Below are 69,004 nucleotides of genomic sequence, written 5' to 3'. Positions count from 1 at the left end.
AGCACTGGGCTCTGTCAATCTCACACTGAGAGCTTGTGGCAGCAAGCTTGTGGGGTGCTGTGGGGACACCTGTCTTTGGGCTGGCTCTCATTCGAGGCTGGCCTGCCCAAGTTACTCTGGGGACTCGGACATGGTCTGAGCTGGAGGTTTGGGTATTAATGGTCAGGGGCTTTTCAGGGTCCTTTCCATGGACTCCTGGGGAAAGCAGGAATCTCAGGTCTGAGGATCAGGTTCATTGGATTGGGTTGATGAGGGAATGGTGGGAGTGAAAGGAGAAAATTCAAAATGGAAGGCTGGAATTTCCTGAAGCTTGGGATGGGATGGAAAGCTAAGGGAGGGATGGTTTTCACAAGGTGCTACTACTTTAGCCACAACATGGAGGAGGTGTATGGCCAACAAAGGCATCGCAATTCACAGAACCATGGGATCTGAGGGTAAAGTGGGAACATTGATGGTTATATAAAGCGGAAGGATAGAAACGGTGGAGGCTGACAGGTCACTGAAGGTGCAAGGACAGCAACAGGAAAGGGAGCATGGAGCACAAGGGAAGATCATCATTCATCTCGATAAAGACTGCTCATCACTCACAAGGACACTCAACTGAAATCGTCAGATATGAGTATTGCATCATTAACATCACGGTGAAGCAGTTTGGGAAGGGTGTCCCACAGTCAGCATCATGGTGAAGCAGTCTGGGAAGGGTGTCCCACAGTCAGCATCATAGTGAAGCAGTCTGGGAAGGGTGTCCCACAGTCAGCATCATGGTGAGGCACTCTGGGAAGGGTGTCCCACAGTCAGCATCATAGTGAGGCACTCTGGGAAGGGTGTCACACAGTCAGCATCATAGTGAGGCACTCTGGGAAGGGTGTCCCACAGTCAGCATCATAGTGAGGCACTCTGGGAAGAATCAAATAGTCATGTGGGGCAAGAAGAAGCAGTTGATTTACTGAGTACGGTTGGGTGAGCGTTTAATTTATTTTTATCACTTAATGTCTTTATTTTGGGTTTTTCGTTTACAAATGCAATAGTGCTGTGGCCCAGAGAAGAAGAACCTGGAAAAAATCACCGTTATTGATTTTACAGACAATCTGAGGGTCTAATTGAGCAGAAAGTCATGGGAGTAGATCTCAATGCTGTGGTGTGCTCCTCCTGCTCTGTGGGGAAAGTGGGACCAGAACATGTGCAGGAAGTGGCTCCAGCTGCAGCTACTGGAAGGGAGCCTGGGTTTCAGAGCTGGAGCAGAGACTGGGGACACTGTGGAGCATCTGGGAGGCTGAGGGTATCGAGGGTAACATAAACAGAGAGATGGTCACATCACAGGCTTAGACTCCAAAGTGAGAAAGTGAATAGTTGATCACCGGGCCGAGTCACAGAACGATGCAGCAAGTGCAGGAATCCCCTGTGGCTATCCCCCTGCAAAACAGATAGACCCACAATGGATCCTGCTGGGGGTAATGGCCTCTCAGAGGAATGTAGTGACTCTAAAATCTGTTGCACCGTGGTTGGTTCTGCTGTATTGGAGAGGAGGAACAGTTTGGAGTGGAAGGGTGAACAGCCAATGGTTGTAGACTGCACAGGTATCAACATCATGGGTTAAAAAAAGGAATGGGGTCATATGAGCAGAATATTGGGATTCATTTTCAGACGTTTCGTCACCGTACTGGGTAACATCATCAGTGAGCCTTCAGGTGAAGCTTCATCCAGAGGTTCACTGATGATGTTACCTAGTACGGCGATGAAACATCTGAAAATGAACCTTCCAGCTCAGCGAGCAATCCTTCATCCAGAACCTCAATCTGAGTTACAAATCTTCTCAAAACTCACTAGAATGTGGGGAGTTAGGAAACAAGTTACAAAGGACATTATCAAAGGCCGTGATCTCAGGATTGATCCCAATACCATGTGCAAGTCAGAGTAGAAATAGCAGGACACATCAGTTGAATATGTGGCTGGAGAGATGGTGTGAGGGGGAGGGTGTCAGATTACTGGGGCATTGGAGAATTCTGGGGCGGTGGGACTAGTACAGTCTGGATGGTGTACACTTGTGCTGGACTGGTACTGATGTCCTGCTGGGAGTATTTCCCAGTCTGGTTGGAGAGGATTCAAACTGAAATAGCAGGGGGATGGGAACCTATCCAGGGAGACAGAGGGGGAAACCAGGACAAAAACAAATGATATAACAGACAAAAAGGGAAAAGGAGGGAGAGGAACACTTGCTGGTTAAAGAGCAATTTACACAATAGTAATGAAGGATAATGGCTCCAATGAAATGGAATCTGTATGGGTGGAGCTTACAAACACCGAGGGACATAGAACAATAGTGGGAGTTGTATATACCACAACAATGTTATGGTAAAGTCGGCATTAAACAGGAAATCATGGAAACAGGAAATAAAGGTACATGGTAAATAAGGGTAACTTTAATCTGCAGATGGATTGGACAAATCAAGTCAGTACCAATGCTGTAGGAAGAGGAATTCCAGTGTGTTTACGAGATGATTTTCTGGATCAATGTGTTGATGAACGAAATAGAGAATAGGGCATCCTAGACTGAGTATTGTGTAATGAGGAAGGAATAATTGGAAGTGATAATGTCAGAGGCTCCTTGGGAAAGAGTGATCATAACAAGATAGAATTCCTCACTCAGATGGAGAGTAACGGAGCTGATTCTGAGACTCAGGTCCTGAATCTAAATAAAGGAAACAGTGATAGTATGAAGCATGTGCTGTCTATGATCAAATTGGGGAATGTTACCTAAAGTAATGATGGTGTACAGGCAATGGCAAACATTTACAGAACACTGAGGAACTGCAACAATTTCCATTCCTGCCTGGAAATGCAATAAAATGGTGGCCTGAATGGTGACCTGACCATGGCTCCCAAAGGAAATTATAGATATCATTCGATCCAAAGAACAGACATAAAGTAAACAGCCGACCTGAGGATTGGGAGCCCAGTTTAGAATTTAACAAAGGAGGACAAAGGGATTGATAAAGAGAGGGAACATAGAATATGAGAGTCAGCTAGTGGGAAAGATACAAACTGAATGTAGAAGCTTGTGGAGATATTGCCGAGAAAAAGATGATTGAATACAAAAGTATATCAGTTACAATCAGAAAGAGGGAAGTTATAATGGGGCACAAAGAGATGGCAGACCATTTAAATACAGAGTTTGGTCTGATTTTCATAAATAACATTTGAAATATGTTGAGGGAATCAGGATCTAGTGAGAGGGAGGAACTGAAGGAAAACAATTGGAGAAACTGATGGGACTGAAGATAAATAACTGCCCAGGGCCTGACAATCTCCATCCGAGAGTAATTAAGGAAGTGGCCTGAGAAATAGTGGATGCATTGGTGGGCATCTTTCAGAATTCTCTCGACTCTGGAACAGTTCCAATGGATTGGAGGGTTATTAATTTAACCCAGTATATTACAAAGAGAGCAAACAGGGATTTATAGAGGAGGGAGCCTATCAGCAGGATTTAGCAAAATGCAAGAGTCCATTTGGAAAGATTTAATAACAGTGCATTAGAAAGCAGTGAGATGACTGGACTGAGTCATTGTAGACTAAGGAAAGGGAAGCCGTGCTTGGCAAATCCAGTGGAAGGTTTTGAGAATCTTACTAGAAAAGTTATTAAGGGGGTATCCAGTGGATGAGGTCTACTTGGATTTCCAGAAGGCTTTTGGTACGGTCTCTCAGAAGAGATTAATGTAAAATTAAAGTGTGTGGGTTTGGTGGTAGTGCACTGTCATCGATAGAGAGCTGGTTGGCAGACAGGAAACAAAGAGCAGGAATCAATCGGTCTTTTTCTAAGTGACAGACGGTAAGTAGTGGGGTACCACATGGAGTGGTGCTTGGGTCCCAGTTATTCACAATATATATTCATGATGTAGATGAGGGGACAAACAGTCATGATCATACTGAATGGTAGATCAAGCTCAAAGGGCCGAATGGCCTACTCTGCTCCTATTCTTCATGTTTCTATGAAACCTTGCCATTTTCAATTCAAATTACATTGCACAAGAAAACAAAATGACTGCCACCAAATGGTTTTCACTTTGGGGATGAAGTTTAATTCTTTGATTGTGTTGCCCTCCCAGGGGCAATTGTGTTCATCGTGAATGCACTGATTCAGTTAGGGCACCCATCTGGAATCCAATTACAATTCAGCTCAATCTTCTTGCAAGAACGAGCATGAAATATTCCTGAAAAGTCACCCAACACCAAGTTATAGCCAAACAGATTTATTTGGAAGTACGAGCTTTCAGAGCACTGCTCCTTCATCAGATATAACCTGGTGTTGTGTGATTTTTAACTTTGTCCACCCCAGTCCAACACTAACACCCCCCACTTCATGATCATAGCAGGAATAGGCCCTTCGGCCCACAATGTTTTGCCAAACATGAAGCCAAATTAAACTAATCCCTTCCTGCCTGTCCTTGTGCTATTTCCCTCCATTCCTTGCCTATTCATGTGCTTATCTAAAAGTCTCTGAAAGGCCCCATGGATCTGCCTCCACCCCCACCCCTGGCAGCATGTTCCAGACTCCTCCCACTCTCTGTGAAAAATACATGACTCTCACATCTCCTTTCAACTTTCCCCTTCTCACCTTATAACCATGCCCATGAGTATTAGACATTTCAACTCTGAGGAAAAAGATTCTGAATGATCCTGTATCTATGCATCTCACCATTTTATAGACTTCCATCGAGTCTCCCCTCAGCCTCTGCTGCTCCAGAGAAAACAACCTGAGTATGTCTACTCTCTCCCTCTCGGTCATACCCTCTACCCCAGGCAGCATCCTGATAAACCTCTTCTGCACCCTGTCCAAAGCCTCCATTATTGCCATCCTGCAATGTGCTGACCAGAATTGAATGCAGCATTCTAAATGTGGCTGAGCCAAAGTCTTGTAAAGCTGCAACTTGACATCCTGAATCTTGTATTCACTCCGTGAGCAATAAAGACAAGCATGGCCATATGCTTTCTTTCCCACCCGAGCTACTTGCTTGGTCACTTTGAGGGAGCTATGGACTTCAACCCCAAGATCCTTCTCTGCATCAATGCTGTTTAGGGTCTTGCTGTTAACCATATACTTTTCCTTAACATCTGATCACCCAAAGTACATCACCTCACACTTACCCAGATTCAACTCCATTGACCATTGCTCCGCTCATATCTGTGACCGATCGATCTCCCACTGTATCCTGTGACAACCCTCTCCCACACCTGCACCGATCTTTGCGACATAACAAAAACCATTTGAATAACTGCTGGGTAACTGGCTGCCTTCTGCCCCAAGGCCAAATGATTGCCCTGCAGAAGAACTGAAAGAGTTAATTGCAAGAAAGTTGTGTCTTCAAACAGACAGCCAAATGTAAATGTAACAGGAACAGGGAAGCTACTTTTGATAAGAATTCAGTCTGCACAGTAGTCAGTATTGTGGATGGAAGAATCTAAAGGATCATCAATGATGGAAACTTGAAGGACTGGAAAAGCTTTAAGATTTCATCTTCAGGATTCTTCAGTAACAGAAGAGCAATATTGCACAGACATGGAATCCTGAACCTTCAGAGAGAGACATTGTTGGTTGGAGTTGGTGCTAAATTCCATCATTAATCGGGTCATCGTGAAGTTGGGTTGTGAGGCTGAACTTGCTTACTTGAGGGGACTTATTTTGGTCGCTACATGCAGTAAAGTTTAAGGAATTATTTATTTATTTGATTGTGATATTTCTGAATCAGTTGCTGAATTAAAGGGAGCTTGTGGTAATTTACCCACAACATCATGGTGTTAACTTCAAGCCCAGCCTGCTTTGTACTCTGGTTCTCCTGTACAAGGGCAGCCCTTGCTCTGACTGCGGGAACTGAGAGATTATACCATTCAGAGTTCAAACAAAACTATCTCTCAATGCTGCATCTTCGCATGAATTAGTGACACTAAATAAATCTTTGGGAGAGACAAGGTGGCTGTTTGCTGGGACATCTGGCCGGACCAATCACACACAACAATGACATTCTCAGGACTGCAATAAACATCAAAGGCTGCTGGCACTGACTGGAACTGGCTGAAGCTTCATCAATACCTTGCTTCATGAGGATCTCTTTAGCAATGGGGCCCACTGCAGAAAAGGAATTACTGACCTGGATCAGCTTCTGTTTCAAATGGAGAGCTTGGTGACTCTGTACCTGTGGGTCTGTCGGGTCCACACCTCCCATCGAACTTCTCACGTTGGTCCTTCAACAACACTGGACGGTGGGGCAGATACTAATATATTGGAACTTGAAAATAAGCCGTAATTCCCCCCATTTCAGCTCCGTCTTTGAAATAACTCCACCAAGGCTGGTATCCCATCATCAAGTCACCCTTTATCAACACAAACATAATCCATGACACTGACCGAGCAAGCTCAGAGCTGGCTCCTCGAGGGAGTGGAACCCCTGACACTCTGTTTGTATCTGTCAGCCAGGGCCCCCTGATTGGACCAGATTAACAGCCCCATTCAGGGAACTCATATTCCAGGATATCCACCTGACTGACCTTGTTCCAATCACTACATCCTTTCCCTCTGAGACCTGGGACAGAGGCCTGTTCTTTTTCCTGTCCCTTCTCCTGGGATATTTTTGCTTCAGATACAGTTCCCCTGACAATGCCTCGGATATTGGCAGCATGTACATTCTGTGGGCCACCTACTGTACCCGGAGTGTCTCAGCCAGGATTCATATTCTACATCTTCATCAGACGATAAGTGCATCAAGGCTGTAACATCTGTCATGGCCATCTCATCCTCAGAGGTTTCTTCAATGCTCGGTGAAGGGGGTGAACCCCATGGATTCTGACAGCCTTGCTGGACGTTCTGAGGGGCTGGGTACAGTTTGTTCCTGCCCCAGTTACATGGTTGCAGCTGTCATGTGATCCACATGCTTGTTCAGGACCACCTCACCTTCCTGAACTTTATGGGACCTGACCTTACATTGACCAAGCCTCTTACCCACGCAGGTTCATTCCTGTGGTTTTGACAACTCAACCTCATCCCCTTTGGTAAACTGTCTCTCTCACTGAGTGGACTCTTGTGTCCAGCATTGATGTTCCTGATGTTGTTTTACCCTCCTCCCTGCCCAGGTCCAGGAAGATCAGGTTTAACCTGGTGCAGCATCTTGTCCCCATTAGCAACTCTGCTGGAGCTGTCCCTGGAGCTGGGTGAGGGGTGGTCTGATATCAAACAGTTTGGTATCACGTGAAGCTGTATGGCTGTTTCTTTGAGCCTACCTTCAAAGGTTGCCCTGCACTTTCCACCAGACCATTGGACAGTGGATGGTATGGGGCTGTCCCTTCCTGCCTAATGCCACTCCATTGGAACTGGGTGACCATTTAACCCGACCTTTATTTTGATTGGTTCTGATTTGGAGATGATGGAGCATTTTAACTGTCCCTAACCAGCTGTCGGTGAACTTTCCAGTGTGTGCACTCTCCTGGAAAACGGCCTGTGAGTTCTTATTCAATTCAGGCCAAGTGGGACCCCATTGCTGTCTCGGGTCCACATACTGGCTGTGACTACAATGGTCTACCAGGCCGGATCAAGGAGAAAACGTCAACTGGTTGTCCGAGGCCTGGCTTTGTTTTGGGGTATTGCTGTGGGCTGTCCAAGGGTCCCTCTGTTCAGGATATGTCCTGAGTGAGGCTGTGCAATGGCCTTCCCTCATGTGGTGTTCCCAAGCTCAGTCGGCCTGGTGAGACTGTCCACTTCCACCAACATACCCTGTAACTCAAGCTCCACTTGCTGTATTTTCTAACCACAAAGCCAGTTGTAGTGCCTGTTTGAAGTCCTGTTGGGCTTCAGCGAGTCAGTGCTTTTGCATGGTCACCTCATAAAGCCCACACACCAAACGGTGTCTCAGCATCTCACTGAGGGTTAAACCAAAATCATATTCCTCTGTCAGTTGTCTGAACCAAATCTCTGATACGGATTTCCCTGAAAGGTTCTCAAACTGTCGAGTAATACCGATGGTGTCTCAGAATGAGAGCAGGCTTGGGTCTGTAACAAACTTTCATTAAATCCATCAACTCTTGAAATGTTTTAGTGTCTGGTGCTGCAAGAAAACTCAGGCTCCTAATAACCAAAAAGATTGTGAGGCCACACGCTGTCAGTAGAATTACTCATTGCTTGTTATCTGCTTGAATGTAATTTGCCGGAAAAAATACTGCATTTTTCCACATTCTGGGCCCAGTCTTTGACGGCGGGATTGAATGAGTCAAGCTTCCCAAATAGCAGCACAATGTCAGAAATGTTGACCCCAACTCAAAGACACCTGAAGCAAGTGGATCTCTTCAGGAACGTGCTTTTTTCTCATCATTACAGAAATAACTCACTGAAAGCTGGTATCCCATCACCAAGTCACCCTTTATTGACACCAACGGAGTCAATAACACCAACCCAGCTTGCTCAGAGCTGGCTCCTGGAGGGAGCAGAACCCCTGGACACTCCAGTTTGTATCTGTCAGCCAGGGCTCCCTGATTGGACCAGGTTAACAGCCCCAATCAGGGAACTCATATTCTCTGAGATCCACCTGACTGACCTTGTCTCAGTCACGACAGTGTTCAGTAACTGCACCTCACGCTGAGTAAGCAATTGAGCCACTGCCTTCAGGAAGTCTGACAATACTCTTGTCTCCCAGTTTAATCTTACCTCATGGTTCTTCAGATTCATCTGAGAAGAAACTGAGAAGAGACTGATGCCCCCATTGAAGCTGCTATGTTTGATGTGGTGGTGATGTGGTTTCTTTGGGGATTAACAGAAACTCAGATCAGACACCTTAGTAATTATTACAGTATGTTTATGATCACACTGAGCACGGCAGTAAGGTATCAGAGCAGCATCACTCTCGACATCTTCATCAAACTCACTGCATGGAAAGGTTTGGCCTCATCCTAAACATTTTCTCACACGGATCCCTGCCATTGTCCCTCTGAAATCTGTAAATGTCCCGGGACAGAAAATGGTGGTGAATTTGGACAGAAACGTACAGAGGAAATAGAAACATTTTGTGGAAGGATTTGATTCAAACTGTGAGCCATTTCATTTTAAATTAAAGCAAGATTTTTTATTGAAGGTCAACTTACAGCATGGTTGTGTCAAACTGATTTACATATTTCCATTTAAAACAAATGTAAATGATTGGTCCCTCAGCACACACAGTGATGACATCATGATAAAGGCTGATGGGTTCTGATGAAGAGTCACTGGACTCGGAACATTCATTCTGCTTTCTCCCCACAGATACCAGACCTGCTGAGTTTCACCAGCAATTACTGTTTTGTTTCATGACATAGACTGAAGTGTAATGAATAAGTTAATATTGACCCTAATGTGTGAATCCCTGTTTCTTATCCAGTCCAATGCTCACTGTCTTTGCATTTTCCAGCCTGGAGTCTGATCTACGTAAGGTCCTGATGGATATGGATTTTCCAATGGACAGTGAAACATTTGTACTTCCAAATGTTAAGGCTGCTGTGATCAAACTGGATATGAATGTTTCTGAGTTTAAGGTTACTGCCAATTTCTCATGGGTAAGTGTTTTCACAATGCAGTAATTAATTAGGGTGCAGTAATGAAATGTGACATTGTCTGACTTGATAATATTTGAGTATTAAATACTCCCCCAGAGTAAGGATCACACAAATATTTAACTGCAACAGTTCAATAGAATCAGATCATTTCTAACTGGATAACCTGAACAATGAACAAGGGGGGAAAGTCCCAGCTTTGTAGTGTTGTTTGTGATGAGACTACATGGGCCCTGTGCCCCCCTGGAGATGGGTGCTGTGGTGCCAGCTGTTTCCAGTATACCCCACATGGTACAGCCTCTTGAGAAGGTGCCCCCTGACCCCTGTGTGTTACTGGAACCAGGTGATGAGCTGCTAACCTGGTTTTACACAGCAGCCTCCCTGCCTGATGTAATACTGAATTCCCCAACTTGGACCACCCAGGGCCATGCACCAAACATGTGCATCACAGAATCTGTATTCAGGAACATAGCCAGTGACGTGGACAAATGGGAACTGACCATCCTTGTGCAGTGCCCGAGTGCCTGTCCTGGTGTTCCTGTGCAGCTTTACCCCGTTGGTTACTGCATGGTTAGTGGAAGGCAGCTGACCTCCAATGGGGGAGACTGCAGGTGGCTTTTGCAGGATTTCCTGGGGAAACCCTGGGCCTGGCTTCAGACTGAACCATCTCACAACAGACAGCAGCTGTCTGGACTGACAGGGTAAGGGACAGCAGCAAGGGGACTGGTGGAGTGGCCACAGTGAGAGGACAAATGCTGTCGCCCTGAGAGAGGGCAGCAGGTTGATGCTCCATGGTGCCTCTGCCAGTCCCCCAGGCAGCATCCCCAGATCCCTAGTGATCTGTTGGAGGATGAGCTGCTGGCCTGCTCCAAGAGCCTGCAAACCCCTTTGCCCACTGGGATCCACAGTCATGTTCACAGCAGGTCTGAGCCTGCATGGGACCAAGCACAACCTCAGTCTGAACTCACACTGCAGCATTGAGGGGTTTCTTGGCTTCTGTCTGAGCTTCAGCAGAGGCTGAGACAGTGAGTACAGATACTGGATCACTGCCCTGTCAGCTGCTGCACTCAAGGAGCTGGTTCCCACTGCCCCAGGGGGGGAATGATGGGATCCAAGCTCTGTACAGTGCCCTCTGTCACATTGGGACTGAGCTTCACCATGCCCTTTGATAGGCTGTCTGACATGGCCTGCTAATGTCCCAAGCATCTCAGTGTGTATTCCCATCAACCTCCTTCTGTAGGTCTCCCATTAATGTCCCCATCTGTGTTCCCTGCAGCAGAACCTGCCCTCCATGGAGTTGGCACACGAGGTACCCATTTCCCCTGGCAGCTCACCTGTGAGATCAAGTTACAATGCCCCCTCACCAGTGACCTGGGTTTGAACTTCCACCTCCTCACGGCTGTGAGCAGGTCCCCAGCCGGCAGTTCCTGGGAATCTGAAAGCAGCAAATCAGAACGGGAGGGTTGGGATGTTGGAGGGAGAGGCAGAGGAAAGCACCAGATCCATGGTCCCACAGTCTGCAGCTTTCATTTGATTCCCCATCTCAGGGTGAGAGTGAGGAGGGGATTGAGAGCAGCAGAGGCAGTTACTCACCGTCATCCTTAATGTCCCTCATGAAGCCATGGGCTCTGTTCCAGCTGTCCCCATGATTCTCAGCATATTCCCAGAGGTCCCCCTGTGAATGAAATGGTCCTGTCCCCACTGATTCTGTCGGCCCTGTAGCTATTATGGAGAACCTTCTGCTGTAAAATGTGATTGAGTCTGTTGCAGTGTGTTGGGGTGATGACCCACAGCTGAATAGCTGGATGGAAGTGGAATCAGCAAGAGTTGGTGTTGGGATGTGTCTGTGTCTGTGTGTGTGTGTGTGTGTATGTGCGTGTCTGTGTCTGTGTGTCTGTGTGTATGCGTGTGTCTGTGCGTGCGTGTCTGTGTGTGTGTGTCTGTGTGAAAATGTGTATGTGTCTTTGTGTGTCTGTGTGTATGCGTGTGCCTGTGCGTGCGTGTGTGTCTGTGTGTGTGTCTGTATGTGTGTGCGTGTCTGTGTGTGTGTCTGTTTGTGCGTGTATGTGCATGTGTGTGTCTGTGTATGTGCGTGAGTGTGCGGTGTCTGTGTGTGTGTGCATCTGTGTGTGCATGTCTGTGTGTGTGTCTGTGTGTGTGTGCGTGTGTGTTTGTGTGTGTGTCTGTGTGTGTGTGCATGTGTGTTTGTGTGTGTGTCTGTGTGTGCGCGTGTGTGTGTCTGTGTGTGTGTGTGTGTGTCTGTGTGTGTGTGTGTGTGCCTGTGTGTGTGTCTGTGTGTGTGGGTCTGTGCATGTGTGTCTGTGTGTTTGTGTGTGTGTGTGTATGTGTCCGTGTGTGTGTGTGCGTGTGTGTCTGTGTGAGTGCGTGTGTCTGTGTGTGTGTGCGTGGAAAAACAATTCGAAAGCTCAGGATGAAAGTGAAAAAGATCTATGTGCTAGCAGAGTCAGCAGTTAATTTGTTCATCTGTAGAGCAGTGATCTCTCTGATTCGTGATCCTGAAGGTATTAACAATCAACCATGCAGAACAGGGCTGAAGTCACATCTTAGTTTGAATGAATTGCGAGGTGCTGCCTTTTGGGAAAACAAATCTGAGCATGACTTATACAATTAATAGTAAGGTCCTAGGGAGTGTTGCCAAGCAAAGAGATCTTGGAGTGCAGGTTCATAGCTCCTTGAAAGTAGACTCACCGGTAGACAGGATAGTGAAGAAGGCGTTTGGTATGCTTTCCTTTATTGGCCAGAGTATTGAGTAAAGGAGTTGGGAGGTCATGTTACAGCTGTACATGACATTGGTTAGGCCACTGTTGGAATATTGCCGACCATTGATCCTCATGTGAGGTAAACCTAATGTATGAATCCTCAAATTTCTGTGACCAGATGCATGTCCAGCAGTCTCTTAAATATCCGCAATGACCTCGTTTCCACAACTGCTGCTGGCAACGCATTCCATGCTCTCACAACTCTCTGCATAAAGAACCCACCTCTGACATCCCCTCTATACTTTCTGCCAAACAGCTTAAAACTATGACCCCTCTTGTAAACAATTTCGGCCCTGGGAAAAAGTTTCTGGCTGTCATCTATGCCTCTCATTATCTTGTACAACTCAATTAGGTCCCCTCTCTGCCTTCTTTTTTACCAGGGAATAAAATCCGAGCTCAGTCAACCTCTCTTCGTAAGATAAGCCCTCCATTCCAGGCAGCATCCTGGAAAACCTCCTCTGAACTCTCTCCAAAGCATCCATATCTTTCCTATAATAGGGCGACCAGAACTGGACAGAGTATTCCTAGTGTGGTCTAACCAAAGTTTTATAGAGCTGCTACAAGATCCCATGGCTCTTAAACTCAATCCCTCTGTTAATGAAAGCCAAACACCATATGCTTTCTAAACAACCCTGTCCAACTGGGTGGCAATTTTAAGGGATCTATGTACCTGCACACCAAGATCCCTCTGTTCCTCCACACTGCCAAGAATCCTGTCTTTAATCCTGTATTCAACTTTCAAGTTCAACCTTCCAAAATGCATTACTTTGCATTTCTCCAGGTTGAACTCCATCTGCAACCTCTCAGCGCATCTCTGCATCCTGTCAATGTCCCGCTGCAGCCTACAACAGCCCTCTACACTGTCAATGACAACTCCAACCTTTGTGTCATCTGCAAACTTGCTAACCCATCCTTTAATCGCCTCATCCAAGTCATTAATAAACATTACAAAGAATAGAGGCCCAAGAACACAGCTCTGTGGAACACCACTCACCACTGACTTCCAGGCAGAATATTTTCCTTCCACTGCCACTCGCTGTCTTCTGTCAACCAGCCAATTCTATATCCAGACCGCTAAATTTCCCTGTATCCCCTGACCTTCTGAACAAGCCTACCATGGGGAACCTTATCAAATGCCTTACTAAAGTCCATATACACAACATCCACCACTCGCCCCTCATCAACTTGTCTGGTAACATCCTCAAAGAACTCAATAATATTTGTGAGGTATGACCTTCCCCTCACAAAGCCATGCTGACTGCCTTTAATCAAGCCATGCTCTTCCACATGGTCATGAATCCTATCCCTCAGAATCCTTTCTAACACCTTGCAGACGACAGACGTGAGACTGACTGGTCTGTAATTTGCAGGGATTTCCCTATTTCCTTTCTTGAAGAGAGGAATTACATTTGCCGCTCTCCAGTCCTCAGGTATGACTCTGGTGGAGAGCGAGGATGCAAAGATCTTCGCAAGTGGCAAAGCAATCACATTTTTCGCTTCCCAAAGCAGCCGAGGACAATGCTGGTGACTTTTCAATCTTAATGTTTGTCAAAATTTTCAGCACATTAGCTTCCTCAATCTCTATCTGTTCCAGCATGCTTACCTCCTCTTCTATGGTTTCATTCACGCCAAGGTCCTTTTACTTCGTAAAGACAGAAGCAACAAACTCATTTAGGGCTTCCCCAACCTCCTCAGACTCTGGACACAAGTTCCCAATGCTATCCCTGATCGGTCCTACTCTTTCTTTGATCATTCTCTTATTCCTCACATATGTGTAAAATGTCTTTGGATTCACCCTAAACCTTCCTGCCAAACCTTTCTCGTATCCCCTCCTGGCTCTCCTCAGACCATTTTTGAGCTCCTTCCTCACCTGCCTGTAATCCTCTAGGGCTGAGCTTGACCCTAGCTTCCTCCACCTTACGGAAGCTGCCTTCTTCCTTTTGACGAGGAGCTCCTCCGCTCTCATCATCCAAGGTTCCTTTATCTTACCCCTTCTTGCCTTTCTCATAGGAACACTTAGCCTTGTCATTGCTCCGAAACACAGTCTTTCCAAAATCACCTTTTGTCAGGTTTTAGCTCAACCGTGTCTGAGAAAACACAAACAGTCAGGGGGTAAGGGCTTCAGATCCCCTCCTCCCAGCCCTGCCCTGCCTGTTGTGAATCTCTGTGTGCCCAGTGGTGACACAGGAGCTCAATGCCCCCTCACTCTCTTTGCTGTTCCACCTCACGGGGGGAATGGACTGGAAATCAAACTCTGCTATTCCCAGAGTCATGACAAAAGCTAATGATTTTTACATCATATTCAAAACTCCCTCATTTACTTGTCTTTTTAGACCCAGGTTAACAGAAAACATGGACCAGGTTTTCATCCTAAACTATTTCCTTCAATTTATTCCTGGTACACGGGTGTCACTGGCGAGGTCCGCACTTCTTGCCCGTTGGGAATTCCCTTTGAGAAGGTGGTGGTGAGCTGCCTTCCTGACCCACTGCTGTCCAACTGAGACTTTATCGCGATTGACACAACTGAGTGGCTTGCTCGGCCATTTCAGAGGGCAGTTGGAAATCAGCCAAGTGATTCTGATGAACAAGATCGCTCTGCTCACAGGATGAAAAGTTCTTTTGAGATGGTGCCAGGCCCTGTCTTTCAGTGAGGGGACACTGGGATTGGCACCTCATTACCCACTCCCACTTATCCATTCAGCATGTCCCTCATCCCCCGGGTCCGATCACCATTGGGCCTTTTCCTTGTGTGGGAACAGCACCCGCTCCTAGTGCCAACACCAAGATGGGCACCATCATTAAAAACAGAGGGTTCAGGGAGGCTCCAAGTCCATAAACTGCATTTTCTGTCTGATTCCCATTAAACATTCCTGAAAGACAGATGAACTGTGGAATGCTGGGATAGTCCAACAGGTTTATTTGGAAGCACTAACATTCAGAGGCGCTGCTCCTTCATCAGGTGGTTGTGGAGTCTAAGATTGTAAGACACAAGATTAAGAGCAAAATTTTGCGATCTGTCTTATGATCCTACACCACAACCACCTGATGAAGGAGCAGCGCTCCGAAAGTTAGTGCTTCCAAATAAACCTGTTGGACTGTAACGAGGTGTTGTGGGATTTTTAACTTTGTCCACCACAGTCCAACACCAACTCCTCCAAATCATATCCCACATTCAGAGTGAAGGTTGGAGTGACAGATCATCAACTCCCTTCAAACCCACTCTCTGCCTCGTTCAACCTGTCACCATGGAATTATTAAACAACAAGGTTACATTGTCAGTGGCTTGTTCAGTAAAAGACGATGGAAACTATTTCAAACAATCTTATTATCATTGTGCAGGTGGGCCCTGATGGTCGGGTGGAGTTCACTGCTGTTCGGATTTCTTTGTCATTTGCATCACCCATGGCCAGGAACGGGAGGGCCGTTGTCACTCAGTTGAAGAGCGAACCCTCCATCCAGGTAATGGAAGGAACCCACTCCCTCTGAATCTGGATTGATCTGGATTCCAGACTGTCAGTGTTTCTGTTTGTTATTCCCTTTGTGGATGAATCTGGGGATTATTCTCTCTTTATCTGGAACCTGCTGTGTCTCCAGTATTTCTGACATGGCTCCTCCTCACTTCAGCTAAAGGCAGGCTTTAATTCCTGGGCTTCACGTGAACAAGATCTTACATTTACAATCATCATGACATCATCTGAGTATATCCGATCCACCCCATCTCCTTCGATATACCGCAAGAATAAATCTGTTTATTCACCAAACATCGAACTACAGGAGATTACGGTGACACAGTAACTCAGTGATTTGCTGCCTCACAGCGCCAGGGACCTGGGTTCGATTCCAGCTTCAGGCGACTGTCTGTGTGGGGCTTGTACATTCTCCCCGTGTCTGCGAGGATTTCCTCCGGGTGCTCCAGTTTCCTCCCACAGTTCAAAGATGTGCAGGTTAGGTGAATTGGCCAAGCTAAATTGCCCATAGTCTTCACGAATATCAAGGTTAGGTACAGTATTCAGGGAAAATGTAGAGTAATAGGGTAGGGGAATGGGTCTGGGTGGGATATTCTTCGGAGGGTCGGTGTGGACTGGTTAGTAAATGGGCTGTTTCTACACTGTCGGGATTCTATGATATTATTGATCCAGACCTGTGGATAGCAGTATGTCCACAATCAGGATGTTATTCAGTGTAAATGGCTGGGACAGGGGCCTCGATATTAATGGGGAAATGGGGAGGGTGCAGGGAGCCCAGCAGGGGGTGAAGGACCTGACCAAGTAGACAAACAGGAGGCTGGAAGAACACAGCAATCCCGGTAGCATCAGGAGGTGGAGAAGTCAATGCTTCAGGTCTAACCCTTCATCAGGACTGGATGTGGGGATGGGGGGGAGGGTGAGCTGCAGATAGAGAGAGGGGAGGGGAGAGATGGGGAGAGTAGCAGGATGGTGAGGCAGTGATTGGTGAACACAGGTAGTGGGTTCGACCTGATTGGTCAATGGAAGGGATGGATCCAGTTGGGAGCTGGAAGGAAGGGTCAGTGGGTGGAATGGAAGGAAGGAGGTGGGGCTGGAAAGGGAGCAGGGGGATGGGTGGGAAGGTTATTGGAGATTCAGGAACTCAATGTTAAGTCCTTTGGGTTGTCGGATGGCTGCCCAGGCCGACCTGACAAGGCTGGGGAGGTGGAACTCCTCATGATCTTCCCTGGAGAGAGACATTTCCATCATTCTGTCCAGCCTCCCGAGGGACAGTCGCCCAGACTGACTGCCTGGTTTACAGCAAGAACAGAAATGTCAAGGGGATCTCATGAAACCTGCAAGAGCAGGAAATGGAATGAAATCAGAATGTGCTGGAGAAACTCAGCAGGTCTGGCAGCATCTGTGGAGAGAGAAACAGAGTTAATGTTATCCGTCCAATCTGGCGTTTCTGATGAACTGAGGAGACGTGCTGGGAGTGTGGCTGAATTAGGCCGGGTATGAATTGTTGTATTTCCCAATGACAGGTTGTGGTGTTGAGATAAAGCCGTGTGTTTACAGTTTGTCAGGTATTACACCAGACTGTGGTGCTTCGTACTTGGTTTATATTTGGATCCCATGAATATTCATTAACATAAAAGCCCAGTCCCTCCTTGAAGACCCAGTCAGCAGTGTGTGAGAATCTGGTGAGCCCGGTTCATGTTTGTTTCCCGGTGATGTACAGCGGCAGGTTTCTGCAGTTTGGTCTGAGGGCAGCACTTTCTCTTGGTTATGGCACAAGGGAGAGGGACAGAAAGCTGGCAGCTGGCATGGAGCATTGTGAATGGCCAGGTTGTGGCAGTGAGGGGAGCTGGGGGAATGGGGTCAATGGGGTGGAGGGATACACAAGGAATTCAGGGGAGGGCAGAGGTGGGATAGGGAATGGAGATAGACTGGGAACAGTCAGACAGGGTAAGGACATGAGGGGCCTTGAAGGTGGTGTCAGTCCTGTCCACATTTGGCTCCACCTCAGGCTGTTAGCTGATAAAGTCATTCCCGGGAGATGAGTTTATCTGTTCCCACTGAGGCACATCCCACAAGGAGCTGGCGTTGGTCTATTCCTCACCTGAACCACGGTGAGAGCAACATGCAGAGGCAGTGAGACTCTGGGTGGACAGGGTGGATCTGACAGGGAGTACCATCTCTCCTCCAGCTGGGATCAGAACAAGATCAACTACAGTGAAAACAAATGGGAACATTCTGGATATACAGAACGCCCAAGGTCCAGGTAACTTTAATTGTGTTCCAATCCCAGCTGATGGTGATACTGGACACATCAGATCTCAGAGTGAAACCTGACCTGATAAACCACAGTCATCTGGAACAAAGAACTCTGGGTTCTGGAAATCAGAAACACAACACAAAGTGCTGGAGAAACTCAGCAATTCTGAAGAAGGATCACTGGACTGGAAACATTAACTCTGTTTTTCTCTCTGTACATGTTGCCAGATCTACTGAGTTTCTCCAGCACTTGCCTGTTTTCTTTCAGATTCCCAGTATCCACAGTTCTTTGTTTTATATTGGGCTGAGGTGGGTGTTGGGTACATTCCCTACTGCTGTGTCCCCACAGACATGGCCCATTGTTGAACTCCAGACAAAGTGGAAGATGTTTTGAGTGTCCTCCACTGTCCAGGAGTGGAGTATGGGCCAAAGTTACAGCACATTGAGAAATGAAGAAGTATCTCCCAGCTGATGACCAGCTCCTTATCTCCAATGGAGAGGGAATGTCACTTCCCCAGCCCAGTTTCAGTCACATCACAGTTACCCACACCTTCCAGGTTTTAGCACACACCTCGGCTCCTCTGAATCACATTCCCAGCACCTTCAGGTAGTCTGCTCAGACAGGGCAAAGGGCAAAGGGCAAAGGATTGATTGGCCCAGTTCTGAAAAGGAACAGGAGCTCATTCTTGCTGCAGTTGATCTTGTGTCCTGAAGCCAGTTTGAACTGGTCACAGATTCTCATCAGTCTGATCACTGACGGTGGATCTGTGCAGAAAGCAGTGATGTTTTCCATGTGCAGGGATGATTTGAACTCAGTGCCTGCAGTATCTGGTATTTTCCCTTTTCCTACACCTGCCTCCTTCCTATTGTACTCAGTAAATGGTTCAATACAGCACACAAACAGGATGGGAGAGAGGACAGTCCTGCCTGGCTCCATCTCTGATCGGAAAGCTTTCCCATTCCCAACCATTATTTAAACTGTTCCACTGATGTTTGTTCAGAGCAGATGGATCCAATTGTGGAATCCCTGCATTAACCCCATTTGAAGAGCAAGTTGATTAAGTAGGTGTTGGATATTCTTCCAAAGGCCTTCTCCAGGTCCAAGCTGACAAGTCATGTCTCCAAACCCCTCTGACCTCACTGAGGTGTTTGTCCAGCCTCTCCCTCATACTGCTGTCTGAGACCTCCATGAGGGAGAACAGCAAAGACTGTGAGGTCTATCTGCCTGTGGGCTTCCCATCCTAAACTCCGATGCAGTGGGACTTGCCATCCAGCCACAGCAACAATGAAGGTGAAGCCACTGCCTAGAATGACCAGCCAGGAATTCACCAGCAGCAGTGGGAGCTGCTGGACACCAGCAGGTCACTGGCTGGTTTGAGTTGGGTGACATGTTGATTCACCACGGTCAAGTATTTTTTTACAAGATTACATCTCTTATATGAAGGTGACTGCCCACAACCTCCATAACTCTATGGGAAGGATAACCTGTTTCCCTAGAGTGGAAAACCAAAGCAAGAGAATTGGACATTATTTCCTTCTGACCAGATCGATGGTCCATGGAGCCATTGCTGTGACCACTGCCTGTATGCACTGAGCTGCAGTATTCCACATTCCTGTCAATACAGTAAACAGCACTGACCTTGGTGAAGGACACAAGGTCAAATCACTTTGCTCAGTGAACATCTGCTGGACAAAAAATGGAGGCAATCTTGATACATAATAAAACTCAGTTGGTTACCAGAGTGATGAAGGTTCAGGAAATAATATTAATATCACTTGGGAACCTGTGTTCTCAGGCAGGAGATGTGTGGATAACTTTCAAGTTGATTTGTATTTCTAAAGTATGTGTTAAGAATGAAGGAACACAGTTTTAGTTTCACTTTTGATTTTTGTTATTGGTATTGGAATATTGGACAGTTTGTTCATCATTACTTTACTGCGGGTTTACAGACTGGAATAGATCTTGAGGTGAACAGTTCAGTGCATTAGAAATTAAAGTTATTGAAAGAGAAACAGCTATTGTCTACTGACAGGGCTAATGTAACACAGAAAGGCAGAATTGTACAGAAAATCAAAGGATACTTGTAGGTTCAGTCACATCGAAGAGCTACTGTCTGTTGAGCTGTCTCCAAAATCTCCTGGAGGTCAGTAAGGTGAAAACAGCACAGCCCAATTATACCTGTGTGAGCTGAATGGGGAACTTTAATGTGGAAACACAGTGATCCTCCTGTTCATGTACCTGTCCAAATATTTTTAAAAGTTGTAACTGTACCTGCATCTGCCACTTCCTCGAACAGTTCATTCCACATATGAACCAGCCTCTGTGTGAGAACATTTCCCCTCAGCTTCCTTTTAAATCTTTCTCCACTCAGTTTAAAATTATGCGCCCTAGTTTTGAACTCCCTAACTCTTTGGGAAAAGAGTTTGTTTCTTACCTTATCCATGCCCCTCATGATTTTATAAATATCCATAATTAATTGGGGGAGGGGAAATTATATCGCTATTAGATAGGAGCTGTGGAGTATAAATTGGGAACATTGTTCTGGGGGAAATGTACAACAGAAATGTGAAGGCTGTTTAAGGAACACTGGTTGTGAGTGTTGGATAACTTTGTCCCACTGAGACAGGCAAGGAATGGGAAGGTGAAGGAGCCTTGGATGGCAAGAGAAGAGGAGCTTCTTGTCAAGAGGAAGAAGGAAGCTTACGGAAGGTTTTGGAAGCAAGGATTTGGCACAGCTTTAAAGGATTACAGTATGGCCAGGAAAGAACTCAAAAAATGGACTGAGGAGAGCTAGGAGGGGGCATGAAAAAGCCTTGGGGGAAAGGATTAGGGAAAACCAAGAGGCGGTCTACATTTACATGAGAAATAAGAGAATGATCAGCGAGAGGGTAGGGCTGATCAGGGATAATGGAGGGAACTTGTGCCTGGAGTCTGAAGAGGTAGGGGAGGCCCTAAATGAGCTTTTGTTTCTGTGATCAAGAGAGAGGGACCTCGTTGATAATGAGAACATTGTGGACCAAGTTAATAAGCTTGAACAGATTGACATTAAGGAAATGGATGTGCTGGAAATTCTGGGAAGCATCAAGTTAGATAAGTCCCCAGGGCCAGACCAGATATATCTGAGGTTACTGCAGGAATTGAGGAATGAGATTACTACACCTCTGGTGATGATCTTTGCATCCTCACTCTCCATGGGAGTAGTACAGGCTGATTGGAGGGAGGAGAATGCTGTTCCTCTGTTCAAGAAAGAGAATAGGGAAATCCCTGGGAATTACAGACCAGTCAGTCTTACGTCTGTGGTAAGCAAGGTGCTGGAAAGGATTCTGAGAGACAGGATTTATGACCATTTGGAAAGACATTATTTGATTTAACACAGTCAGCATGGCTTTGTGAGGGGCAGGTCACGCCTCACTGGCCTTATTGAGATCTCTGAGGATGTGACGAGACAAGTTGATGAAGGTTGAGCAGTGGATGTGCTGTATATGGATTTCAGTAAGGCATTTAATAAGGTTTCCCAAGGTAGGTTCATTCAGAAAGTTAGGAGGTATGGGATATCGGGAATTTTGGCTGTCTGGATACAGAATTGACTGGCCGAAATAAGACAGCGAGTGGTATTGGACAGAAAGTATTCCTCCTGGAGCTCGGTGACCATTGGTGTCCCACAAGGGTCTGCTCTTGGGCCTCTGCTCTTTGTAGTTTTTATAAGTGACTTGGATGAAGAAGTGGAAGGATGGGTTAGTAAGTTTGCCAGTGACACAAAGGTCAGTGTTGTCGTGGATCGTGGTGAGGGCTGTTGCAGACTACAACGAGACATTGACAGGATGCAGAGCTGGGCTGAGAAGTGGCAGATGAAGTTGAATCTGGTTAAATAAGAAGTGATTCATTTAGGAAGGTCAAATTTGGATGTTGAATACAGGGTTAAAGCCAAAACAAATGCTATACTGGATGCTGGAATCCAAGGTAGACAGGAGGAGGCTAGAAGTAGAAGACAGCAAGACAGGCAGCATCAGGAGGTGGAGAAGCTGTTGGAGAGGAAGAAGCAAAGGGCCTGGAGGCCATCCTTGTGAGATATTAACATGTATAAGGACTGCACATCGATAGTGAAGAGATAGCACTGGGGGCCAGGGAACTGGAAGTTGCTGAAGAGATGGAGAGCGTGGTTGGTGTCGCGGATGGAGGTGGGAAGAGCCTGAACTGAGGGACAGAGGGTGGAGTCGAGGTAAGACAAGATGAGTTCATTGGGGCAGGAGCATTCCGAGACGATGGGTCGGTCGGGGTAATTGGGCTTGTGGACCTTGATTAGATTAGATTACTTACAGTGTGGAAACAGGCCCTTCGGCCCAACAAGTCCACACCGCCCCGCCGAAGCGCAACCCACCCATACCCCTACATCTACCCCTTACCTAACACTACGGGCAATTTAGGATGGCCAATTCACCTGACCTGCACATCTTTGGACTGTGGGAGGAAACCGGAGCACCCGGAGGAAACCCACGCAGACACAGGGAGAACGTGCCAACTCCACACAGTCAGTCGCCTGAGGCGGGAATTGAACCCAGGTCTCTGGCGCTGTGAGGCAGCAGTGCTACCCACTGTGCCACCGTGCCGTCCACTTGGAGAGCAGGTCGAACCGGGCAGTGGGCTGGGGGCCTATGAGTTTGGAGGCAGTGGAGGGGAGATCACCGGATACAATGAGGACACAGACAGTGCGGGTGATATTGGTTTTTGGCTTAAAGACAGGATTGTGGGCAGAGTGGAGGAACAGCAGGATGTTGGGGCCCATGGACATAGATCCCTCAAAGTTGCTGCCAACTTGATCGGGTTGTTAAGAAGGTGGATGGTGTTTTGGTTTTCATTAACAGGGGGATTGAGGATAAGAGCCAGGGGGTTTTGCTGCAGCTCTATGGACCCTGGTTCGACCACACTTGGAATATTGTGTCCAGTTCTGGTCGCATCATTTGAGGAAGGATGTAGATGCTTTAGAGAGGGTGCAGAGGAGATTTACCAGGATGCTGCCTGGATTGGAGGGCTTGTCTTATGAAGAGAGGTTGTGTGAGCTTGGGCTTTTCACATTGAGAGAGGAAGAGAGAGAGGTGACTTGATAGAGGTGTACAAGGAAATGGGAGACATAGATAGAGTAGTTAGCCAGAGACTTTTCCCCAGGGCAGAAGTGGCTGTCACAAGGGATCATAATTTTAAGGTGATTGTAGGTAGGTATTGGGTGATATCAGAGGCAGGTTCTTTACTCAGAGAGTGGTGGGTGTGTGGAATGCACTGCCAATGGTGGTAGTAGAGTCAGAGACATTAGGGATGTTTAAGCGACTGGAGGTTGGCTAATGTGGTGCCACTATTTAAGAAGGGTGGTAAGGACAAGCCAGGGAACTATAGATCAGTGAGCCTGATGTTGGTGGTAGGTAAGTTGTTGGAGGGGATCCTGAGGAACAGGATGTACATGTATTTGGAAACACAAGGACTGATTAGGGATAGCGAACAAGGCTTTATGTGTGGGAAATCATGTCTCACAAACTTGATTGAGTTTTTTGAGGAAATAACAAAGAGGATTGATGAGGGCAGAGTAGTAGATGTGATCTATATGGATTTCAGTAAGGCGTTCAACAAGGTTCCCCATGGGAGATTGGTTGGCAAGGTTAGATCTCATGGAATACAGGGAGAACTCACCATTTGGATACAGAACTGGCTCAAAGGTAGAAGACAGAGGCTGGTGGTGGAGGGTTGTTTTTCAGATTGGAGGCCTGTGACCATTGGAGGACCATAAGGGTCAGTGTTGGGTCCAGTACTTTTCATCATTTATATCAATGATTTAGATGTGAGTGTTCGAGGTACAGTTAGTAAGTTTGTAGATGACACCAAATTGGAGGTGTGGTGGGCAGCGAAGAGGGTTACCTCAGATTACAATGGGATCTGGACCAGATGGGCCAATGGGCTGAGAAGTGGCAGATGGAGTTTAACTTAGATAAATGTGAGGTGCTGCATTTTGGGAAAGCAAATCTTAGCAGGACTTATCTACTTTATGGTAAAGTCCCAGGGAGTGTTGCTGAACAAATCGACCTTGGAGACCAGGTTCATAGCTCCTTGAAAGTGGAGTCGCAGGTAGATAGGATAGTGAAGAAGGCTTTTGGTAAGCTTTCCTTTATTGGTCAGAGTACTGAGTACAGGAGTTGGGAGGTCAAGTTGTGGCTGTACAGGGCATTGGTTAGGCCACTGTTGGAATGTTGCGTGCAATTCTGGTCTCCTTCCTCTCGGAAAGATGTTGTGAAACTTGAAATGGTTCAGAAGATATTTACAAGGATGTTGCCAGAGTTGGAGGATTTGAGCTTGAATAGGCTAGGGCTGTTTTTGGAGGGTTATGGGCCAGCTGCTGGCATGTGAGATTAGATTGGTTTGGGATTTCTGGTCAGCATGGATGGGTTGGACTGAAGGATGGGTTTCTGTGCTGTACATCTCTATGACTCTATGACTCTACTAATTGGTCTACCATGTGGAACCTGGTCAAAGGCCTCACTATAAATTCATGCAGTCGATGTCTACCCCTCTGTCAAGTTAAAAAAAATCACGCAACACCAGGTTATAGTCCAACAGGTTTATTTGGAAGCACTAGCTTATGGAGCGCTGCTCCTTCATCAGGTGGTTGTGGAGCATAAGATCGTAAGACATAGAATTTATAGCAAAAGTTTACAGTGTGATGTCACTGACATTATATATTAAAAAAGACCTGGATGGTTTGTTAAGTCTCTCATTTTAGAATGACTTGTTGGTTTCAGTTCTTTCATATGTAAATTCCAGAACTTTCTTAAAGTTATATTCTCAAGTGAACTTTAACAATAGGTGCCATGCTTGCCCAGATAATGCATTGAAGGTGTGAGGTGCCCTGTGTGAGGATGTCTGTGCCCCAATGTTCACAGTGATTCTATTTCTCAAAAAGGGATTTACAGAATCATACAGGGATTCAGGCAGTTTTTGAGCAAAATAAAATGTAACTGTGCACATTCTCACCCTCCCACCCTCCTGCACACACTCTCACAGACTTATATCCCTTTACAGTCACACTCCCACACATACACACACTCTCTCTCTCAGCCTCTCTCTCACACACACTCACACACACATACATTTAGGTTTGTGAGGTCATTTGTACTTGCAGAACAACATTTTAATAAATTACAAAGTAAAACGTAATTCTGCACATTCCCACACTCCCACCCTCACACGCAACCTCTCACAGACTTATACCCTTTTACAGTCACACTCACGCACATACAAACACACATACATTTGTGGTGTAATCTGTACCAGCAGAATTACATTTTACTGCATGAATCCATGAACCATTCTGAAACTCCCTTATACTCCACAACCACCTGAGAAGGAGCTGCACTCCAAAAGCTACTGCTTCCAAATAAACCTGTTGGGCTATAACCTGGTGTTGTATGATTTTTTAACTTGTCAGAGGAGTAGACATTATCGACACAGATGAAGCTCCATCGTCACACACCTTTCATCACAAACTGAACAATCCGGCCTGTTCCACTTTAGTAGACACGGGGGTGCCCACTGGACATCCCAATGCACTCAGTAATTTGGGTTGGGGTATGCTCCACCATTTGCAATTTCCAGTGTTTCAGAAACACGGGGTATTTTCCTCCAGCTCCTTAAAGTTTTGCCATTACTTTTTCTGGAGTCACCATTCTTTCATTCTCCAGCCAAAAAGGAGCAGCTCGTTATCATCTGTTTCCGTGTGGAGCCTCCCCTTGTCACTGGGTTGGTGATGGCTCATCTCTTATTTGACTCATGTTTTGTGGTTAAACTAAGACCATAAGATGGAGGATCGAAGGGAAGCCATTCAGCCCATCAAGTCTGTTCCACTATTCAATGTGATCATGGCTGGTCTGACAGTCCTCAACTCCACTTTCCTGCCTTTTCCCTGATACCCTTGATTCCTGACTGATTAATAATCTGTCTGTCCCAGCCTGTTTGTCTATTCCATTGCAAATGCTGGCTGATAATGACATTAACACCATGACCATCACTTTCACAGATGATTGAGAGCAGACTGATCAGATGGGAATTAGTTGGGATGGATTTGTCCAGCACTTTCTGTCCTTTGTCAGGACATATCTGTCATTGTCCAAATTGTGTGAAACTTCCTGTATTGTGTGTGATGGACTGCTCTTCCTGGTTCACCATTTCCCCTTCCTGTGCACAGTCATTACAATGGAGGGGCTGTTCGGTTCACCTTACTGGGCCATTTCACATGAGCCAATGTGGAGTCACATATCAGCCAGACTGGGGAATGATGGGAGATTTCCTTCCCTGAACAGCATTAGTGACAACCTGATAGTTCCATGGTCGCCATTACTGGGACGTGCTTTTGATTCCAAATGTATTTGTTAGTTAATTGGATTTAATTTTCACATCTGCACTGGGATTTAAACCCACACGCTGCATTGACTGAGGCCTCTGGATGACTAGTCTAGTAACCTTTCCCTGACACCATCATTCCCACAATCCTCACCACTGTTATCCAAGCAGTAGCTGAAACCACTCAGAAATATATTCCCCAACAATGAAGAAGGGAGAAAGAGAACTACAAACAGAAAACCACAAACCTGTTAGTGTTATACCAGGAGGAGCGAAAATACGAGAATCGATTTGCAAGTTTGTGATAACTGAATACTTCGAAAATAACATTTGTTTGGACAGGGTCCACATGGATTTGTGAAAGGGAAATCATGTTTGACAAATCTGTTGGAGATTTTTGAAGCTATTACTTGTAACGTAGATAATGGAAAACAGGAGGATGGGATGTATTGGATTTTCATTAGGCTTGAAGCAGGAGGTTGGGAAACACACTTCGAGCAGCAGGGACTGGGAGAAAGGTCCTGCTGTGGGGGTTGGGAATTGGTTACCAGACAGAAAACAGAGTTGGAATAAATGGGTCATTCTGAAGGTGGCAGCCTGTGCCCAGTGAGGTTCCACAAGGATCAGTGTTTGCATCACTGCTGTTCACAATCTCAACCAATGATGTGGATGTGGGGACCAAATGTAATGGGCAGCATCGTATCGGGGTCTGAGCAGCATGTATTATGGTGAGCTGTGTGACAGAATTGGGTGACACGTGCAGTGAGACCCATCTCAACATCAGGAGAAACTCACACCATCTTTTCACAAGCAGCATGGCAAGTTTCTCACTTGGCAGAGGGGAGTTACCAACTGATGCTCAGTATTGATGGTTAAACACCAGGCTCATAACCCAGACCATCTCATTAACAGTCAGACTGCCATCTCACCAAACTCACTAACAAGCCCGATGGCAGGGAAACTTGATTGGGGAACCAGAGTGAGCACAGTGTGAGGATGAGGTATTCGAGAGAAGATGGTGGGATTTATGCTGGCAGACTGGAGAAGGTCATTGTTTTCTTCCTATAGCACTGGGCATTCCCCCAAACAGTTCAGACTGCTTTACCCCAGTGACAACCTTAGAGCAGGATGGCATGGGGTGTCAGTGCCAGCCCCTGTGGGGGAGGGGTATGGGGAGTGGAGTCAGCACTGGACCCTTTGGGGGAGGGGGACGGAGTGGAGTCAGCACTGGGCCCTGTTGAGGAGGAGGAGGATGTTGTGGGGAGTCTGCACTGGGTCCTGTGGGGAAGGGGCACAGGGAGTGGAGCCATCACTGGGCCCTGTGGGGAAGGGGCACAAGGATTGGAGCCAACACTGGGCCCTGTGGGGAAGGGGCACAAGGATTGGAGCCAACACTGGGCCCTGTGGGGAAGGGGCACGGGGACTGGAGCCAACACTGGGCCCTGTGGGGGAGGGGCACAGGGAGTGGAGCCAACACTGGGCCCTGTGGGGGAGGGGCACAGGGAGTGGAGCCAACACTGGGCCCTGTGCCTTTATCCCAGTGGCCAACACTTGCACTCACTGCTCTGTCCCCCTCCCCCAAGGGGCCCAGTGCTGACTCCACTCCCAGTGTCCGTCCCCCACACAGTTCAGAGTGGCACAGTGGCTCAGTGGTTAGCACTGCTGCCTCACAGTGCCAGGGCCCCGGGTTCAATTCCAGCCTCGGGTGACTCTCTGTGTGGAGTTTGCACATTCGCCCCGTGTCTGTGTGGGTCCCCTCCAGGTGCTCTGGTTTCCTCCACAGTCCAAAGATATGCAGGTTTGGGGAATTGGCCATGCTAAAGTGTTCAGGGATGTGTTGGTTTGGTGCATTAGTGAGACCAGTAGGGTAGGGGAATGGTCTGGCTGGGTTACTCTTCGGAGGGTCAGTGTGGACTTGTTGGGCAAAATAGCCTGTTTCCACACTGTTGAGTTTCTATGATTTGAGGATTTGGAGGCCTACCCCCTGGAGGAAAATAAGCAGGGTTGTTGTCAGAGGTGATTCAGTAATAAGGGGAACAGATCGATGGGCCTGGGGCTGTAAACCAGACTCCAGGACGGTATGTTGTCTCCCGGCTGCTCGGGTGAAGGATGTCTCAGTGTGGCTACAGGACATTCTGAAGTGAGAGGGTGAACGGCCAGTGGCCGTGGTCGACATTGCTGCCAATGACATGGGTAAGACAAGGGGTGATGTCCTGTAAACAGAATATGGGGATTTAGGAAGCAAGTTATCAAGTAGAACCTCAAAACAGTGATCTCAGGATTACTGCCGATGCTCTGTGCATATCAAAGTAGAAATAGCAGGTTATATCAGACTGGAAAGTTGGTACATGGGAGAGGGTTTCAGTTTGCTGGAGCATTGGGACCTTTTCTGGGGGAGGTGTCATAATGACAACCTGGATGTGTAGTACCTGGACAGGACTGGAACTTGGGAATATATTGGTGAGTGCAGTCAGGAAGGTTTATACTAATACGCCAAGGGGATGAAACTCTATACAGGGAGATGGATGACACTGAAATACGTATTAAATCAGAAAAGAGAATGGGAGGTCAGAATGATGCTGGGCACAGATTACAAGGGCTAGAATTGAGCAGGGCCACAGCGAACAGAACTATGGAAGCCTTAAGGCCTTGTGCCTTAATGTGTAATCATTCTCAATAAAACAGATAAATTTATCACACAAATAGATCAGAGTGGATATGATATAGCGGGTATTACAGAGATGTGGCTGCAGGGTGACCAGGAATACGACCTGAATTACCACAAGTTTTCAGATTTTATAAAGGACGGACACAAAGAAAAGGGACAGTAATACGGCTGATTAAAAGGGAAATTGTGATTGTGAAGAAAGATATTAGAATAGGCATGTGACAGTGCAGGTAGCGGCCATTCAGCCCATCAAGTCTGGACCAACCTCGTGAAAAGCATCCCACCCTATCCCAGTCAATTTACATTTGCCACGGCTAACCCACCTAGCCTGCCCATCCCTGGGCACTGTACGGCAATGTTTTTAGCCTGGCCAATCCACCTAACCTGCACATCCTTGGACTGTGGGAGGAAAGCATAGCATCTGGCATAAACCCACACAGACACTGGGAGAACATCCAAACTCCACACAGACAGTCATCCAAAGGCTTGAATTGAAACCGGGTCCCTGACACTTTGAGGCAGCAGTGCTCCCCACTGTGTCACCGAGCTGCCCGAGAATAGCTCTTGTGAAGTAGAATCTGTATGGGTTTAGAAACACCAGGGGGCAGGGAATGATAGTGGGAGTTGGAATATCAACCCCCAAACTGTGGTAGTAATATTGGGCAAGGCATGAAAAAGGAAATTAGAGTCACAACTAATACAGGTAATGCTGTAATTATGGGCTATTTCAATCTGCATATAGATTGGACAAACCAACTCATTAGTAACAGCAGAGAGGAGGAATTCTTGGTGGTGTAAGGGTTAGTTTTATGAATCAATACTTTGAGGCACCAACTAGAGAAAAGGCCATCCTTGACCTGGTTTGTGTAATCAGGAAGGAATAATTGAAATTTAGTGATTCTGGGTAATCCAAGATGGAGGACGGGAAAAATATCTGGCTGTACCAGCTGCTCCTTTTTTGAGGTGTTTTAGGTATTAGAGGTGATTTCCTCGAATTCCAGGGGCAACAATTACTGTTTTAAATGCTGTTGCATTGTTTTGGAACTTTGCCGGGAAAAAAACTCAAAACAACAGCACTTTAAAAAGGGAGAAAAACAGAGAAAGGAAGCACATGGTGCAGTCAGTGCAGGAGAGAGAGAGAAAGAGAGAGAGAGAGAGAGAAAGAAACCCACATTGTTAACTGACAGAGTTAGCAGTTACTGCCTTTGCTGATGAATTTATGTATCGTGGACAGTGGAGTGTGTCTGGGAAAATTAAAAAAACAGTGAAATTCACAACTGATCTTGGAGGAACCTGTTGGGAGAGGTGATAGCACAGAAACAGAGAAGGGGATGTTTAAGAGTGGCCTTAAAAGAAGTCTGCAGTGATGAGTAGAGTGGATTCTTTCTTGATTATATGTTTTATTGAGCTATGTCTCTTGATGAAACTTAACATATAAGCCATAAGTATTAATTTAACTTGGACCAGTGTTTTGTAGAGGAATAAGACAGTGCTATTTTCTGGGTCTGTAGATTGAAAGAAGCAAAAATGGCCCTTAGTCGAGTGATATGCTCTTCTTGTCGGATGTGGGAGTTGAGGGAGAGGTTATGGGTTACTGAGGATTATAGCTGCAATAAAAGCCATTGGTTGTGAATCTTATCAGATCAAATGGATCAGTTGGAGAGGCAGTTAGAGGCAATGAAGAATTTACAAGAGCAAGAGGATGTGATTGATGGCAGTTAAAGGAAGGGGGGAAATCTCAGATACAGTCACACAGATGGGTTCAGGAAAAGTAAGAGGGTTAGGCAGGTAGTGCAGGAATCTTCTGTGGCTATCCCCATTTCAAACAAGTATGCTGTTTCGGAAAATGTAGAGTGTGATGGATTCTCAGGGGAACGTAGCACGAACAGCCAAGTTACTGGTATTGAGACTGGCTCTAATGTAATGGGATGTATGTCAGGTTCCAAGCCATCGCTTGTCTTAGGGGACTCGCTAGTCTGAGGTACAGAGAGACATTTCTGTGACCAGCAGTGAAAAATCAGAACGGTGTGTTGCTTCCCTGGTGCCAGGATTAAAGATGTCTCAGAGAGGGTGCTGAATGTTCTGCAGGGGGAGAGGGGCCAGCAGGAGGTCATTGTACACATTGGAACCAATGACATAGGAAGGAAAAAGGTTGAAATTTTGAATGGAGATTACAGTGAGTTCGGCAGGAATTTAAAAAGAAGGTCCTCGAGAGTAGTAATATCTGGATTACTCCCAGTGCTACATGCGAGTGAGGGCAGGAATAGGAGGATAGAGCAGATGAATGCATGGCTGAGGAACTGGTGTATGGGAGAAGGATTCACATTTTTGGATCATTGGAAGCACTTTTGGGGTAAAGGTGACTTGTTCAAGAAGGACCGATTGCACCAAAATTGGAAGAGGACAAATATATTAGCAGAAAGATTTGCTCGAGCTGCTCGGGAGGATTTAAACTCGTGTGGTGAAGGGGTGGGACCCAGGGAGATAGTGAGGAAAGATTTCAATCTGAGACTGGTACAGTTGAGATCAAAGGTGAATCGAACAGTCAGGGCAGGCAGGAACAGAGCAGAGAACAAGGTAGGACTGATAAATTAAACTGCATTTATTTCAATGCAAGAGGCCTAACAGGGAAAGCAGATGAACTCAGGACATGGTTAGGAACATGGGACTGGGATATCATAGTAATTACACAAACATGGCTCAGGGATGGACAGGACTGGCAGCTTAATTTTCCAGGATACAAATGTAACAGGAAGGATAAAAAGGGAGGCAAGAGAGGAGGGGGAAAGTGGCCTTTTTGATAAGGGATAGCATTACAGCTGTATGGAGGGAGGATATTCCCAGAAATAATTCAGGGAAGTTATTTGGGTGGAACTGAGAAATAAGAAAGGGATGATCACCTTATTAGGATTGTATTATAGACCCCCGAATAGTCAGAGGGAAATTGACAAACAAATTTGTAAGGAGATCTCAGTTATCTGTAAGAATAATAGGGTGGTTATGGGAGGGGATTTTAACTTTCCAAACAGAGACTGGGACTGCCATAGGGTTAAGGGATTAGATGGAGAGGAATTTGTTAAGTGTGTCCAAGAAAATTTTCTGATTCAGTATGTGGTTGTACCTACTGGAGAAGGTGCAAAACTTGACCTACTCTTAGGAAATAAGACAGGGCAGGTGACTGAGGTGTCAGTGGGGGAGCACTTTGGGGCCAGCGAACATAATTCTATTCGTTTTAAAAGATTGATGGAAAGAGATAGACCAGATCTAAAAGCTGAAGTTCCAAGTTGGAGGAAGGTGAATTTTGACGGTATTAGGCAAGGACTTTCGAACACTGATTGGGCACAGATGTTCGCAGGTAAAGTGGTGGCTGGAAAATGGGAAGCCTTCAGAAATGCGGTAATGAGAGCCCTGAGATTGTATATTCCTGTTAGTGTGAAAGGAAAGGCTGGAAAGCATAGGGAATGCTGGATGACTAAAGAAATTGAGGGTTTGGTTAAGACAGACAGGTACAGACAGGATAGATCGATTGAATCCTTAGAAGAGTATAAAGGCAGTAGGAATAAACTGAAGAGTGAAATCAGGAGCGCAAAAAGGGAACATGAGATAGCTTTGGCAAATAAAATTAAGGAGGATCCAAAAGGTTTTTACAGATACATTAAGGACAAAAGGGTAACGAGGGACAGAATAGGGACCCTCAAACCCTCAAAAGGCAAGGTAGCCTTTATGTGGAGCAGCAGGAGATGGGGTGATACTAAATAAGTATTTTGCATCAGTGTTTACTGTGGAAAAGGACATAGAAGTTATAGAACGTAGGGAAATAGGTGGTGACATTTTGTAAAATGTCCATATTACCGAGGAGGAAGGGCTGGATATCTTGAAATGCATAAAAGTGGCTAAATCCCCAGAACCTGAACAGTTGTACCCTAGAACTCTTTAGGAAGCTAGGGAAGAAATTGCTGGGCCTCTTGCTGAGATATTTTTATCATCAATAGTCACAGGTGAGGTGCTGGAAGACTGGAGGTTGATTAATGCGGTGCCACTGTTTAAGAGAGGTGGTAAGGACAAGCCTGGGGACTACAGACCAGTGAGCCTGATGTCGATGGTGGGCAAGTTGTTGGAGGGAATCCTGTGGGACAGGATGTACATGTATTTGGCAAGGCAAAGACTGATTAGGGGTAGTCAACATGGCTTTGTGCGTGGGAAATCATGGACAGTGAAGAAGGTTACCTCAGATTACAATGCACTGAAAATGTGTTGCTGGAAAAGCGCAGCAGGTCAGGCAGCACCCAAGGAGCAGGAGAATCGATGTTTCGGGCATGAGCCCTTCATCAGGAATTCTTCAGATTATAATGGGATCTTGATCAGATGGGCCAATGGGCTGAGAAGTGGCAATGGAGTTTAATTTAGATAAATGTGAGGTGCTGCATTTTGGGAAAACAAATCTTAGCAGGACCTTTACACTTAATGGTAAGGTCCTAGGGAGTGTTGCTGAACAAAAAGACCTTGGAGTGCAGGTTCATAGCTCCTTGAAAGTGGAGTTGCAGGTAGATAGGATAGTGAAGAAGGTGTTTGGTATGCTTTCCTTTATTGGTCAGCGTATTGAGTACAGGAGTTGGGAGGTCATGTTGCAGCTGTACAGTACATTGGTTTAGCCACTGTTGGAATATTGCATGCAATTCTGGTCTCCTTCCTATCGGAAAGATGTTGTGAAACTTGAAATGGTGCAGAAAAGATTTACGAGGATGTTGCAAGTTTGAATAGGTTGGGGCTGTTTTCCCTGGAGTGCCAGAGGCTGAGGGGTGACCTTACAGAGGTTTACAAACTCATGAGGGGCATGGATAGGATAAATGGACAAAGTATTTTCCCTGGGGTGGGGGGAGTCCAGAACTAGAGGGCATAGGTTTAGGGTGAGAGGGGAAAGATATAAAACAGACCTAAGGGGCAACCTTTTCACGCAGAGGGTGGTATGTGTATGGAATGAGCTGCCAGAGGATGTGGTCAAGGCTGTTACAATTGCAACATTTAAAAGGCATCTGGATGGGTATATGAATAGGAAGGGTTTGGGTTGGGATATCTGGTTGGCATGGATGGGTTGGACAGAATAGTCTGTTTCCGTGCTCTTCATCTCTGTGACTCTGTGACTCTAGTTTTATGTAGGCCGTTCAGAAAGAGTGACCACAAAAGGGTAAAATTCTTCATTAAGATGGAGAGGGCAATGGTTGTTTCTGAGACTGTGGCCCTGAATTTACATAAAAGAAATTATGATGGTGTGAGATACAAGCTGACCATGATAATTTGGGGATTGTTATTTAAAGGGATGGTAGTGGTTGGGCAATGACAAACATTTAAACAGAAAAACAGCAAAATGTATTGATTTCTGGAATGGAATTAAAACAGGAACTGAATAACGCCCTGGTTAACAAGGGAAATTAGGGTAGTATTAAATCTGAGGAAGGCACACCAAAATTGGCCAGAAAACCAAAGATCAGAGGATTGGAAAGACCTTTGGCCCTTGCAACAGGAGAAATAGAGATAGATTAAGAAGGGCAAAACAGAGTGTGTGAGTAATCTTAAAGTAAACATACAAGCTCATAGTAGAAGCTTCGATGAGTACGTTAAGAGAAAAAGGATTAATAAACATGAACATAGGTCCCCTGCAGTCAGGAACAAGAGAACGTATAATAGGAAACAATTAATGACATACTTTAGTTCAATCTTCACAAAGAAAGAAAACAAACAACTTCCCAAAAGATGGGGGACACAAGGACAAATGGAAAGCAGGAATTGAAAGGAAGAAGTCTTCTTAGGGAAATGTTACTGGGGAAGCAGATCGGAGAAAAGGCAGATCAATCCCAGGGCCTGATAACCTTCATCACAGAGAGGTTTCGAATGTGGCCCTGGAAAATACAGATGTGCTCGAGGTTATCTCCTATAATCCTCTCAACTCTGGAACAGTTCCTATGGATTGGAGAGTAGTTAATGTAACTGAGGAGAATCATCAAATGTTGTCTTTTCCTGAGATGAATTAATGTTCAGAGGTTTTACACAATGTTGTGGTCTTCTCCACTGAGGTATTGTCACCGTCAGATATTCAAGTTTCTGCTGTGTCCTCAGGGATATCCAGGTCTTTATTTGGCAAAATTATTGTGGATCTTCAAACAATGTTGTCTCTGACACATTTGTTCAGGTTGCCAAGTGTTGATCTGCATATGACATCATCTGTCGTCTGTACAGTGTAGGAAACTGGTCCAATCTGTGCTATAATGATGGCCGATATCTACTTCACACCAGTGGTATAATTCCTCACCAACACGAGTTGAGCTTTTTGTAAAACCCTGTGTTTGCCCTTGTTCTCTCATTGGAAACCCTGATTCTGCTGTTTCCCATCAACAATGTCCTGTGTAATGGGTGGTTCCAGCAAATCAAATGACCTTTGAAAGGTCTGGTGTGGTCGATATGGATTCTTTCCCATGACCTTTCCAGCCATTCCCATGGGGGTAAGGCACTAATGGAGGTCAGTTGAGGCTCTTGTAGAAGCAGCACATATTCCCACCTTCTCCTCAATTTCAGAGTCGAGCCCTGGTCCCAAAATTAGTTTCTGGTTGTCTCCTTTGTTCTGACAATGCCACAGTGGCCTTCATGTAGTTGATTTAACACACAGTTCCCTAACTGTGGTGGAATGGTGACCCACATTCCCCAGAGAAGATATTCTGCTTGTATGGATAGTTGGAGCTTCTGTGTGACATATGGCTTCAGTTCTGGTGTTGTTCGTGTGACTTTACCACGAAACACCACATCCGTCACTTTTGATAACAGTGGATCATTTCTGGTGCACTTCTTAATGTGTCCTGTCATTTCTGGTATGTTCTCTATTGGTTCAATGTAGAAGATGTCCACCTCAGGACTATTTGTATTCAACTTGTTTGGCAAAGATAATTGAAAGAGCCTTTGGGTTCCCACTTTGTGGAACATCGATGTGCTATCTGTAAAAATGACCCTGAGCTTCCAGTTGCCTGCCACTTCAACACACCACTGCATTCCCATCCTAACATTCCTATCTCAGGCCTGTTACATTGAGGCTCAACACAAACTGGAGGAACAGCATCTCATCGTCTGCTTGGGGACCTTACAGCCTTCAGGACTCAGTCTCCAGTTTAATAATTTTACAGCATGAACACCTCCTTCCCTTTCTGTTACTGAGCCCCACACACCCCAGATCCTGTCATTAAATGGGTTGCTTTCAACACACTACGAAGAAGAAAACAGCAAACCCATTCTCACCAACCTAAAGTCCCCATTGTCAACTCTCTGGCTTCTCTTATTCTTGGCTTACTGTAATCAGTCCTGTTGTTGACTGACATTTTCTCTCCCTCTCTCTCTGTCTCGGCCCTGTCTCCACCCACCCACTAACTCCAAGCTCTCCTCCCCACCCCATCCCTCCACCACCCCTGTCCCCAGCATAAATACCACCCTTTCCCACCTGCTATCAGTTCTGGAGAAGGGTCAAGGGACTTGAAAGGTTATCTCTGTTTTTGGTCCACAGATGCTGCCAGTTCTGCTGAGTTTCTCCAGCAATTTTGGTTTTGTTTGTTCCAGCAAATAGATCATTGATTAATGTATACTTTACTGCACAGCACACAGTTCTGGGTTAATAGTGACTTTAAATTAATCGCAGATGGGTACAATCCATCTTTCTTTCACACTGGCACAATGGGCATGGCCCAATCACTCACATTGATGGGTCCAAGGACTCCCATCTTGACCAGTCTCTCTCATTCTGCCTCGACCTTTGCTCTGATTGTATGAGGCTGATCCATCAATGTAACATTCTGTTTGAATCTCATCTCATTCGACAATCGACCACATCCCATTGAAAACATTTTGTGAGGATCAGTCTCAGAATCTAACAAGGATTTTGGGTAATCCAAGATGGAGGACGGGAAAAATTTCCAGCTGTAACAGGCTGCTCCTTTTTTGAGGTATTTTAGGTGTTGGAGGTGATTCCCTTGAATTCCAGGAGCAGCAATTACTGTTTATATGCTGCTGCATTGTAATGGAACCTTGGAGAAATAAAGTCAAAACAATAGCACTTTTAAAAGAGAGAAAAACAGACAACAGGCAGCACATGATCTGTGTGTGAGAGAGAGAGAGAGAGAGAGAGAGAGAAAGAAACCCACACTGCTAACTGACCCAGCAATGAACCTGCACAGTTACTGCCTTTGCTGTTTGAATTCATGTATCACTGGACATCGGAGTGCGTCTGGGAAAATTAACAGTGAAATTCACACCTGATCTTGAAGGAACCTGTTTGGGAGAGGTCACAGCACAGAAACAGATAAGTGGATAGTTTTAAGTATAGCCTTGCTGTCAATCTACAATAGTGAGTAGAGTGAGTTCTTTATTGAATTTATGTTTTATTGAGATCTGTCTCTGAAATCATAAGTGTCAAGTTAGCCTGGAGCAGTGTTTTGTAGAGGAAGAAGACGGTGCTATTTCTGGGTCCGTAGATTGAAAGAAGCAAAAATGGCCTTTAGTAGAGTGATATGGTCTTCTTGTCGGATGTAGGAGTTTAGGGCGAGTTTACATGTTACTGAGGAGTATATCTGCAGTAAATGCCATTGGTTGCAAATCCTATCAGATCAAATGGATCAGTTGGAGCAACAGTTGGAGCAATGAGAAAATTACAAGAGCAAAAGGATGTGATAGATGGCAGTTATAGGAAGGGAGAAAAGTTGCAGATAGCATCACATAAATGGGTTAACTCTTGGAAAGGTAAGGGAGGTAGGCAGATAGTTCAGGAGTTTTCTGTGGCTATCCCCATTTCAAACAGGTATGCTGTTTTGGGAAATGTAGGGGATGATGGATTCTCAGGGGAATGTAGCACGAACAGCCATGTTTCTGGTATCAAGACAGGCTCTAATGTAATTAGGGGTACACCGGTTTGCAAGCGACCAATTGTGTTAGGAGACGCTTTAGTCAGAGGCACAGGCAAATATTTCTGTGGCCAGAAGTGAAAAATCAGAATGGTGTGTTGCCTCTATGGTGCCAGGATCAAGGATGTCTCCGAGACAGTACAGAATGTTCTAGAGGGGAAGAGGGGCAAGCAGGAGGTCATTGTACACATTGGAACCAACGACAAGGATGAGATTCTGAAGGGATATTATAGAAAGTTAGGCAGGAATTTAAAAAGGAGGTCCTTGAGGCTAGTAATATCTGGATTACTCCCGGTGATATGAGCTAGTGAGGGTAGGAAGAGGAGGATAGAGCAGTTGAATGCATGGCTGAGGAGCTGGTGTATGGAAGAAGGATTCACATTTTTGGATCATTGGAATCTCTTCTGGGGTAGAGGTGACATGTAGAAGAAGGATTGACTGCACCTAAATTGGAAGGGGACTAATATACTGGCAGGGAGATTTGCTAGAGCTGCTTGGGAGGATTTAAACAATTAAGGTGGGGGGTGGGACCCAGGAAGATAGTGAGGAAAGAGATCATTTTGAGACTGGTACAGTTGAGAAAAGAAGCAAGTCTACCAGTCAGGGCAGGCAGGAACAAAGCAGAGAACAAGGTAGGACTGATAAATGTAACTGCATTTATTTCAATGCAAGGGGCCTAACAGGGAAGGCAGCTTAATGTTCCAGGATACAAATGCTACAGGAAGGACAGAAAGTGAGGCAAGAGAGGAGGGGTGTTTTTGATAAGGGATAGCATTACAGCTGTACTGAGGGAGGATATTCCTGGAAATACATCCAGGGAAGTTATTTGGGTGGAACTGAGAAATAAGAAAGGGGTGATCACCTTGTTGTGATTGTATTATAGACCCCCTAATAGTCAGCAGGAAATTGAGAAACAAATTTCTAAAGAGATTTCAATTATCTGTAAGAATAATAGGGTGGTTATGGGAGGGGATTTTAACTTTCCAAATGGAGACTGGGACTGTCACAGTGTTAAGGGTTTAGATGGAGAGGAATTTGTTAAGTGTGTACAAGATAATTTTCTGATTCAGTATGTGGTTGTACCTACGAGAGACGGTTTAAAACTTGACCTACTCTTAGGACATAAGGGAGGGCAGGTGACTGAGGTGTCAGTGGGGTAGCACTTTGGGGCCAGTGACCATAATTCTATTAGTTTTAAAATAGTGATGGAAAAGGATAGACTGTGGGCAGCACGGTGGCACAGTGGTTAGCACTGCTGTCTCACAGTGCCAGAGACCTGGGTTCAATTCCTGCCTCAGGCAACTGTCTGTGTGGAGTTTGCACATTCTCCCTGTGGGTTTACTCCCACAGTCTAAAACTGTGCAGGTTAGGTGAATTGGCCATGCCAAATTGTCCATAGTGTTAGGTGAAGGGGTACACCTAGGGGAATAAGTCTGGGTGGGTTGCTGTTTGGAGGGTCAGTGCGGACTTGTTGGGCTGAAGGGTCTCTTTCCACTCTATCCGTAATCTCATCTAAAGGAGTCTAATCTAAAAGTGAAAGTTCTAAATTAGAGGCAGGCTAGTTTTGATGGTATTTGGCAAGAATTTTCAAAATTTGATTGGGGCCAGATGTTCGCAGGTAAATGGATGGCTGGAAATTGGGAAGCCATCAGAAATGAGAAAATGAGACTCCAGAGAGAAAACGATATTCCTGTTTGGGTGAAAGGAAAGGCTGGTAGGTACAGGAGAAACTGAGGGTTTGGTTAAGAAAAAAAAGGAAGCATATATAAGGCATAGACAGGATAGATCGAGTGAATCCTTAGAAGAGTATGAAGGCAGTAGGAGTTTACTGAAGAGGGAAATCAGGAGGGCAAAAAAGGGACATGAGATAGCTTTGGCAAATAGAGTTAAGGAGAATCCAAAGTGTTTTTACAGATACATTAAGGACAAAAGGGTAACTAGGGAGAGAATAGGGCCCCTCAAAGATCAGCAAGGCAGCCTTTGTGAGGGGCCGCGGGAGATACTAAACGAGTATTTTGCATCAGTGTTTACTGTGGATAAGGACTTGGCAGAAATAGATGGTGACATCTTGAAAAATGTCCATATTATAGAGAAGGAATTGCTGGATGTCTTGAAATGTATAAAAGTGGATAAATCCCCAGGACTTGATCAGGTGTACCCCAGAACTCTGTGGGAAGCTAGAGAAGTGATTGCTGGGACCTGTGCTGAGATATTTGTATCAGCGATAGTCACAGGTGAGGTGGCAGAAAACTGGAGGTTGGCTAACGTGGTGCCACTGTTTAAGAAGGGTGGTAAGGACAAGCCAGGGAATTATAGACCAGTGAGCCTGACGTCAGTGGTGGGCAAGTTGTTGGAGGGAATCCTGAGGGACGTCATTTACATGTATTAGGAAAGGCAAGAACTGATTCGTGATAGTCAACATGGCTTTGTGTGTGGAAAATCATGTCAGATGAATTTGATTGAGGTTTTTGAAGAAGTAACAAAGAGGATTGATGAGGGCAGAGTGGTGGATGTCATCTATCTGGACATCAGTAAGGCGTTCGACAAGGTTCCCCATGGGAGACTGATTAGTAAGGTTAGACCTCAGGAATACGGGGAGAACTAGCCATTTGGATACAGAATTGGCTTGAAGGTTAAAGGCAGAGGGTGGCGGTGGTGGATTATTTTTCAGACTGGAGGCCTGTGACCAGTGGAGTGCCATAAGGATCGGTACTGTGTCCATTAGTTTTCGCCATTGGTATAAATGATTTGAACATTGAAAGTGTGGTTAGTAAGTTTGCAGATAACACCAACATTGGAGGTGGAGCGGACAGTGGTCACTACACCTCAGATTACAATGGGATCTTGATCAGATGGGCCAATCGGCTGAGGAGTGGCAGATGGAGTTAATTTAGATAAACGTGAGGTGCAGCATTATAGAACATAGAACATAGAAGAATACAGCGCAGTACAGGCCCTTTGGCCCTCGATGTTGCGCCGATCCAAGCCCACCTAACCTACACTAACCCACTATCCTCCATATACCTATCCAATGCCCACTTAAATGCCCATAAAGAGGGAGAGTCCACCACTGCTACTGGCAGGGCATTCCATGAACTCACAACTCGCTGAGTCAAGAACCTACCCCTAACATCTGTCCTCTACCTACCACCCCTTAATTTAAAGCTATGCCCCCTCGTAACAGCTGACTCCATACGTGGAAAAAGGTTCTCACGTGGAAAAATGCCTGATGGCATTTATCCTAGGATCCTCTGGGAAGCTCGGGAGGAGATAGCGGAGCCATTGGCCTTGATTTTTATGTCGTCGTTGTCTATGGGAATAGTGCCAGAAGACTGGTGGATAGCGAATGTGGTCCCCTTGTTCAAGAAGGGGAGCAGGGATAGCCCGAGTAACTATAGGCCAGTGAGTCTCACTTCTGTTGTGGGCAAAGTCTTAGAGAGAATTGTAAGGGATAGGATTTATGAACATCTGGATAGGAATAATGTGATCAAGGATAGTCAGCATGGTTTTGTGAAGGGCAGGTCGTGCCTCACAAACCTTATTGAATTCTTTGAGAAGGTGACCAAGGAAGTGGACGAGGGTAAAGCAATAGATGTGGTGTATATGGATTTTAGCAAGGCGTTCGATAAGGTACCCCATGGCAGGCTAATGCAAAAACTACGGAGGTATGGCATTGAGGGAGCATTAGAGGTTTGGATTAGGAATTGGCTGGCTGGAAGGAGACAGAGGGTAGTAGATGATGGTATAGGTTCATCTTGGAGCGCAGTTACTAGCGGTGTTCCACAAGGGTCTGTTTTGGGACCATTGCTGTTTGTCATTTTTATAAATGACCTGGAGGAGGGGCTTGAAGGCTGGGTGAGCAAGTTTGCGGATGACACGAAAGTCGGTGGAATTGTGGACAGCGAAGAAGGATGTTTCAGGTTACAGCGAGATATAGATAAGTTGCATAGCTGGGCAGTAAGGTGGCAAATGGAATTCAATGTTGCTAAGTGTGAAGTCATTCACTTTGGTAGGAGTAACAAGAAGATGGATTACTGGGCTAATGGTAGACTACTTGGTAGTGTGGATGAGCAGAGGGATCTTGGTGTCCATGGACACAGATCTTTGAAAGTTGCCACCCAGGTAAATAGTGCTGTGAAGAAGGCATATGGTGTACTAGGCTTTATTGGTAGAGGAATTGAGTTCCGGAGTCCTGAGGTCATGTTGCAGTTGTATAGGACTCTGGTGCGGCCGCATCTGGAGTATTGTGTGCAGTTTTGGTCGCCATATTATAGGAAGGATGTGGAGGCATTGGAACGAGTGCAGAGGAGGTTTACCAGGATGTTGCCTGGTATGGTAGGAAGATCGTATGAGGAAAGGCTGAGGCACTTGGGGCTGTTCTCATTGGAGAAAAGAAGGTTTAGGGGAGATTTGATAGAGGTGTACAAGATGATTAGGGGTTTAGATAGGGTTGACAGTGAGAACCTTTTTCCGTGTATGGAGTCAGCTGTTACGAGGGGACACAGCTTTAAATTAAGGGGTGGTAGGTATAGGACAGATGTTAGGGGTAGATTTTTTACTCAGCGGGTTGTGAGTTCATGGAATGCCCTGCCAGTAGCAGTGGTGGACTCTCCCTCTTTATGGTCATTTAAGTGGGCATTGGACAAGCATATGGAGGTTATTGGGCTAGTGTAGGTTAGGTAGGCTTCGGTCGGCGCAACATTGAGGGCCGAAGGGCCTGTACTGCGCTATATTTTTCTATGTTTCTATGTTTCTATGTTTACCTCCTTCCCACAACAGGTCTTATTATTAGGTTAGAGGAGGAGGGCGGGTGGGAGGCACTACCTCTGTAGTGCCTCAGATTCTTCTCCTGCGTGCTTTTGTAGGGAAAAAACCTACCCAGGTAAGCTTACGCTATACCTGCTTCCGGGTCTTGGCTGGCCCTCTGGTCTTCGTCACTTCCCCCTGCTGCTCCTGCTCTTTCTGTGAAGAGAGAAAAAAAACACCACTGCTCACTACCGGTAAGTAATTTTAAAACAAACTGTCTTACCTTAGCTGCTGCTCGCATTGTTGGAAAGCAAATCATAGCAGGACTTATACACTTAATGGTAAGGTCCTAGTGAGTGTTGCTGAACAAAGAGACCTTAGAGTGCAGGTTCATAGGTCCTTGAAAGTAGAGTTGCAGGTAGATAGGATAGTGAAGAATGCATTTGGTATACTTTCCTTTATTGGTCAGAGTATTGAGTACAGGAGTTGGGAGGTCATGTTGCGGCTGTACAGGACATAGGTTAGGCCACTTTTGGAATATTGTGTGCAATTCTGGTCTTCTTCCGATTGGAAGAATGTTGTGAAACTTGAAAGAGTTCAGAAAAGATTTACAAGGACGTTGCCAGGGTTGGAGGGTTTGAGATATAGAGAGAGGCTGAACAGGCTGGGGCTGTTTTCCCTGGAGTGTTGGAGGCTGAGGGATGACCTTATAGAGGTTTATAAAATCATGGGGGACATGGGTAGGATAAATGAACAAAGACTTTTCCCTGGGTGGGGGAGTCCAGCATAGGTTTAGGGTGGGAGGAGAAAGATATGAAAGAGACCTAAGGGGAAACGTTTTCACCCAGAGGGTGGTGCATGTATGATTTGAATTGCCAGAGGAAGTGGTGGTGACTGGTAAAATTACAGCATTTAAAAGGTATCTGGATGGGTATATATGAATAGGGAGGGTTTAAAGGGATATGAGCTGGGTACTGGCAGGTTGGACTAGATTATGTTGGGATATCTAGTTGGCTTGGATGAGCTGTTCTGAAGAGTCTGTTTCGGAGCTGTACATCTGCATGACTCTGTGACTCTAAGTGATTCACTTCTGTCCAGTTGAGTTTGACTTTCTCCAACTACATTCTTCACAATAAAGCTGGAACATTTCCTTTGACAATGTGTAAGGGCAAAATTTCAGCCTGACCCTATAAGGGAACATTCACATTGATACAATCAACTGCACCCATGAAATGTTTCTTTTTTTGCTGCAGTTTGAATGTTTAGTTTCTATATCCCAGCGAGATGCTGCTGTCTGACCTGTTTTATCACATCAATGGCAAATGTGGGAGTGGGTAATCGAAAAGGAAAAAGATATTCATGGTTTAAAATTGTTGACCTTGGGATTGAGTTCTGAAGGTGGTAATGTTTTGAGTTTGTTTTGGTGATTGTCTCTCAGCCACCATTTTGTGAACGTTCTCAACCACCATTTTACAAGCTCTCATATTTCAGCTTGAGTGGCAATGATCTAGTGGTATTATTGCTGGGCTATCAATCCAGCATTGCAAGTAAACTTTTGGGGGCCAGGATTCAAATCCTGCCATAGCAGTTCGTGGAATTTAAATTTGATTAAGAGTCAATGACTGTGCAATCATTGTAGATATTTGAGATAAACCCATCTGGTTCACTAACGTGCTTTAGGGAAGGAAACTGTCATCCTCACCTGGTCTAGCCTACATGTGACTCCAGACCCACAACAATGTGGTTAACTCTTAACTATCCTCTGGGCAATTAGGGATGGGCAATAAATGCAGGCCGAGCCAGTGACATATTCATTCTGTGAATGGATGTTCAAAAAGGCTTAGCTGTTGAGGTTTCTTATCTGCTGGTTCCATAGAAACTGCTATTTCCAGTGCTTTCTTTAAATCTCAGTTCCTTTCTGTCAGTAATGACTTCTGGATTGTATCAAATCTTAAACTACACACCAGTCTGTCTCTGATTGCATCATTTAAGTTGTCTCCTAATTCACAACATTCTGCTAATGGCTTTGAAGTTGCTACAAACTGGGAGACAGATTCGCCATCTTGCTGGTTATCTTTATGGAATCTGAACCTTTCAGCAATTCCCAATGATTTCAGTGAAATTGGTTCTGTAGGATTCCTATTATTTCTTTATAAGTTTTGGAACCCAGCTTCTCTGGTTGTGGCAGGACTATATTAACTGGAGTTCAGAACAATGAAGGGGAATCTCTTTGAAACCTTTAAGTTTCTAACAGGTGTTGATGGGGGTGTTTCAGGAAAGATGTTCCTCACCACCAGGGCATCCAGAACCAGCCGTCACTATCGAAGGAAACAGGTTAGGCCTCTTAGGGCAGAGATGAGAAGAAATTTCTTCACCCATAGAGTGGGAGGCCTATGGCATTCTCTGCCACAAGAAAGCATTGAGACCAACACATTGATAACTTTCAAGAAAGAGGGAGACATTGTTCTTCAGTACAGGGAGAGAAAGGCATTAGGGAACTGAGTTGGATGATCAGCCTTAATCATGCAGGCTCGAGGGGCCCAATGTTTGTGTGTGTCCTTAACTTACAAAGGTTAGTGATGGGAGGTGGGAGTGAGGAGGTGAGGCCACAAACAGGTCAGCCATTTTGTTTTCAAATAGTAGAGTCGGCAACAGGGGCCGAATGACCTACCCCTGTCCCTAATTCATATGTTCATGTGCCTCCACAACCTTTAGTACAGCCAACAGACCAGTTAAAGTTGAAGCAGATTGATGAAAAGATTTGCTTCAAATTTATTTTTAGCAAAGACGTTGGATTAAAGCTTTCAATAATTTATTCCACACACTTTCATTTCAATCCATTTGTGTTTAAATGCAGAATGATGGATTTGGTGATATTTGGCTTACTCGATGGGCTGAATGGCCTACTCCTGTTCCTATTTCCTGTGTTTCTAGGTCAAAAACAGCAGTTTTCAAAAGAACAAGCTGATTTTAATTCAGTGTCATTGTCTGAGTTTAATATGAGTTGTAACCTTGTCCACAGCCTCCATGTGGGAGCCTGGCAGCCTGGGATTAGGCATTGCAAGAAAACCAAATCTTAGAATGACCCTTTGGGAGTTAACATTCACATGGCACTGTCCTTGATGTGTCTACTGTCACATCCAAACAGTGACTGAATTTTAAAGAGTTTCTGATCTTTCACAGTAATGTTTGAATCTCAGACTTGAGGAAATTCATTCCCTTACATTTGAGATCATTGCAGTAGAAATGAGTCGTGAATTAAGAAAATCCTGGTGGGAAGTAGTTACCTGATTTATTTACGGTTTTAGATGGAGAATATTTATTAGCAGCGGTTGATTTTTTAAACATCACTGATCACAAGGCCCCACTGGAAATTAATTCAGTTTCAAATTCAGGAAGAACTACAATGTGAAAATTTGTCCTCAAGCCCCTGGATCATCCCACCACATCAAGAAGAATGAGGATTAGTGGAGCTGGGGGATTGGAGGCAGGAAAGAACAGAAGATCAAAGTCATGGAGTCAGGGAAGGGTCAAAATGGAGTGAGGAAAGAGCAACCCGGAGGAGTGTGGAAAGGAGAGCCAAGAGGAGACCTGATAAAGGAATTTAATACAATAAAGAGCTTTGATTGAGCAAAGAAATGAAGCCTGATTCCTATAGCCGAAGGGTGGCTCACCAGGGAGCACAGATTTAGGAAAAAAAAGTCAGAGGTGACATGAGGAGAAATATTTTTATTTGATCTCCAGTTCGACTGTGAAATTCAGTGACTGACAGTGTAGTGGGTACATATTCAACACGAAATTTTAAAATGGCATTGAATAAATAATTGAAGGAGAAAAGATTGCCAGAAGCTGAGTCTGTGCTGTTTGACTCTATGAGGACAGAGCAAAGGAGGGCATGCTCTTTAAACCATCAGTGACAGATTTGTTGGAATGAATGGCCTTATCCTGTGGTTTCATTCTGGATTCAGGAGTTTCAGTCTGAGTTTTCCTCTACAGTTGCAGTTCTCTGTCGCTGGTTCCTTATCACCTTGTATATTGTTAGCAAGTAAAGCTATTGTAAATGCAATGGGAGTGTCAGCAGGCGTGTTTTCTTCCAGATGGATGCATGATGGGGCAAGGTTCAAGTACATTGTTTCGCTGAATGAACAGTTCTTTGAAGATTGTCAGAAATACTTAGAGTCATAGAGTCATTGGGATCTACAGCACAGAAACAGACCCTTCAGTCCAAATCGACCATGTCTACCAGATATCCCAACACAATCTAGTCCCACCTGCCAGCACCTGGTCCATATCCCTCCAAACCCTTCCTATTCATACACCCATCCAATTGCCTTTTAAATGTTGAAATCATACAAGCCTCTATCACTTCCTCTGGCAGCTCGTTCCAAACACGGACCACTCTTTGTGTGAAAACGTTGCCCCTGAGGTCTCTTTTATATTTCTCCCCCTCTCAGTCTAAACCTATGCCCTCTCGTTCTGGACTCCCCTACCCAGGGAAAAAACCTGGTTTATTTATCCTAGCCATGCCCCTTATAATTTTATAAACCTCGATAAGATCACCCCTCAGCCTCCAACGCTCCAGGGAAAACAGCCCCAGCCTATTCAGCCTCTCCTTATAGCTTAAATCTTCAAATCCTGGCAATCTCCTTATAAATCTTTTCTGAACACTTCCAAGTTTCACAACATCCTTCCGGTAGGAAGGAGACCAGAATTGCATGCAATATTCCAAAAGTGGCCTAACTAATGATCTGTACAGCCGCAACATGACCTCCCAACTCCTGTACTCAGTACTCTGACCAACAAAGGAAACCATACCAAACCCCTTCTTCATTATCCTATCTAGCTGTGACTCAAGTTTCAAGGAGCTATGAACATGCACTCCAAGGTTTCTTAGTTCAGCAACACTCCCTAGGACTCTACCATTAAGTGGATAAGGAGAAAGTGAGGACTGCAGGTACTGGAGATCAGAGTTGAGAGTGTGTTGTTGGAAAAGCACAGCAGGATAGGCAGCATCTGAGGAGCAGGAAAATTGACGTCTCAGGCCAAAGGTGAATGAGGCTTGTGGGCTGGGGCTGAGAGATAAATGGGAGGGGGTGGGGTTAGGGGAAGGTCACTGAAAGCGATAGGTGGATAAAGGTGAGGGAGAAGGTGATAGGTCGGGGGGGACTGATCGACAGGTTGAGAGGGGAGTGCCGAGTTGGAGGTTTGGGACTGGGATAATGTGGGTGGAGGGTAAATGAGAAAGCTGTTCAAATCCACAGTTATTCCATGTGGTTGCAGGGTCCCAAGGCAGAATATGAGGTGGTCCTCTGGAACGATCGCTCCCAACGTACAAGGACAGAACCCCCCAGTCCTCACCTTCTACCCCACCAACTTCCATGTACATTGCATCATCCTCTGCCAATTCCGCCACCTCCAAAGATATATTTCCCTCCCTACCCCTATCAGCATTCTAGAAACACCATTCCCTCCACGACTCCCTCATCAGGTCCACACTCCCCCCCCCACCAGCCCACACCCCAGTCCTGGCACCATTCCCTGCCACCACAGGAGGTGTAAAACCTGCACCCACACCACTCCCCTCACCTCTGTCCAAGGCCCCAAAGGATCCTTCCTCATCCATCAGAAATTTACCTGTTCCTCTACCAATGTTAGCCCCGGCATCCATTGCAGCCAGTGTGGTTTCCTTTACTTCGGGGAGACAGGACACCTTCTTGCAGATCATTTCAGAGAAGATCTCGCAGACATCTGCACCCACCAACCCCACTGCCCCATGGCTGAACACTTCAACTCCCCCTCCCACTCCATCAAGGACATGCAGGTCCTGGGCCTCCTCCACGACGAAACCATTACCACCCGATGCCTCGAGGAAGAATGCCTCATATTCTGCCTTGGGACCCTACAACCACACAAGATAAATGTGGAATTCAACAGCTTCCTCATTTCCACTCCCCCAACATTATCCCAGTCTCAAGTCTCCAACTTGGCACCTCCCTCCTGACCTGTCCATCACTTCCCCCCCCCGACCTATCACCTTCTCCCTCACTTTCATCCACCTATCGATTTTTCAGCTACCTTCCCCCAACCCCACCCCTCCCATTTATGTCTCAGCCCCAGCCCACAAGCCTCATTCCTGATGAATGGTTTACGCCTGAAACATCGATTCTCCTGATCCTCGGATGTTTCCTGACCTGTTGTGCTTTCCCAGCAACACATTCTCGACATTAGGTGTATAAGTCCTGCCCTGATTTACTTTCCCAAAATACAACACGTCACATTTATCTAAGTTAAACTCCATTTGCCTCTCCTCAGCCCAGTGGCTCATCTGATCAAGATCCTGTTGTAATCAAAGGTAACCCTCTTCTCTGTCCACTACATCTACAATGTTGGTGTCATCTGCAAACATACGAACTATAACTCCTAAGCTCACATCCAAATCATTTATTGAAGATAATGTGAGTTAACAGAGTGACTGGGAGCGTAGATGGTGTTTGAGTGTTTGAAGAGGTGACCCAGCTGATGACAGAAAGATAAGGAGATGAGTGAATCCTTGAGCAATGACAATGGTTCATATCTTATCTTGGGCACATGTTGGGACAGACTCAGACTTTGATTCCATCTGACCTGATGTTACTGTGAGATGGATCCTTTCACACATGCTCAGCAGCTGTTCTTAAAATAAGGACCGAGTTTACCTTTGCTCTGCATCATCCCTCATCTTTATCCCGACTGACTGTACACTATTGACAGTATTTATACTTTCACTTTAGTGAGTACAGTTCTGGGTGGCACATTGTAGGAAGGACATGAATGCAGTGGAGAGAGTGCAGAAGTGATTTACAAGAGTGATCCAGAGATGAGGAACTTTGGTTATAAGATTGGATTGAAGAAGTTGTGACTGTTGTCTTTGGAGAAAGGAAGGTGAAAAGGAGATCTGATTGATGTTTTCAAAACCATGAGCTCGAGTAGACCAGGAGAAACTATTCCTGCTTGCAGAAGGAAGAAAAAATGTAAAGGCATTGATTTGAAGTGATTTACAAAAGGTACAAATGTGATATGAGACAAAAACATTCACTCAGCAAATAGTTTGGGTCTAGAATGTGTTACCGAGGAGGTGTGGTGGAGCCAGGTTCAACTGAGACATTCAAGAGGATGGTGGGTCAGTATTTGGGCAGAAATAATGTACAAGGATATGGAGGATAAACAAGGGATTAGCACCAGGGAATGATGCTAATTTGAAGACCCAGGGGAGACATGATGGGTGAATGGCCTTCTTCTGTCCCCAAATCTGTACTTTCCAGGAAAGTCTGCAATGTGATTAGATTAGATTAGATTACTTACAGTGTGGAAACAGGCCCTTTGGCCCAACAAGTCCACACCGCCCCGCCGAAGCGTAACCCACCCATACCCCTACATCTATATCTACCCCTTACCTAACACTATGGGCAATTTAGCATGGCCAATTCACCTGACCTGCACATCTTTGGACTGTGGAAGAAAACCGGAGCACCCGGAGGAAACCCATGCAGACACGGGGAGAACGTGCAAACTCCACACAGTCAGTCGCCTGAGGCGGGAATTGAACCCGGGTCTCTGGTGCTGTAAGGCAACAGTGCTAACCACTGTGCCACCGTGCCGCCCACTGTGCCACCGTGCCGCCCACATGTGGTTTCATTAAGCTCCTTGAATGTGGACAGAGATCTTCAGGAGATTGTTCTGAGCCAACACATGTCAAACTGATTCTCAGAGGCTCCATTAGAGGCTGTTTTCTCATTGTAATGTTTTAAGGTCAGTGGCTAACCAAGCATCTGCCTCTTTTTTGTCTTTGTCCTCTGTCTCCCTTGTTTGAGCTGTGACCATGGGACAAGGTCCCTGTCCCTCCCTGTTTGAGCTGTGACCTTGGGACAAGGTCTCTGTCCCTCCTTGTTTGAGCTGTGACCATGGGACAAGGTCTCTGTCCCTCCCTGTTTGAGCTGTGACCATGGGACAAGGTCTCTGTCCCTCCCTGTTTGAGCTGTGACCATGGGACAAGGTCCCTGTCCCTCCTTGTTTGAGCTGAGACCATGGGACAAGGTCTCTGTCCCTCCATGTTTGAGCTGTGACCATGGGACAAGGTCTCTGTCCCTCCCTGTTTGAGCTGTGACCTTGGGACAAGGTCTCTGTCCCTCCTTGTTTGAGCTGTGACCATGGGACAAGGTCTCTGTCCCTCCCTGTTTGAGCTGTGACCATGGGACAAGGTCTCTGTCCCTCCCTGTTTGAGCTGTGACCATGGGACAAGGTCCCTGTCCCTCCTTGTTTGAGCTGAGACCATGGGACAAGGTCTCTGTCTCTCCCTGTTTGAGCTGTGACAATGGGACAAGGTCTCTGTCCCTCCCTGTTTGAGCTGTGACCATGGGACAAGGTCTCTGTCCCTCCCTGTTTGAGCTGTGACCATGGGACAAGGTCCCTGTCCCTCCCTGTTTGAGCTGTGACCATGGGACAAGGTCTCTGTCTCTCCCTGTTTGAGCTGTGACAATGGGACAAGGTCTCTGTCCCTCCCTGTTTGAGCTGTGACCATGGGACAAGGTCTCTGTCCCTGCCAGTTTGAGCTGTGACCATGGGACAAGGTCTCTGTCCCTCCCTGTTTGAGCTGTGACCATGGGACACGGTCTCTGTCCCTCCCTGTTTGAGCTGTGACCATGGGACAAGGTCTCTGTCCCTGCCAGTTTGAGCTGTGACCATGGGACAAGGTCTCTGTCCCTCCCTGTTTGAGCTGTGACCATGGGACAAGGTCTCTATCCCTCCCTGTTTGTGCTATTAAATGGAGATCTGTGATGGGTGAAGCACTGAAGAAAGACTGTACTGTTGGATCCTGCAGTTTTATCTTTTTATTTTCTGTTGAAAACTAAGAAGGTCCATAGCATGTAACTTTTAACTTTACTTCTTTTATTTTACACTACATTATAATTACTGCAATGTTTACCTCTTGACTTTTTTCTTCCTTTCTACCAGGTTTTTAGGCTTTTGTACCTTGGTTTTCGTACCGAAGATGGCATTTTATGTGGAGACATGAAACATTTTTCTCTGTACTCCTGTATGTTTGTACTTGAGTACACATGGCAAGGAAGCCAAAATCAAATCAAAAGCAGTTCCCTGGTGTTTCCCTGTACATTGTCCTGAATGTGTCGTACTGTTGCATCAGTCAGCATTGAAAGCTCTCGATTTTGTGAGGTGTCTTGATGCTTAAAAAGATCAACAGTGGGAATGAGCATCCAGCCCTCAAAATCAGGGGGTGACTGGGCTGAATCATCAGGAACAGGGTTTGTAGCCCACACCCCTTCACTCCCCAACACTGAGTGTCTCTGTATTTCTGTTTCTGTCCCTGTGTAAGGGGTTGCTCTGTCTCTCTGAACTCCCATTGGGGTGGACATCACTGATGTACTTTAATGTGTTAATGACCCCTCCCCACAGTCTAGGGCAGGGCGGGCAGAAAGCTTCATGGAGGGTCTGGAGTTATCATTCACACATTTCTGACAACAAAGGGATCTTCTGGGATTACAGTCCCTAAGGTAACATTTGTTACAATGAGGAAGCCTCCTCTGTTCACCCTCACCACAGAAATGAAGATCATTGAAATGTTTCTGTGTGTTCTGTAAATCCTCAGTGAGTAGATTTTCAATCATTCATTCTGTGTGTTGTTACAGGGCCAGGAGAGGAACCCTGTCTCACCCGATGTTACAATCCAAGTGGGGGATTCAATGATTGATGATCTCACCAGCCCTCTGACAGTTACATTTCAGGATGTACCTTTCCAGGTGAGATAAACCTCCACATTATCATCGAGCTGACCCTGTGAGCAGCCAGGTCTGACTGGATTGTGCAGCAGAGTCTGGATCATCTCCAGTGTTGATGAACAAGTTAAACTGAATGACCCCGAAATTCTATAGTCCTCAGGCTGTGAATGGAGCCCCGTCTGGGCAGGTTTGAGGATTCGGAGCTGATCTCCTTGTCTCTTTAATGTCCATCAGAAGCTGTGATCATGGTGAGGGTGTGGAATGTTATGATGCTGTACAAATGAGGATCGCTGGGCCTTGTGAGACATTTCCCATCACTTGTGTCCTGAAATTCCTCTGGAGGGTTGAGAAAGGAGGGTCTGGGACAGGACAGAATGATTGTCCACCCCATGGATATGGCCCTGGCTCCATCCAAAATCCCATGGTCAGAGGGATATCTCTGTTACAGATGGACCCCCCACAACATTCCTGGTAAAACAGGTGGTTCCCCTCAGGTCAGGTGACCCGGTTTATTCAGGTTTATGGAGATTATGGAAAAAAATCATTAAAAATGGCCACAGTCTGGTTTGGTCACTTACAGTCATAGAATCATAGTGACGTACAGCACAGAAACAGACCCTTCATCCAACCTGTCCATGCTGACCAGACATCCCAACACCATCCAGACCCACCTGCCAGCACCGGCCCATCTCCCTCCAAATCCTTCCTATTCATATACACATCCAGATGCCTCTTAAATGTTGCAGTTGTACTAACCTCTACCATTTGCTCTGGCAGCTCATTCCATACATGTCTGCGTGAAAAAGTTGCCCCTTAGGTCTCTATCTTTCCTCTCTTACCCTAAACCTATGCCCTCTAGTTCTGGGCTCCACCACCCCAGTGAAGAGACCTGTCTATTTATCCTATCCATGGCCCACCTGATTTTATAAACCTCTATAAGGTCACCCCTCAGCCTCCGACGCTCCAAGGAAAACAGCCCCATCCTATTCAACCTCTCCCTCCAACCCTGGCAACATCCTTGTAAATCCTTTCTGAACCCTTTCAAGTTTCAGAACATCTTTCTGATAGGATAAAGACCAGAATTGCATGCAATATTCCAACAGTGGCCTAATCAATGTCCTGTACTCAATACTCTGACCAATAAAGGAAAGCATACCAAACACCTTCTTCACTATCCTATCTCCCCGCGACTCTACTTTCAAGGAGCTAAACTACTCTTCAAGGTCTGTTTGTTCAGCAACACTCTCTAGGACATTACCATTAAGTGTATAACTCCTGCTAAGAATTGCTTTCTCAACATGTAGCGTCTCACATTTATCTAAATTATCCATCTGCCCCTCCTCAGCCCTTTGGCCCATCTGATCAAGATCCCGTTGTGATCTGACGTAACTTTCTTCGCTGTCCACTACACACCAATTTTGGTGTCATCAACAAACTTACTAACTGTACCTCTTACGCTCACATCCAAATCATTTATGTAAATGACGAAAAGTAGTAGAGTGGAGTGCCACTGATCCTTGTGGCACTCCACTGGTCACAGGCCTCAAGTCTGAAAAACAACCACCACCACCACCCTCTGTCTTCTACCTTTGAGCCAGTTCTGTATCCAAATGGCTAATTCTCCCTGTATTCCATGAGATCTAACCTTGCTAACTAGTCTCCCATGGGGAACCTTGTTGAACACCTTACTGAAATCCATATAGATCACATCTACTACTCTGCCCTCATCAATCCTCTTTGTTATTTCCTCAAAAAACTCAATCAAGTTTGTGAGCCATAATTTCCCACGCATAAAGCCTTGTTGACTATCCCTAATCAGTCCTTGCATTTCCAAATACATGTACATCCTGTTCCTCAGGATCCCCTCCAACAACCTGTCCACCACCGACATCAGGCTCACTGATCTATAGTTCCCTGGCTTGTCCTTACCACCCTTCTTAAACAGTGGCACCACATTAGCCAACTTCCAATTTTCTGGCACCACACCTGTGACTATTGATGGCACAAATATCTCAGTCAGAGGCCCAGTTATCACTTCCTTAGCTTCCCACAGAGTTCTCGGGTACACCTGATCAGGTCCTGGGGATTTATCCACTTTTATATGTTTCAATACATCCAGCACTTCCTCCTCTGTAAAATGGACATTTTGCAAGATGTCACCATCTATGTCCCTACATTCTATATCTTCCATGTCCTTTTCCACAGGAAATACTGATACAAAATAGTATCTGCCCCATTTTGCTTTTCTAACGCAGTATGTAGATTGTCCAACCAGAGGGGAGGCCATATTGGATTTGGTACTCGGTAACGAACCGGGACAAGTGGTGGGCTTGTTAGTGGGTGAACATTTTGGTGATGGTGACCACAATTCTGTGACTTTCACCTTGGTTATGGAGAGAGATAGGTGCGCACAACAAGGAAGTTTTTACAATTGGGGGAAGGGAAATTACGATGCTGTAAGACAGGATTTGAGGAGCATACGTTGGGAGCATAGGCTGTCAGGGAAGGATGTGGTGGAAATGTGGGACTTTTTCAAGGAGCAGATACGACGTGTCCTTGATATGTATGTACCGATCAGGCAGGAAAGAAATGGTCGTGTGAGGGAGCCTTGGTTGACGAGGGAGGTTGAATGTCTAGTAAAGAGGAAGAAGGAGGCTTACATAAGGTTGAGGAAACAAGGTTCAGACAGAGCAGTGGAGGGATACAGGATAGCCAGAAGGGACCTGAAGAAAGGGATTAGGAGAGCTAAGAGAGGGCATGAAAAATCCCCGGCGGATAGGATCAAGGATAACCCCAAGGCATTCTATGCGTATGTGAGAAACCTGAGAATGACGAGAACGAGGGTAGGTCCGATCAAGGACAGTGGTGGGAGACTGTGTATTGAGTCGGAAGAGATAGGAGAGGTCTTGAACAAGTACTTCTCTTCAGTATTTACGAACGAGAGGGACCGTATTGTTGAAGAGGAGAGTGTGAAACGGACTGATAAGCTAGAAGAGATACCTGTTAGGAAGGAAGATGTGTTGGACATTTTGAACAACTTGAGGATAGACAAGTCCCCCGGGCCTGACGGGATATATCCTAGGATTATGTGGGAAGCAAGAGAGAAAATTGCAGTACCGTTGGCAATGATCTTCTCGTCTTCACTGGCAACTGGGGTGGTACCAGGGGACTGGAGAGTAGCGAATGTTGTGCCCCTGTTCAAAAAAGGGAATAGGGATAACCCCGGGAATTACAGGCCAGTTAGTCTTACTTCTGTGGTAGGCAAAGTAATGGAAAGGGTACTGAGGGATAGGATTTACGAGTATCTGGAAAGACACTGCTTGATTAGGGACAGCCAGCACGGATTTGTGAAGGGTAGGTCTTGCCTTACAAGTCTTATTGAATTCTTCGAGGAGGTGACCAAGCATGTGGATGAGGGTAGAGCAGTGGATGTAGTGTACATGGATTTTAGTAAGCCATTTGATAAGGTTCCCCATGGTAGGCTTATGCGGAAAGTCAGGAGGCATGGGATAGAGGGAAATTTGGCCAATTGGATAGAAAACTGGCTAACCGGTCGAAGTCAGAGAGTGGTGGTAGATGGTAAATATTCAGCATGGAGTCCAGTTACAAGTGGAGTTCCGCAGGGATCAGTTCTGGGTCCTCTGCTGTTTGTAATTTTTATTAATGACTTAGAGGAGGGAGTCGAAGGGTGGGTCAGTAAATTTGCAGATGATACAAAGATAGGTGGAGTTGTGGACAGTGAGGAGGGCTGTTGTCGGCTGCAGAGGGACTTAGATATGATGCAGAGCTGGGCTGAGGAGTGGCAGATGGAGTTCAACCCTGCCAAGTGTGAGGTTGTCCATTTTGGAAGAACAAATAAGAATGCGGAATACAGGGTTAATGGTAGGGTTCTTGGTCAGGTGGAGGAACAGAGGGATCTTGGGGTCTATGTACATAGATCTTTGAAGGTTGCCACTCAGGTGGATAGAGTTTGTAAGAAGGCCTATGGAGTATTATCGTTCATTAGCAGAGGGATTGAATTCAAGAGTCGTGAAGTGATGTTGCAGCTGTACAGGACTTTGGTTAGGCCACATTTGGAGTACTGTGTGCAGTTCTGGTCGCCTCACTTTAGGAAAGATGTGGAAGCTTTGGAGAGGGTGCAGAGAAGATTTACCAGGATGTTGCCTGGAATGGAGAGTAGGTTGTACGAGGATAGGTTGAGAGTTCTCGGCCTTTTCTCGTTGGAACGGCGAAGGATGAGGGGTGACTTGATAGAGGTTTATAAGATGATCAGAGGAATAGATAGAGTAGACAGTCAGAAACTTTTTCCCCGGGTACAACAGAGTGTTACAAGGGGACATAAATTTAAGGTGAAGGGTGAAGGTATAGGGGAGATGTCAGGGGTGGGTTCTTTACCCAGAGAGTGGTGGGGGCATGGAATGCGCTGCCCGAGGGAGTGGTAGAGTCAGATTCATTGGCGACCTTTAAGCGGCATTTGGATAGGTACATGGATGGGTGCTTAATCTAGGATAGAAGTTCGGCACAACATCGTGGGCCGAAGGGCCTGTTCTGTGCTGTATTGTTCTATGTTCTATTTTCTGTGGCTCCACACAAAGGCCTCCTTGCTGATCTTTGAGGGGCCCTTTTCTCTCCCTAGTTACCCTTTTGTCCTTTACGTATTTGTAAAAACCCTTTGGATCCTCATTAACTCTGTTTGCCAAAGCTATCTCATGTCCCCATTTTTAGATTAGATTAGATTACTTACAGTGTGGAAACAGGCCCTTCGGCCCAACAAGTCCACACCGCCCCGCCGAAGCGCAACCCACCCATACACCTACATTTACCACTTACCTAAAAGTACAGGCAATTTAGCATGGCCAATTCACCTGACCTGCTCATCTTTGGACTGTGGGAGGAAACCGGAGCACCCGGAGGAAACCCATGCAGACACGGGGAGAACGTGCAAACTCCACACAGTCAGTCGCCTGAGGTGGGAATTGACCCGGGTCTCTGGCGCTGTGAGGCAGCAGTGCTAACCATTGTGCCACCGTGCCGCCCACAAATTTTGCCCTCCTGTTATCCTTCTTCAGTATACTCCTACTTCCTTTATACTCTTTTAAGGATTCAATCGATCTATCCTGTCTGTACCTGACATATGCTTCCTTCTTTCTCTTAACCAAACCCTCAATTTCTTTAGTCATCCAGCATTCCCTGTACCTAGAGCCTTCCCTTTCACCCTGACAGGAATATACTTTCTCTGGATTCTCATTACCTCATTTCTGACAACTTCCCATTTTCCAGCCATCCCTTTACCTGCGAACATCTGCACGTTCCCCTCACCCCCATCAGCTTTTGAAAGTTCTTGCCAAATACCATCAAAATTGACCTTTCTCTAATTTAGAACTTCAAATTTTAGATTGAGTATATCTTTTTCCATCATAATTTTGGAACAAATGGAATTATGGTCGCTGGCCCCAAAGTGCTCCCCCACTGACACCTCAGTCACCTGCCCTGCCTTATTTCCCAAGAGTAGGTCATGTTTTGCACCTTTTCTGGTAGGTAAATCCACATACTGAATCAGAAAATTTTCTTGTACACACTTAATAAACTCCTCTCCATCTAAACCTTTAACACTGGGCAGTCCCAGTCTATGTTTGGAAAGTTAAAATCTCCAACCATAACCACCCTATTATTCCTACAGATAACTCAGATCTCCTTACGTATTTGTTTCTCAATTTCCCTCTGACTATTGGGGGGTCTATAATACATCCCAAGCAGATGATCATCCCTCTCTTATTTCTCAGTTCCACCCAAATAACTTCCCTGGATGTATTTCCAGGAATATCCTCCCTCAGTACAGCTGTGATGCTATCCCTTATCAAAAATGCCACTTGCCCTCCTCTCTTGCCTCCCTTTCTATCCTTCCTCTCGTATTTGTATCCTGAAACATTAAGCTGCCAGTCCTGCCCATCCCTGAGCTATGTTTCTGTAATTCCCTGCCCTGACTGTTTGACTCGCTTCTGTTCTCAACTGTACCAGTCTCAGATTGATCTCTTTCCTCTTGGGGGCGGCACGGTGGCACAGTGGGTAGCACTGTTGCCTCACAGTGCCAGAGACCCGGGTTCAATTCCCGCCTCAGGCGACTGACTGTGCGGAGTTTGCACATTCTCCCCGTGTCTGCGTGGGTTTCCTCCGGGTGCTCCGGTTTCCTCCCACAGTCCAAAGATGTGCCGGTCAGGTGAATTGGCCATGCTAAATTTCCCGTAGTGTTAGGTAAGGGGTAAATGTAGGGGAATGGGTGGGTTGCGCTTCGGCAGGTCGGTGTGGACTTGTTGGGCCGAAGGGCCTGTTTCCACACTGTAATGTAATGCAATCTAATCTAATCTAATCTCACTATCAGCCCCTCCCCCCACCACCACACCCACTCCCCACACCCCCCACACCCTGCCCCCACCACCTCCCCCTCCCACACCCTCCCCCCACCACCACCCTTCCCCCCCAGCCTCTACCACCTCCCCTCCTCACCCAACCTTACTATTTTAAATCCCCCAGAGCAGTTCTAGCAAATTTCCCTGCCAGTATATTAGTCCCCTTCCAATTTCGGTGCAATCCATCCTTCTTGTACAGGCCACTTCTACCCCAAAAGAGATTCCCAAGATCCAAAAATGTGAATCCATCTCCCATACACCAGCTCCTCAGCCATGTATTCATCTGCTCTATCCTCCTGTTCCTGCCCTCACTCACTGGTAGCAGATATTACTACTCTCAAGGTCCTCCTTTTTAACTTCCTGCCTAACTCTTTGTAATCTCCCTTCAGACTCTCAACCTTTTCCCTTCCAATGTCATTGGCTCCAATGTGTATAATGACCTCCTGCTTGCCCCTCTCCCCCTTGAGAACACTCTGCACCCTCTCTGAGACACCTTTGATCTTGGCACCAGAGAGGCAACACACCATTTGGATTTTTTGCTGCTAGCTGCAGAAACGTTTGTCTGTGCCTCTGACTAGAGAGTCCCGTAACACAATTGAACACTTGGAACCTGACGTTCCCCACATTAAATTCGAGCCTGTCTTGATACCGTAAACTTGGCTGTTCATGTGACATTCCCCTGTGAATCTATCACCCCCTACATTTTCCAAAACAGCATACTTGTTAGAAATGGGGATCGCCACAGAAGACTCCTGCACTACCTGCCTACCTCTCTTCGTTTTCCTGGAGTTAACCCATCTATGTCATACAGTCATAAAGTCATAGAGATGTACAGCACGGAAACAGACCCTTCAGTCCAACCCGTCCATGCCGACCAGATATCCCAATCCAATCTAGTCCCACCTGCCAGCATCCGGCCCATATCCTTCCAGACCCTTCCTCTTCATATACCCATTCAAATGCCTCTTAAGTGTTGCAATTGTACCAGCCTCGACCACATCCTCTGGCAGCTCATTCCATACACGCACCACCCTCTGCGTGAAAACATTGCCCCTTAGGTCTCCTTTATATCTTTCCCCTCTCACCTTAAACCTATGCCCTCTAGTTCTGGACTCCCCCACCCCAGGGAAAAGTCTTTGTCTATTTATCCTATCCATGCCCCTCATAATTTTGTAAACATCTATAAGGTTGGGGTGGCACGGTGGCACAGTGGTTAGCACTGCTGCTTCACAGCACCAGAGACCCGGGTTCAATTCCCGCCTCAGGCGACTGACTGTGGAGTTTGCACATTCTCCCCGTGTCTGCGTGGGTTTCCTCCGGGTGCTCCGGTTTCCTCCCACAGTCCACAGATGTGTATGTCAGGTGAATTGGCCATGCTAAATTGCCCCTAGTGTTAGGTAAGGGGTAGATGTAGGGGTAAGGGTGGGTTGCGCTTCGGCGGGGCGGTGTAGACTTGTTGGGCCGAAGGGCCTGTTTCCACACTGTAAGTAATCTAATCTAATCTAATCTAAAGGTCAACCCTCAGCCTCCGACGTTCCAGGGAAAACAGCCCCAGCCTGTTCAGCCTCTCCCTGTAGCTCAGATCCTCCAACCCTGGCAACATCCTTGTTAATCTTTTCTGAACCCTTTCATGTTTCACAATATCTTTCTGATAGGAAGGAGACCAGAATTGCACGCAACATTCCAACAGTGGCCTAACCAATGCCCTGTACAGCCATAACATGACCTCCCAACTCCTGTACTCAGTACTCTGACCAATAAAGGAAAGCATACCAAACACTTTCTTCACTGTCCTATCTACCTCCACTTTCAAGGAGCAATGGACCTGCACTCCAAGGTCTCTTTGTTCAGCAACACTCCCTAGGACCTTACCATTAAGTGTATAAGTCCTGCTAAGATTTGCTTTCCCAAAATGCAGCACCTCGCATTTATCTGAATTAAACTCCATCTGCCACTTCTCAGCCCATTGGCCCATCTGGTCCAGATCCTGTTGTAATCTGAGGTAACCCTCCTCGCTGTCCACTGCACCTCCAATTTTGGTGTCAAATGCAAACTTACTAACTGTACCTCTTATGCTTGCATCCAAATCATTTATGTAAAGGACAAAAAGTAGAGGACCCAGCACCGATCCTTGTGGCACTCCACTGGTCATAGGCCTCCAGTCTGAAAAACAACCCTCCACTACCACCCTCTGTCTTCTACCTTTTAGCCAGTTGACTGCATCTGTGGCTTTTCTCCCTTCCTATGACTGCAATCCATCACATCCCCTTGCTCTTGTAAATTCCTCATTTCCTCTAACTGTCGCTTCAGTTGATCCATTCAATCTGAGAGGATTTGCAACTAATGGCATTTACTCCAGTATAATCCTCACTAACATGTAAACTCTCCCTCAACTCCCACATCTGACAAGAAGAGCATATCACTCGACTAAAGGCTATTTTTGCTTCTTTCAATCCATAGACGTAGAAAAGAGCTCTGTCTTATTCCTCTACAAAACACTGCTCCAGGTTAAATTAATACTTATGACTTATATTTTTAAGTTTAATCAAGAGATAGATCTCAATATAACATATAATCAAGAAATAGACCACTCTACTCACTATTGCAGACTTACTGTAAGGCCATACCGAAAATATTCACTTCTCTGTTTCCTCCAAGATCAGGTGTGAATTTCACTGTTTGTGAATTTTCCCAGACGCACTCCGATGTCCAGTGATACATGAATTCAAACAGCAAAGGCAGTAACTGTACAGGTTCACTGTCTGGGTCAGTTAGCAATGTGGGTCTGTCTCTCTCTCTCTCTCCTTCTCCTACACTGACCTCATCTTGTGCTTCCTTTGTCTGTACCTCTCCCTTTTAAAACTTCTGCTCTTTTGACTTTTTTTCTCCAAAGTTCCAAACAATGCAGCAGCAGATAAAACAGTAATTGCTGCTTCTGGAATTCGAAGGACCATAAACAGCAGAAAGAAATTAAATGGGACCTTTTCCTCATTTACATCAATAGACCCACAGCCCCCCATGGCCACAGTTTCAGATCAGCAGGAGAAGGACAGGGACTCAGTGTAAACAGGTGCTGCCCCATTGGCCATCCAAAACACCCAAAACCCATCCCCTTTACAGCCTGAGAGACTCTGGGAGTGAAACCTGTTCATGGAGCATCACCTCAAACAGAGCTACACAATCTCACCTCAATTCCCTGACAGTAACAGCCATGTCCTGCCTGTCCTCAGGGAATTGAGGTAAGTCTTCAATTGAATCTCTCCCAGACTATGATGGTTTTAGCTGTCATCTTTCCTTCATTAGCACTAATCCCTGTTTCAGTAAAATGACCTCCACAAGTTCTGGAAGGCACTCAGCATGGGCTGCATGGGAGACAGGTTTGGAGGTGAATGGCCTGGTAAAACAGCCAGAAACCCTGACAGGTCACTCCGTGAGGAGACAGTGAGGCCTGCAGATGCTGGAGATCAGAGTTGAGAGTGTGTTGCTGGAAATGCACGGCAGGTCAGGCAGCATCCGAGGAGCTGGAGAATCGATGTTTCGGGCCAGAACCCTCCATCAGGAATGAGGCCGGGAGCCTCAGGAGGTGGAGAGATAAATGGGAGGGGCAGGGGGCTGGGGAAAAGGTAGCTGAGAGTGCAATATGTGGATGGAGGTGGAGGTAAAGGTGAAGGTGATAAGTCGGAGAGGAGGGTGGACAGATAGGTGGGAAGGAAGATTGACAGATGGGAGAAGTCATGAGGTTGGTGCTGAGCTGGAAGGTTGGAACTGGGGTAAAGTCGGGGGGGGGAGGAAATGAGGAAACTGGTGAAGTCCACATTGATGCCCTTGGGGTTGAAGGGTCCTGAGATGGAAGATGAGGCGTTCTTCCTGCAGGCGTCGGGTGGAAAGGGAGTGGCGATGGAGGAGGCCCAGAACGTCATGTCCTCGACAAAGTGGGAGGGGAAGTTGAAATGTTCAGCCATGGGGTGGGGGGTTTGGTTGTTGTGGGTGTCCCAGGGATGTTCCCTAAAGCACTCTGTAGAAAGCGTTCAATTTCCCCAGTGTAGAAGGGACCAAATCAGGAGCCACGGACACAATAAATGACATGTGTGGAAGTGCATGTGAAACTTTGATGGATGTGGACAGAGGTGAGGGGGGGGGAGGTGTGGGCGCAGGTTTTGCAATTCCTGCGGTGGCAGGCGAAGGTGCCAGGATGGGAGGGTGGCTTGTTAGGGGGCATGGACCTGACCAGGTCGTGGTGGAGAGAACGGTCTTTGTGGAAAGCGGATGGGATGGGGACGGGGATGTATCCCTGCTGGTGGGGTCCATTTGTAGGTGGTGGAAATGGCTGAAGATGACGCGATGTATCCAGAGGTTGGTGGAGTGGAAGGTGAGGACCGGGGAGGTTCTGTCCTTGTTGTGGTTGGAAGGGTGGGGTTTGAGGCTGGAAGTTCGGGACGTGGATGAGATGTGGTGGAGGGGAAATTTTGGTCCTTAAAGATGGAAACCATCTGGTGTGTTCTGTGGTGGAACTGGTCCTCCTGGGAGCAGATGCACAGGAGGTGGAGGAATTTGGAATATGGGATAGCATTTTTGCAGGAGGTAGGGTGGGAGGAAGTGTAATCCAGGTAGCTGCAGGAGTTGGTGAGTTTGCAAACAATATCAGTGTTGGGTCGGTCCTCGTGGATGGAGATGGTGAAGTCTAGGCAGGGGAGAGAAGTGTCACAGATGGTCCAGGTGAATTTTAGGTTGGGATGGAATGTGTTGGTGAAGTTGATGAACTGTTTGACTTCCTCGTGCTGCCGGTGGATCTTCAGAAGATGGACTGTTCTACGTAGCCAGCAAAGCGATAGGCAGAGCAGGGGCCCATGTGGGTGCCCATGGCTACCTGTTTTGTCTGGAGGAAGTGGGAGGATTCGATGGAGAAATTGTTGAGGATGAGGACCAGTTCAGCCAAATGAATAAGAGTGTCAGTGGAAGGGAACTGGTGGGGATGCTGGGAGAGGAAGAAACAGAGGGCTTGGAGGCCCTGGTCATGGCGGATAGAGGTGTAGAGGTTCTGGATGTCCATGGTGAAAATGAGGTATTGGGAGCCAGGGAAACAGAAGTCTTAGAGGAGGTGGAGGGCATGGCTGGTGTCCCGAACAAATGTGGGGAGTTCCTGGATCCATGGAGGACAGGACAGTATTGAGGTAGGTGGAGATGGGTTCAGTGGGGCAGGAGCAGGCTGAGACAATAGGTCGGCCGGGGTAGTCAGGCTTGTGGATCTTGGGTAAGAGGTAGAATTGGGCAGTGCGGGGTTCCTCGACAATGAGGTTGGAAGGTGGGTGGGAGATCCCCTGAGGTGATGAGATTGTGTATGGTCTGGGAGATGATGGTTAGGTGATGGGGGGGGGGGCGGGGTTAAATCATGGTCAAGGGTGCGGTAGGAGGATGTGGCTTCAGCGGTGTAGAGGTCAGTGCACCAAACCACCACTGCACCCTCTTTGTCCACTGGATTGATGGTGAGGTTGGGGTTGGAGCGGAGGGAGTGGAGGGCTGTGCATTGTGAGGGTGGGAGGTTGGAGTGGGTGAGGGGGGTGAACAAGTTGAGCCGGTTGATGTCCTGGCAGCAGTTTGAAATGAAGAGATCAAGGGTGGGTAACAGGCCAGCATGGGGTGTCGAGGTGGATGGGGTGTCTTGGAGGTGGGAGAAGGGATCCTCGGTGAGTGGGCAGGAGTCTTGGTTGTAAAAGTAGGCCCAGAGGAGGAGGTGGCGGAAAAAACGTTCAAGGCCACAGCGTGTGTCGAACTCATTAATCTGGGAGTGTAGAGGAATAAAAGTGAGGCCAATATTGAGGACAAAATGTTCATCCTCAGTGAGGGGGAGGTCTGGGGGAATGGTGAAGACACAGCATGGATGGGGGCTAGGACCTGGAGTGGGGCTGGAATTCAAGGTGGGGGTGGAGACAGTAACTTGAGTGGGCGTGGTTATGGGGACAGTGGCTTGAGTGGGTATTCCTTAACTCTGTCCAGGGTTGAGTTTCTCATGATAAGGGACTGGAGCTATCACAGGACTCAGCAGCAACCTCCACAGAGATGGCCAGGCAGTGAGGCCAAATATGGCCCCAATCAGGGACCATGATCCTCCAGTGCTGCAATGCTGCTGGTGTTACACAGGCCCCTGCTCTGTCAGGAGTTGAGTAACATGGTGGAAGGGCTCTCTCACTGGGAGGGCAGTGGACCATGGGTAACTGATATAACTGACAGCATCAGGGAGCTGCAATGCTCACAGTGGTCCTGGAGTAGTGCAGACAGTCTTTCAGAGGGATCACTGTCCAACCTGAGGTTCCTCACAGGACTTTGTATCGTTCTCACCACTGAAGAGAGAGACATTTGTGAGTGCCCCTATTTGAAGGTGTCTGCTCGGTCTCTCCCGTGTCCAGCAGCGTTCTCCTCTCCCAATGAGGCTGCTGTCTGGACACTGCTTCAGACCCTCCCCCTGGGCCCTGTACTTCCTGGTAAAGTTAAAGATGGTGAATGGGGAGGTGACCAATTAGGAATCTGCTTTGTGTAAAGTTGCTTTGGTGGGAACACTGAGGTCATACCCAGGATCCGGAAAATTATAACCCAATAATTTCCCAGTTGGCATCACATTTCCTCCTCCTTCCCTGCCTTACCCTGTTAGACAGGCGAGAGAGAAATGTCTCAATGTGTTTGTATCGACCCAGCTGCTTCAACTGTGTTATTGTTGGTGAAGCTAATGTTCTGGTTTATCTTTTCCATTTTAGCCCGATTCTCCACCATGCAGCGTCTGGGACTCTGGTGGAAATGGTAAGTGAAGATTGTTTTAAAATGCTGACATCACTCAATACCGGAATGTGTAAATGAGGGAATGATTCTCATGATTAATAATTCTCCAATACAGGCCCCTTCCATTTGAATGGATGTAACACCCCCATGAACAGACTGGGGAACAGAGTGGATACGATCACTTGCAGATGTGACCGTCTGGGTTTCTTCTTTGTCCTAACACTGGAATCGAAGGTCTGAATCGTGCTCATCTCCACACTGTAAATAAACTCCAATATAAGGTTCAATTGGCCTGGAAAGTGAGACTGTTATCACATTCTTACTGCAGTTCAATACAGCTCTGCCCAAGTCTTGAACATGCCTCTGCAAAATATTCTGTAGCTCTCCCACCCCAGTTTCTATGTTTACTTTTAATCTGTTTAAAAACCAGCAATGTAACAATATTTCAGCCTCTCAGTTCAGATGAACCTCCTGCTTGAAATCCCGTTCTGACTTTGATCTCAGTGCCCATACATGGATTTTCAATGGGCCTCCCAACTCTGCTGCAGTGTCTGAGCTCCCGCTAGTGCAGACAAACCAAGGAAATCAGTCATGTTTTTTCATTCTCTCCCAGGATGCAGGTGTTGCTGGATGGGCCAACGATAGTTCCCTGTCCCTAATTGCTCTGGAGAAGCTGGTTGTGTGCTGCCTACTTGAACCTCCATAATGTTTATCCCCACAATGCTGACAGGAGGGGAGTTCTGGGAGTTTTACTCAGTGGCTGTGAACTAATGGTGATTTATTACCAGATCAGATGGTGTGTGGCTTGAAGGGTAACTTGCAGACGGTCCTGTTTTCATTCATCTTCTGGCATCATCCTTCAAGATGCTGAATGTAGCAGGTTTGAAAGGTGATTTTCAAGGAGTTTTGGTGAGTTAATCCAATAAATGGTACTTACTGCTACCGCTGTGATCCTGAGCTGCACGTAGTGAGTGTTGAAGGTGGTGGATGTGATGCCAACCAAGTGGTTTCCTTTATCCTGCGAACTGCCAAGCTTCTAGAATGTTGTTCCTCATTCAGAATTCTCCCGAGATGACCATACGGACAAATGTTTTATTGACATTAATTTTAAGATGGCTCGAATATAATAACAGAAATGTGTTGCTGAGTCTGAGTTTTGGGCCCCATATCGAAGGAAGGGTGTTGGAGGAGGTCTCGAGGAGGCTTAAAAGAATGATCCCGAGGATAAAGGGCTTGTCCCATGAGGAGCAAATGGGAACTCTGGGAACATACTCAATGGCATGTAGTCGGATGGCGGGATCTGACTGAAACTTGATACTAAGAGGCCTGGATTGAGTGGATGTGGAGAAAATGTTTCCACCAATTGAAGACTTGGAACTGGGGACACAGCCTCAGGGTGAAGGGACGACCATTTAGATGAGGAGGAATTTCTGCTGCCAGAGGGTGCTGAAGCTGTGGATCTCATTGTCCAAGTGTCTTTAAGATAGAGATGGACAGGTTCTTGATCAGTAAGGGAGGAAGGGTTATGGGGAGCAGGCAGGAGAAAGTGGTTGAGGAACAGGCCAGCTATAATTGAATGCTAGAGCTGATTCAATGGGCTGAATGGCCTCATTCTACCCCTGTCTTGTGGCCTCAGCAGGACATTTCTGCTCTCGTAATCTTGCCCTCTCGAAGTGAATGTGAACATTGCATTTGCCTTCCTCACTGTCAGATTTGATACATAATCCCCACATCTAAGTAAATAGAAGTATGATCTATGCAATCTATCAAGGCCGATTTCATTTTAAGATCTGACCTGTCCAGTCCCGTCATCAGCTGGAACCATAGTAAGGACAAGTGGAGAGTATCCCATCAGAACGCTGAGGTGTGCCTTGTAGACAGGCTTACGAGTGCAGAGGTGAGTCACTCACAGCAGAATACCGAGCCACTGACCTGCTCTCACAGCCACAGGACTGATATAGCTGATCAGTCCCATTTCTGGTCAGGGGTAAGACCATGATGTTATACGGGGGTGGGGGGGGGGAAGTCAACAATAGTAATGGCTTGAATGTCATGAGGAGATGGTTCGATTCTCTCTTGTTGGGGATGATTATTGTCTGACAGTTAGTGTGAATGTTATCTGCCATTAATTTCCTTCAAACATTTGTTTTCTCTTTTATCTCCCAATTCATTCTCAAATTTATTGATTTTTTTTCATTCACCTCCTCTGGTCAGTGCAGTTATCTTTGTTTCAGAGTTATCTGTAAATTCCAGACACAAGTTTGACCAGTTTACATGGCAATTTCATTCATTTCAAAACTTTTCCTCCGTAGGTTACTAATTGGTCCTAAATCTGTTCCTTAAAAATCTCTTTGCCTGTTGTAAAGTCTGGATATTGTCTTTCACACTGAATATCTCATCATTCGTGTTTCCCAGTTTGTATCAGCATTTCGAACTTTAATTGTTCTTTTCATGTCAAAGCATCAGTAATCCATCCGCCCTGGTTTTTAATTCTGCACTCAGCCAACTATTCTGAGCCAGCAGCAATTCCTTCTCCTATTCACGGTATTTGTCACACGATCTCAGAGAGGTTTTTGACATTTGATGTTTTAAAGTGAAGATCAATCTTTGTTGAAATTGCTTCCACGTGTTTATCATTGAGACATTGTAAGTTCTCGATCAAGTACTTTAGTTCCAGTGACCGATGCTGAAGTGCTCTCACCAGTTTGTATTTTCTTCAGCAAATTCACCATTTCAGCACAAAATTGGTTCACCACTTGATCAGCTTTTCCTTTAACTGTCATTATCAGCAATAGGCTGCTTGGGTTTGGCCTCAGTAATTGTGGAGAGTTTGGATAAGACCAACATGATCAGGAGCTGCAACAAGACACTCATCAATGACACTGTCCCAGTATCTCTCAAAAGATTAATTTGTTCCTTGGTTTTGTTGGAGAGGAAAGGGAATACTTCTCACTGAGAGATAAAACCTCTGTAACCTCCTGTGATCTGGCTAAGTTCAATGGAGGTCAAGGAAATATTTCCTTATCTATCCTGAGGTACATTCTCTATTCTAGAAGGTTCTGAGAGAACATGCTGCTCTTCTATTGCCTCTGGTTTATGGGTCCATTTCCAGCAATCAGTGCAATGTTGTTCCTGTGTTACATCTTGCTTCAAAAGAAACATCGGCTTTTGGATTTCACTCCCGCTCTCAGCATCTCTCAGTTTGACTTGAGGAGAGTGTCCTTTTGGGTGGAAATTTCTGCTCCCTTGAGTGGCATGG

General features: G+C 46.2%; 1 protein-coding gene and 1 long non-coding RNA gene across 2 annotated transcripts in view; both read left to right on the top strand.

The window, feature by feature from the left end:
• Positions 1 to 9,505: 9,505 nt before the first annotated feature.
• Positions 9,506 to 52,582, top strand: LOC140496190 (uncharacterized). Its single transcript, XR_011964206.1, has 3 exons — positions 9,506 to 9,567; positions 15,684 to 15,803; positions 52,478 to 52,582. It is a non-coding gene; the product is annotated as an uncharacterized lncRNA (long non-coding RNA).
• A 13,374-nt stretch (positions 52,583 to 65,956) lies between these two features.
• Positions 65,957 to 69,004, top strand: part of LOC140496211 (adhesion G-protein coupled receptor G1-like) — a 24,255-nt gene continuing 21,207 nt past the window's right edge. Inside the window, exon 1 of the mRNA XM_072595710.1 lies at positions 65,957 to 65,979. The gene's annotated coding sequence lies outside the window, so the exon portion shown is untranslated. The remainder of the gene's footprint in view (positions 65,980 to 69,004) is intronic.

Source organism: Chiloscyllium punctatum, chromosome 26, assembly GCF_047496795.1.
Source record: "Chiloscyllium punctatum isolate Juve2018m chromosome 26, sChiPun1.3, whole genome shotgun sequence".
NCBI lineage: Eukaryota > Metazoa > Chordata > Chondrichthyes > Orectolobiformes > Hemiscylliidae > Chiloscyllium > Chiloscyllium punctatum.
This window is presented reverse-complemented; position numbering and strand designations above follow the sequence as displayed.